At 52.8% G+C, this 59,380-nt stretch overlaps 1 protein-coding gene and 1 long non-coding RNA gene across 3 annotated transcripts; one reads left to right on the top strand and one right to left on the bottom strand.

The window, feature by feature from the left end:
* Window positions 1-23,299: 23,299 nt before the first annotated feature.
* Window positions 23,300-25,930, bottom strand: LOC130248236 (uncharacterized). The gene is made up of 2 exons (XR_008839615.1): window positions 25,631-25,930; window positions 23,300-25,469 (listed from the first exon to the last, which is right to left on the bottom strand). It is a non-coding gene; the product is annotated as an uncharacterized LOC130248236 (long non-coding RNA).
* Window positions 25,931-29,178: 3,248 nt separating this feature from the next.
* On the top strand, window positions 29,179-46,623 carry PDGFB (platelet derived growth factor subunit B). Of its 2 annotated transcripts, none has more exons than XM_056481840.1 (7): window positions 29,179-30,136; window positions 36,878-36,974; window positions 40,140-40,217; window positions 40,678-40,883; window positions 42,487-42,628; window positions 43,015-43,180; window positions 44,399-46,623. In XM_056481840.1, the coding sequence occupies exons 1-6, from the start codon at window positions 29,981-29,983 to the stop codon at window positions 43,149-43,151; spliced, it is 816 nt and encodes a 271-aa protein (XP_056337815.1). In that variant the 5' UTR covers window positions 29,179-29,980; the 3' UTR covers window positions 43,152-43,180; window positions 44,399-46,623. The 2 variants fall into 2 exon arrangements, with proteins under 2 accessions (XP_056337815.1, XP_056337814.1); XM_056481839.1 differs by having other exon boundaries at window positions 43,015-43,184.
* The last annotated feature ends 12,757 nt before the right edge of the window (window positions 46,624-59,380 follow it).

The raw sequence follows: 59,380 nt of genomic DNA, 5'->3' as shown, positions 1-59,380 counted from the left end.
GGATGTGGTGGGGAGTGGTTCCCCACAGAGGCACTCCCAGCGTGGGGCAGGGGGGTGGCAGGCAGCCCTGCTCCAGACTCCAGCTCCCTGTGCCAAAGCGAAGCCAAAGCTGAAGTTTCCCCATTCCCATGGCCACCAAGGCCTTTTTGCCATGGAGATGTCAGTAGTCCTGGTGCAGCACTGCTCCCTGGCTGGGCACGGGGCTTATGGGAGGGAGTCCACTGAGTTTTGGGAAGTCTTTTCATTCCTTCCCCCAGCATGGTGCTGGGCAATCACATGTTTCTGTGGTGACTGATGGGCACACGGGAGAGGACTAAGTTTGTCTCCTACAGGCTCCCAACTTCCCCAAAACTGTGTGAGGCTGTCCTTCCTTCCTGGTAGGGACAGCTCCAGAGTCCCCTGGATGCCCAGGTGCCACCCAGCTCCCTACAAGCCCCAAAGCATTCGGATGCCAGGCAGCATTCTTGGTATGGCATCTTGGCGTGGCATCAAATTCAAACCCAAGGGTTGAATCAGGAAAAGACATATACCTAGATCAGGCTTGGAGATCTAAGGGACACCTCTGAGACTGTCCACCGGGCTCAGGCATCACTTCACACCCAAATGCCACATCACAGGGCTCCTAAAATATGTATTTTTAACTTCTTCATTGACACCAATGGCAGTAGAGACTGAGTTAAGCCGACAGGGACTGCTGCTGCTGGGCACAGCCGTGCAGGCAGGCAGTGAGGAGTTACCCCCACAAGTATCATTCCACAGGGTAATTCCCCCCTCAGCCTTGTTGCTGGAGTTTTCTGCTGTGCACTCTGCTCCTCTCAGCCTCTGTGTTCGAGGGGTGGATGGAGAGCAAAGCTCAGTATTCCCCTTGGGAATCAGCCAGCAGCCGGGGCTCTGGCGGGTCGGTGAGGAGCTGTTGATGGCAGAGGTATTTATAATCTTTGTTTGCTTCCAGCAAGGCTGGACGCCCACTCCCGCTTCCCTCCATACAATAAGATCAAACAGCTCCGGGACATTTCCTTGCTCCTTGCAGATGAAATTCTTGCATCTGCCGGCCTGCTCCGCCCTGCCTGGGGCTGCAGCCTCTTCCTTCGCTCAAAGACCTGGAGGGTTGCTGCTGCTGTTTATTCTGCCCCTAAACTGGGGATTTGCTCGTTTTCCCACCTCATTCCCCACCATTTTCAGAGTTTATGGGCAAGCGGTACAGGACTGTCACACCTTCCCCACCTCAGCTTCATTCCCTCTCCCACTTCTGAGGGACCTCAGCTGTGTTTGAGGGGTCACATGTGGCTTTGCCCAGGGATGCCACAGCAACCAGAGCAGGAGTATGCTCGCCCATGGCAAGGGCAAGGTGCCTGCAGGAGCTTCTATCTGTGCCACACATCCATCCCCTTCTTTGGTGCCTGGCCCTGGTGACAGGCAGGGACAAGGAGAGGATGAGGTTCTAGGAAGGCAGTACACCTGTGCTGGGAAGGTTGTCTGCATCACAGATGATGCAGAGGCAGGATCCTTGCTGCTGGAACCTCTGGCTGCTGGCCCCATCCCAGTCCAAGGCTCTCACCATGCAGCTGTGTTGGGGATCTCATCAGACGCTTCCACTAAAAGCCATTTTGTTCTGGGGATCCCTCCCAGGTGCTCAGCAATGGGAGACCATCACCACCATCATTGTGGCCAGAGATGCAGGAGGGACAGCATGCAGCATCCCTAGGGAGGTGACACTGAACACTGGCAAAGGCCAGCTGTCCCCCAGGCTCTGCTTGAGGCAGAGTGAAATCATCCCCTGGCACCCAGCCACAGGCAAATACCAGCCCAGATTCACCTGCCTGCTCTCCAAGAAGGATTTTCCTTCTAGGCAGGCCCCAGGGATACCAGCCAGCTGATGGAAGCTGTGGCTGATCACAACCCAAGCCATGTTGTGCTGTCCTGTCCACCTCCCAAGGAGGTTTCCATTCCCCTCTCCAGGGGAATGCTCCTGCTCTGGGAAGCAGGAGCCTTCCCAGGTGTCCCCAGAATTGAGAGGTGCTGGTGTGGCAGGGGAGCTTGGTTGTGGGAAGGAGACACAGCCGTTTTTCATGTCCCCCCTCACAGCACAGCTTGTGCTCAATCTTTCAGCAGGTCCCTGTGATCTAGGGGTAAATTATGGGTGTCAGGTTTGGGGCAGCCAAGAGGGGGTTTTGGAGGGGGGAGGTAGCAGGGAGCAGCACGTGTGAGTGGCTGGGGAAGGACACAGCAGGGTGGTCCATAGCTGGATTTTAGTACCTTTGCAGCATCTCCTCCTTGAGCGTGCTGGGGTTTCAGGCTGTGCTTGGAGGGCCAAAATGCACATCACCCCCGCTTCGAGCCTCAGCATCCCTTTTTCTTCAACCCAAGCCTTCACCCCTAAAAGAAACCCCTCAGCACTGCTCCCCCGTGCCTTGCTGCTGCTCCTGCTTGCCCCCAGGGTGCTGGGCTGGGTCTGTGCGGTGAGGAGCGTGGGATGTGTGCCAGAGGAAGCGGTGGAGACGGCGGGGCAGGACCCAGGTGTGAACTGCACAGGTACGGGGCTGTGACTCAGCCGTGGTGCCCGCTGTTGGCGCTGGGAGGGCTCCCCCAGGGAACCAGACTCGCCACCAGCCTCACTGCTCGGCCTTTTGCTCCAGCTGCCCCGGGGCTGCTGGGGTGCAGATTTACTGCTTTTCATTTCCATGCGGAAAAAAAACAACAAAGCACCTCTTTCCCCTGGAGACCCAAGAGATGCACGTACCCCAAAGATTTTTCACACCTGGGTCCAGCCATGGAGACCCTTTCTCCTCGCAGGCAACCTTCCCTCCTCCTTCTCCTCCTCTTTCTCCTCAAAGAGTTAAACCTCTCTCCAACTCAGCACCTTTTCCCCTCCCTCCTGCCCCCGGGATAATGTTTAACCGAGCTCATTGCTAATTAAATATCGATGACCTCAGGCAAGTTTTGTTATCGTCTGGAAACACCTGATGCATGTGTCACCAGAAGGAGCTTTTCTTGTCTCAAGTACACCGGCAATCCTTGAACTCGTGTTGGCTTTTCCCTTCCCACCCTGGCTGCTCCTGCCCGTGGGCACCGAGGCTTTGCTGGCAACCGAGTGTCTCTGGCTGGTGTGGGCTTGTTGTAGCCACTCCTGATTGCAGGGGGCAGACACGGTGGGAAGGAAAGGTTTATTCTTCCTTTCCTTCCCCGAAGCATGGCCATTGCTGCCCACCTTCCACAGCTGAATAAGCCCTGCTTGAATTCGGTGGACTTTCCTCTTCTGGGCTGAGTCTGTACTTTCCTACCTCCTGGGAGCATGGGCATGACACATCTTGGAGTTGGGCTCTCCAAAATATCTCCTGGGATTTCCCAGGGGAGCAGAAAAGTCCCACAAGGAGAACTCCCCATTCCTTCTTCTCCTGTCCTCAAGGGCAGACTTGTACCAACACTGCCAGGATGAGCCAAAACCCTCAAAGGCTGCAATGGAGAATGGGATAGGGAAAAAAGGGAGCAAAAGAGAAAGGACAGTAAGAACAGGGAGGCTGTGAAGGGGTTAGACATGTTCTGGGAAGGGGTTGTGAGTACATTTTAGGCAAGATGGACTTTTACAGAGCCATACTGTAGATGGATTTGGGACAACTGTCCCCCTGAGCTGGATGTGTGGAAGTAGAGGGGACTTCTCAGATACTGCACAGCAGCTGAGGTTTCCTGCCAGGTCCACCAGCCTTGTGAGCAGCCTCTGAACCTCTATGCTCAAGGAGGTCTCTGAGCCCTGCAAACATTCTCAAGGCTGGTTTTCTTTGTGGCGAGGAGCAGAGGCTTTGCTGACATCATTTTCACACTCTGTGGTATAAATAGCCAACCTGAAAAACAAAGGAAAACTCCCCATGAAGACCATGTAAGGCAGAGCTACTGTTGCACCATTTATTTATTCGCTCACTGTAGCTATTTCCTGCCTCTGTTGGTCAGAGACCTCCTGTGTTGGCTAAAAATCAGATTTCCTCCCTTGCCAGGAATTTATGGATCAGTAGCACTGATGGTAACGAGGGAATCACAACCCCCCAGCCCTGACAGGACAAATCCCTGTCTATAGTTGGCCTTGGAGCCACCAGTTGCTACAAGGCCCAGCACATCTTCTGGACATCTGCAGGGTAGGGCAGTGGTGACCTGCCCTTGTAACAGCAAGGTCAGGGCTGAGGCTGGAAGGTTCAGAAAGGCTGGAGGAATCAGTAGGGCTGGAGACAGTATCTTGCTCCCTCCATCAGCTCTGCAAGTCTGGTGTTCACTGGATGTCGCAGCAGGCAGGGCTCCTTCAATTTGCAGGACTTCTCTTGGGTTGCTGCACCTCCAAGGCACTCAGAGCCCCAGTGGGAAGCAGATTTCTGTTGGAGTGGGGCACAGTGGGAAGGTCTCCAGGCCATAAAGCCAGGGGGATGTCACACACAGAGGCAGTTTTTGCTGTCCCCAGCCTGCAGGTCCCTGCTGTGCAAGGCTAAGGGAGCAGGAGCCCAGCACCTGGGAGGGGGAGGGCGGCGCAGACACGGACCTGGCTTGTTCAACAAGCTGGAGCGTGGCTCAGATGCACCTTCTTCAGGCTCCAGCTGCACTTCGGCTCTGCAGCTCCTTCCCAGTGCTTGTGGCTGCCTCCAGAGCTGCCAGCAGATCAGTCTGTGCATGTGCTTCCTTGCTTGCTCCAGGCACCATCAGCCAGGCTCGCTCAGCCCCTTCTTCCTCGCCCCAGCTGTGCCGGGGTGAAGGGGGCAAAGCTTCCCCCGTGGTCCACAGTGCTCTGGGAGGGAGGCAGCTCTCATCACAAAGTGGTGGCCAGCAGCTGGGCACGGGACCTCCTTCAGAAGGTCCAGGCAAACATTTTGGGCCATGAGTGAGGGCTCCCTGGATTTCAGATCTCCATGTGGGATGCTAAGCAATCTCAGCTCTCCTTTGGGCGTTCCTGGGGTGGACACACAGGGCCAGCACTGCTGCTGCATGGGAGCACCCTGCAGCCATTAGCTCCTTTAGTCCTGCCTGTAAGCCAGAGCTGCCTTCAGCTCTCTTCATGGATGAAGACAGACTGCAATTACCCTTCCCCAAAAATGCTCTGCTCCCTGGGAAATGGAGCTGGGTTGGCAAGGGAGAGAGAGAGGATGGCATGGCACCTTGTTGCTCTGCTGACTGCTGATGGGGACAGCAGCTGGGGACAGTCAGAGCTGCTTAGCCTGGGCACCATGGCCAAGGTGTGGGGATGGAAGGAGCTGCTGGCGTGGAGCAGTTCTCCTTTGTGGCTGCTCACTCCCCCTCTGTGCAGGAGTAGCCACAAGGGCAGGCAAGAAGGGGGTGCCAAAGGCTGGTGTGAGCTGTTTGGAGGTCTGACTCTAGGGAGGGTCCCATCCAGAGCACTGTCTCCTTAGTCATTGTTATCAGGATAATTCTCCAGCCACTCGAATCCTGTTTTTGTGCTGGTGTTGCCTGGCTCTACGGGAGTGAGGGGGGAGAAAGACAGGAAACGCTGGCGACGGAAGCAGAATCATCTCCTGGAGGGAGCGAAGGGCTGCTGACGCCACCGAGGGAACAAAGAGATTCAGCAGGAGTTACACATGGGCTTGTGCTGGAGACAGCCCAGACAAGTAGCCTCAGTCCCATCTTCTGGCACACCTCACATCCCTCCAGCACACTGCACCTCCATCTCCCCCAGCCCAACCTCCTGCCCGGAGTTCTGGGGGACAAAGAGACCTTGGGGAGTCCCCAGGTGAGCAGAGGAGGCAGCTGTGAGCTGACACTGCCTGGTGTTCTTGCCGTGGAGAAGCCCTGGAGGGGGTGACCTGGGGAATGTCCTTTGCTGCTGCAGGAGCTTTGGCTGGTGTGGTGGAGCGAGCGTGGCCATGGGAACAGCACAGCGCTCGGTGGCAGCGTGGGCAGAGAGCTGCTGCCTCAGAGCTCTCCCCCCAGCACCCCCCAACGCCAGGGGGGCTGTCCCCACTCCTTGCACGCACAACAGGCCCTCTGTCCCCCAGGCACAAAAGGAAACTCTGAGTTAAAAGGTCAGAGGGCCTGGCATCCATCTCACCCAGGGCCAGGAGGAGCATGGAAGCCCCTGCTTGGCAGGGTCACAAGCTGTCCCTGTCCTCATCCCCACCCATGGCACTGTTCAGGTCCTAAGGAAGCCCCCATGTGCTTCCTCTCTCGAAGGTGCAGGCCAGGAGTGCATCCCAAGTGCCAAGGAATCTTTCATGTGCCTCTGGGGCAGGAAACCCACACTCCCAGAGCAGAGCAAAGCCCTTGGGTCTCCTAGCTGCTGCCCTATGGGGTGCTAGTGCCTCAGCCAGGTCGGGCTGGGGAGATCTCTGAGTCCTGCCCTTGTGTGTGGCAGTGGGGTGTGATGGCAGTGGACACAGCCCCCTCCTCAACACACACAGCCAGGGTAATTCCCCCCATCCAGCTCCCACATCCCTTACTCCAAGAAGAGGATGTGTACCAAAGCTGTGAGTGATGAAGACACATTTTCTGTTACAAGGGGCTGTGTTTGCATCTCAGATCCTTCTATGGCTCAGGAGTAAGAGCCCATTCCAGCTCCATCAGACCCCCCTCCCCTCCCTAACCCCATCCCCATGGCACGTGCACTGCCTGCTCCAGAGCCAGGAAGGAGGATTTCCCCCATCAGTGATGTGATGAAGCTGAGTGATGCTGTGGGACACTGGGGACCATGGAACTATTTGGGGCAGCACTTCTGGGGGAAGATTACAGCACCTCTACCCTGCTGCCTGCAGAAAAGGGCAGCACAGCCAGGATGCTGCTGCTGCCAGGAGTGCCTCCAGTCCCCAGGGCCTGCCTTTGTGAGCAGTGTTTGTGGCTGGAACATAAGCATCAAAATGTCATCAGTCCCTTATCTGCAGAGTATCTGGGTCCTTTTGGTACCTATCAGCCTCCAAAAATAGCCCAGCAGGGAAAAAGAATACATTCCTAAAATAGCAGCAGCACTTGGGCTCGGCAGTGCTGGAGCTGACACCTGGTTGAGTGCCCACTGCTGCTTTGCAGGGAGATTTCAGATCCATTCTCCTGTGCTTTCCCAGCCCAAAATAGCAGCCACACCTCACTGGGAGGCTGGCAGGTGCTTTCCAGCTTTTGCCCAGAGCAGTGCCAGCTGCTGCCTGGCCGCCCTGTGTGGGACAGCGCTGTGTGAGCCCCGGGCACGTCCCACGGAGGTGCAGAGCCCTGGGGCACAGCAAGGGCCAGGTGAGCCACCCTGGGGATGCAGGGAGGGGAGGGCTGCCTGCCTGCCTCCCCTGGAAAGGAGAGCTGCTGAGGAGGAGGAAGCTGGGAGGAAGGAAGGCCTTGTTTGTCCGTTCCCAGAGCCGTGCAGGAACTGCTATATGAGGAATTACCTGACCTCAAATCTCCAGATGCTTTTCACTAACTTCCTCATTTCAGCCTCCCCCAGCTCCTGCAGCCTTGCCCTGTGCTCTGCTGCTGCTGCCTCCCCTGAGCTAGCCCAGCACTGGCAGCTGCTTTCCTCCAGGCTGCAAGGACTCTTCCTCCTCCAAATTTATCCACACCTGCTCTTCCTCCTGCATGGGCCACGTTCCCTCTGCATGTGTGAATGCAGAAGCCCAGCTCTGCCAGCCAGGCAGGGCTTGGCCACCTGGGAAGGCAGGGAAAGCCAAGGGGAGCGGGTTCTTCAGGAGCTCCCCTCCCAGGGAGGATGCTGCAGGTGTGGGGTGTCCTGTGGGAGCCAGGTGGGAAACTGGGGGCTCAGGATGTAGGAAATCGATGCTCTGCATCTATCACTGGCACATTTTGGCCTTTCACACATATTCCAATCCTACACACCTCCCTGTGCAGCCCCTGCCTCTTGCAGTGCTGCACTTCTCAGCATCCATGGAGGATGACACAAAGGTCTCATGCTCCTTGCAGACTATTGCTTCCTCTCTTGCTGGCCCTTTAGAAGGTCTGGGCAAAGATGTTTATGCAGAATACAAAAGGTTTAAGGATGTGTGTTGGACTCTGAGGGATGGAGCCCAGCATGAGATAAATGCTGATCTGGAAGCAGGATCCAGCACTGCTGCTCTTCCTATTGAGCAGTTTCGTGGGGCAAGAGGTGGAGGAGGGGTGGGGCTGCTGGGAATCATGAAGATAAGGTGCTCCCAGGGTGTAATAGGAGTCTGTGGTGTCTTGGAGAGCAGGGATGGAGGCACATTTTACTGCAGAACAAACCTGGGACTGTCACGTGTGTCCAGGAGCAGGGCTGGGAAAGAACCCATGGAAGGGTGTGCAGAGGAAGGGGAGATCAGCAATGGCATGTGCTGAATGGGGTCTTTGTGGATCAGGGAGGACTTCTCCTTCAGTGACCATGCTGGGATTTGAGTTGCTCAGAGTGCCTCCAAAAGCAAGCCTGAGGAATAGAGGGCAATGGAAATGGATTGCTGAGGGGAAGCTGGGAAGGTAGGGAGTGACAAAACCTTTTTTTGTCTCCAGGGAGGATCTGTTCAACTGCAGACTCTCCAGTTCTTTGCAACCTCATAGCACCCCACCAACCCACGGCTAAATTAGGGTCTGAGACCTTCCAGGCTGGGGCAGGAAGGGGGAATATGAGTCAAAACAACAAAAACAGCACTGTTGAGGGGGCTAATTTCAAGGTTGGGATGGATCTTTTGAAATAACAGGTTATTTCTAGACTTAGGAAATGAACCAAGTAGCCCACAGGCCCAGAAGGAACCATGGGGAGGTCTCACACCTCTGAATTCAACAACCTGTTGTGCAAGTTGAGGTCACTGGCCATTGCAGATGACAGGAACTCAGGGAGAGGAAGAGGGGACAGGATGCTTGGCCAAAATACCTTAAGAAATGATGTTAAGGATATCCCCTCTCCTCCAGAGCCAAGATGTGACAGCACCTCCCCAGGGCTCCATGGAGAGCAGTGGTGAGGCTTTGCTTGCAGCAGGAGAGGCTGCTCCAAACCTCTCCCCAGCTCCATCACTTTTCCTGGCTTTCCTCTGGCTGCAGCACTGATTTCTGCCCCTTTTTTTCTTTTCATTTCAACATGACAAGCAGCAAATGAAATCTTCTAAGCCCAAACAAACAGGATAAACATGGGCAGGGTGTGGTGTCATGGCAGGGTCATGAAGCTGCTGACCTGCAAGAAGCCGTAGAGACAATGTGATGGGTTTTAGGGGTTTGGAAGACCAAACAGGCTTGTGCTGCAGCAGCAGAGGAAGCAGGAGCCAGCCTGAACATCATGCCGAGCCCTCCAAGCACAATAGCCTGTCCATCTGAGCAAGGGTTTGCCATTGCTCCAGTGCCTGGGCTTTCCCAGGGAGGTGGGGGAAGCCCTGCCAGCACAGGGATCAGAAGCCCTGAGGGGCTCTGCCCAAGCTTCTTGGCCTGCCTCTGTATAGCAGAAAAATTACAGCTGAAGGGCTCAGGTCACCTCAGGCAGGGAAGGTGGGGCAGTCCCTTAGGGGTCCCTTCAGTCACCCAGTGGACAAATGGGACAGTTTGAACCTTAAAATCTGCAGCAGAGCCCTGTGAAATGCTGGTGGTTATCCAAAGAGAGGGGGCTGTGGCCATGAGCAAGGCTGTGGCAGAACTTGAGAGATGCACAGCTTTCCTGGTTCCTGGGAAACGAAGCCACCATCTGTTTTCCGAAGGAGGAATACTGATGGAAGAGCAATTTCATTAGATAATCTCTCTAATTAAGACAGGTGACAGGATGCAAATTTCCCTCCTGGAGAGACCTTTGTGGAGACCTCAAGCAAGGATGTTTCTGACCTTGTCCTTTCTGTCAAGGCCAAGTTCCTGAGCAAGAAGAGCAGCTGTGGGTCCCCAGGACCCTCCTTGCTGCTCCCCAGTGCCTGAGCCCCTCTGGGGCTGAGTGGGAATGCTGGGGACCAGTAGCCAGACCAAAACAAAGTGTTCCATTCCCAGGACAGAGAGATCCCACAGCACCAGGCTATGTGCAAACCTGCCTTTCCTTGCCAGTCAGCATCTGCTGAGGGTCCTTGCTGGGCTGTGCTCAATCCTGGCAGCTGTGTCATTCTTCCCCTCCACCCAACCCCCTTTTTCCCCTGAAGAAATTTCTACGAGTTTTTTTTTTTTAATTGGCTTTGTCTGTTTGATCCCTAGTTCCTATCCAGGCCAAACAAGGAATGCATCTTACTGGAGACAGGATAGAGGACTCTTGGAGTTAATAGTTTTCTCCATTGTCTTTCAAATGTGTGCTGAGATGTCCGTAGCTGGGGGACCCATTGTGCTGCCTTCCTGCTTGTTTTTCCAACAGTCTCCAGTGAATAAAAGCAATGCAGAGCTTGTAACACACTTTCCATGACCTCTAATCTTGTGTACGATCTATCTCCATTGCCAGGTCGAATACAGTATTCATTAGCAGTGGTTCCACCTCCATTTCTTCTACTCCTCCCAAACCCAGCCCAAGCTATCCCTCTGCTGCACCACCATCTCCACTGCCTTCATCCATACCTTCCTGTCCCTCCTCCCTTTTTGCTGCTCTCCCAAGGTGTGTGTCCTCCCCTCTTGCTCTGGACATTTGCTCTCTGGAGGGGCTGGCACAGGGGTGGCTGTGGCAGGGAGGTGACAGATCCTGGTGGAGGAACTTCCTGGGGACCATCCCACCTCCCCATCCCACCATGAGGGGGCCAGGGTGATGCCACTCAGGAGTTACCAGTGGCAGCCCAACAGGGAGCCCAAGCCATGGCTGGATGGGGCAGACAAAGGCTCTGCTTTGCCTCCCCAGCCTGGCCATGAGCTCACCCTGCTGCGTGGGCTTGATGAGATTCCCAGGTGCACAGGCACACAATGCAGCAGGGAAACCCTGCTCTCCTGCTGTTATTTTGCACGGCTTCTCTGGGAATGTTTGCCCTTCCCACAGCTTTCCTGTGATGCAGGAAGCCCTCAGGTATCCCTCAGCCACCTGGGCTTTAAGGATGAGTCACCCTCTCTTCCCATGTTCTCTTCAGTCTTCCCTTTGGCAAGGACTGGCAACAAACAGCAGGAATGAATCAGAGGCCAGGGTAGCTGAAGGACCAGAAGTCCATTCCTGGGCATCCCAGCATATGTGTCCCAGCTCAGCATCCAGGAATAGGCATCCCTAGTGATCCCAGGGAACAGAGAAATCTTCAAGACATCTCACTGGAAACTATGCTTAAGAATTCCCTTCCTAAAAGGTCTGAAGTCAAATTGTGATCTTTTGCAGCCACAAAGGGACATTCACGGAACTTCCTCTGGACAGAGTAAGGATCCCTCTCCTGCTCCAAAGGTTTGAGTTCAGACCAAAGATAAAACACCAGCTTCATGCTTTGGTCTTCTTTCTCCATCACTCAGGCTTTTCTTTTTGGTTTTTTCCCTCTCATTGCGTCGTCATTGCTACACCAATGGGTAGACCCTGGCCTGGATGTCTGTGCCCACCCCAAGGTGACAGAGCTTCCCTCTGGAGCTGCCAGAATCCATGACCAATGTCCTGGCTCTTGTCAAGGGGTGCAGGCAGGAAGGTGCTGGGGCACCACCACAGCCCAACTCTCCAGACAAACTGTGTCAGCCACCTCTGCTGAGGAGGCAAGTCCACCCTTGCCCTGGGGTTCCCCAGCACTGTGCAGCTGAGCCCCTCTTCAGAAAACTGGCAATGGCCTGAGCCACACTGGGTCTGACTGCTTGCAAGTCTCCCATCTTCTTCCCACTTCCCAGAGATCCCATGACATGTCTGTACCTCTCTGTGCCACACTGCAAGGATTGGTCACTGGAGGCACCACAGCCACAAAAACATGGGCTGGGGAAAAGGCTTGGCGAGCAAGATTTTCTGGGCTGTGTCCTGCAGAGGATGAGGGGTTGGACTAAGCAATCTCTGGGTTTAGAAAAGGCATCTGGAAATCAGCCTCTCCTTCTGGAGATGGTTCTCATGGTTACAGAAGGGACCTGGTTTGGTAGCTCTGCTTCTCTGTGCCTCTCTTCTTGAGCTCTGCTCAGCTCAAGCCCATCACATCAGTGGGGGCAGCAGGCAGGCTCAGGGCCCCTGAGAACTGAGGTCATGGCCTGGCCAGGCACAGCCCAGGCTGGGGGTGGCATGGGCAGCCTTTCTGATGCCTCCCTCTCCCTCTCAGGAAGCTGGTGCCTGTGCTGTGAAATGCTACCCAAACATTCTGCCACCTTTATCAGCCTGGCTTTGCTGCCCATAATCTTGCTGCCTTTTTCCGAGCTGCTCCTCGGGTTGCAGCTGCTGATGTGAATGGGTGGGATGCCGTGCAGGCAGACTCCAGGACACAGGGAGGTGGTGGGGAAGCAGAGGGGCTGTGGCTGGGCTGCTCCTGCGGGAACCCCCCAGGGACAGTGGCAGCTCCAGGGGTGCCCGGGGGGACAGTCCGGGGGAGGCTGTGGCTGCCCCTCCTGCTGCAGCTCAGCATCCAGGTGAGCTGCCCAAGACCCTCATTATCTCTGAAGCAAGGCAAACAAAACGGGGAAAGCGAGAAGGAATTCCTCATCTGAGAGGGCTCTTATCACCTTTCCGCTTCCCTCCCCCTGGAGAGATAGGGAGCAGCTCAATGCTCCCTTGTTCCTCGGGGGCCTCTCCTTCCCTCCTCCCATCCCTGTGCGGGTGTGATGGGCGCTCCTGGCGCACCCTTGGGCACACATTCCCTGCCCTGCCTGACCCTCCGCCCTCCCCCAGTGTCCAGCACAGCCCCTCTGTGACTGCAGCCCTCCTCAAGGAGCTCCAGGTCAGGGAGAGCCTTTTGCTTTGCCTCGGGAGCACCGAGGTGGCAGAGCAGGCAGGGACACAGCTCAGCCTCGATCAGCAGCACTAACTGAGCAATTAAATCAATTAACCCTCTGAGAGAGGCAGAGCGGGCTGGATCAGGGCAGGAGGAGGCAGCAGCAGGTGGATGGATGCCCCTGTAGCACTCAGGTCCTCAGGGCAGGCAGAAGAGCTGAAACTCCCTGACACCACAGCAGGGAGAGGCAGACACGAAGGAGAGCCATGCTCCATTGTGGCAGAGGCAGGAAAAACGCTGGTCAACATCACCATGACATCTCAAGGCCCCTTCCACCCATCCCTGTAAGAAGAGCTCTTGGGAAAGAGTTTATGCAGCACGCCAGCTGCCAGAAATGGGGAAGCTATTGATCATCAGGTTACAGAGTGGTGGCATAAAATCATGTGAATCCAAAGAGTGAACAGATGGCCAGCCCGAGCAGGGATGAAACTATTTTGTAGCAGATCTGACAAGCAGCTCAATTCAGTGTTAGTACAGGAACCAGATTTGATTTGGCAGAGGAGACAGGGTGCTTGCAAGGCTTGGTAGTGCCACATTTATTCAGTTCTCAGGTTTGTCTTCATCCTGAGGTTGTTTCTCTCGAGTTGGGGCTACACTCACAACTTACTCAGCTGTGCTTTGATGCAGTTACCCAAATATTGGTTTCCAGTTTCATTTTAGATGCTGTAGTGTATCCTGCCTGGCCTCCAGCTGCTACTCCAGACGGTCTTGGGCTCCAGTAACTTCCATGGCAGATCTGCCAGCCCCCTTCATGTGTCTCAGATACCCTAAGACATCTCAAATGACTCCAAACCACTTCATTTTGGCAACAGGATCCCAGGATTATGAATACACTGAAGAAAATATTTAATTTGGCTTAATTTTTGTCCTTTGCTGACAGCGCCTTGGGGATTTTAGGTAGGCAAACCTCCAATGAAGTGGTCATAAATCAATCAAAATAAAAGGGTCTGCTCAGCACGGGGCTGGGAGAGAAAATCTTTGTAGAGCCAAAGTCACAGAAAGTGCAAATATTTCCACTCTGTTCTTCCACGTTGGATGTTGCAATTGACCCTTTTCTTGGTGACTGAGGTGTCTCAAAGGAACACATGTCTGAAGGACTTGAGGGTTTAGAAATGCCTGTGGCTGATATGCTGATTTGGAATAAAATTGATCAGAAATCATAACTGGAGCCTGCAGAAGATATCAGCCACAGAGAGTGACCCTGAAGCCCTTGCAGAGCCAGGGAAGCTCCTGGCTGAGAACAGCCTGCTCTCTTTTTGGAGCATTACAGGAGAATGCCTGGGAAAGTCCCCTGGTTTTTTCGTTGAGCAGGAGATGGTGCCAATGTGGAGAAGGCTGGCAGAGCACAGGGGCAGGTTCAAGCAGGCTCAGCCAGGGGCACTCGGGCTCTGGAGGCTTCACCAGCTCATGCAAGCAGAGAACTCTGCACTCCCGGGGTCTCCTGCTGGCAGAGGCTTTGGTGGACCTCCTCCTGCAGGCTGGGTCTGGAGAGCAGCTCTGCTTCCCCCCTTATTCTTTATTCCCCTGGCTTGCAGAAGAAGGGTATGGAGAGTGTTGGGAAGTTTGTGAAGAAGGATCCCAAAGCAGAGGTTTGCAGGCGTATCCAGGGGCACAGTGAGGTTCCACAGGGTCTGGGGCAAAACCCAGGTCTGTGATCTTTCCTAAATGAGGATGTCTCATAAGGTAATGAGCCAGGCTCTCTCAAGAGGTACCCAGGGGCAAACTGCTCTCACTTTTCTTCCTCCCTGCCTGCTGCCCTGCCCAACCTCCAGCTCATCCTGGGCGTGTTAAATGAATTAAAATTAAACACATCTCTAATTTATCTCCGTTCTATTCTCCCTGGAGAAGGGTTGTCCCAGGGTGATCCCTCTGATAATGAGAACTGCTTTCGAAAATTAAAAAATACTTGTTACAGAAACCCCAAAACCAAATGCCTTGAGATTAAGGAGGAGGCTAAAAAAACCCAGTGAATGCAAGTTTGCAGAGATTAGCAGCTGTTCAAATGCAAGATGATCACCCAATGGCACATGCTTCCAGAGCATTGACTAAAACCCTACAGAACCATGAATAGATTAGGAAAAAATGCTGGCAATTGCTTTGACTTTGTGAGTGGTTTCATGGATATCCTAGCAGGAATTGGTGAGGCAGACACCCATTCTGGGCTGGTGAACTCTGTGTTTCAGAAACCAGGGTGGGACTCACGACCCAGACATCTGCATGTGAAATTGGAGGAATATTTGTTACTGAAATTCCAGTGTGTTTTCCAGAGATCTGGGATGAGGGGAAAGGAAATGACTGCCAGAATCTCTCCAGCCCTGCTTTCTTTGTGCAGCTTCAGAAAGAAGCACAAATGACCCAAAGTTAGCAGGCCAGGGAGCGAAGGTCGTGCTCGACAGGCGTAAAAATCCTTGGCACTGTGAAGTTGCACTTCATTGGGATGATGAAGGTGATGAAGGTGATGGGATCCTGTGCAGAGGACATTCCTTCACTGTGTGGCACAGCAGGTCAGACAGAGCGAATCACGGGGCTGGGATGTGTGAGAGGAGATTAGGTGATGCTGGCTGCAGGTGTGGTGCTAAAGTCATTAGATCCCTGCTCAGGATGGGAAGAAAAGCACAGCCAGCTATGGGAAAAGCAGATTGCCAAGGAAAGCCCTGAACTTTATGGTGTTAGATATTTCCCAGCAAGGCTCCAGGTGCTGCCCACACAAATTCAAGCTTAACCCTGTGGAAATCATCCAGCTCCTCGCTGCGTGCAGACACAAAACCTCCCCCAAGCAGGAGGCAACCCAGACCTTCCCCAGGCTTCATCCTTGCCCCTCATCCCCTCTGCCCTCTGCCCCTCTTCCCTTCCCCATCCCGGTTGTTCCCGCACAGCCTCCCTGCGTGCCTGGCTCGGGTGACCTTTCCCGGGACAAAGGCTGCTATTGACTCTGCCTGCACGGCCAGCGATGACACAGAGGCACAGACACAGCAGTCCCATGGCCCAGAGCACAGCTGGCAGCGGGGGAGGCTGCCCTGGGAAAAGGGGTTTAGCCACCAGCCTGCCTCTCGTGGCTCTCGGTGGCCTGAGCGTCACACGGGTGGCTCCGTGCTCAGACACGCTCCTCAGCCCTTTAGTGCCACTGCCAGGTGCCAGAGCCTCAGCACTTGGAGTTAACACCCATATCAGGACTTTAGGAGCTTACAGTGGGGGTAAAATCCTTCCCATGTGCCCACGCACCAAAACAGCTTTGCTGGGGAAGGAAATGTCTCACATAGTTTGGGAGAGATGCACACTTGGATTCACCCAGTCCTTCGTGGCTGGGTACCATGGCAGCTATGCTGTGTTTTAGTAGGCACTTTTCACCCTGTTTTGGATGTGGGGCTAGAAGGCAGGGACCATTTTATCAACTAACCCCACTACTGACCCTCTCTGCAGGGCTTGCGATGTCTGCTCCCCACATCTTAGCCATGGGCTAACAATTCCTCCCTGTCTCAGCAGGGAAAATAAATGACTCAGTGCACACACAGCAATTGCAAGATGGAAATTGCTATCTGAATGCTGTGATGATGATGAATATTACCATTGTTGCTCAAAGTGCTGGTGCCAGGCAGGACCAAATGATCTGCTCTGTACAACTCATGGTCCCTGCCTCAGGCCCCTTCCAGCTTCCCTGCATTTTTACAGAAGCATCAGTTCAAGTTTGACATTTCCACCCAGCACCACCTCTTGGCAAAAATCACAGGTCTTTATGATTCAGAACCCACTGCTATATCCCTGCCTGGAGCTAAAACAGGAGCAGAGAACACCTTGCTCCTGACAAGCCCAGCCCCTCAGCAGAAGGAGGTCAGCATCACTCTAGATCTAGGATGCAGTAAAGGTGTAAATGAGAGGTACACTGCTCCCTCCTTGTCCTGCATGAACATCACAGGCAGAGGCACTTTGCTAGCCCCATCAAAAACTAAACTGCAACCTCTCAACCCAGAAGAAGAGGCAGGAAAACACATACATAGTATTAATGTACAGAAGTGTTTAGATTGGTAAAGTGCTAAAGGTAAAAATAATAGCTCTGGAAACATCTGGAGTCAGGTAGGAAACTCAGTGCAAACGTTAAATGAGGAAAGACACCATACTGGGAAAATGGACTGATAGTCCAGCATAGGAAGGTTTTATATGTGCTCACCACCCCTGGCTAAGCCAACAGCTGGATAGAAAAGCTCACAAAGGAAAGGACTATCCTCTCCCCAAATCCAGTGTTTTATTCCAAGCCAGTCAGCCAGGTCACCCTTCAGACCAGCATGTCTGGGGCCAGCAAACACCTTGCTGGCAATGTCTGTAAGATCTCACTGCCCCTTATCTGCTGCTGCCCTGGGAGTTACTGCCTGTGGGATGAAGGAATCCCAGTTGCACAAGCCTGCCTCTCCCTCTCTTCCTACCATCCTCCATGAGGGTGGCAAATGTCCCTGTGTTCTCACCTGCAGTGGGATTTAAAGGTTTAAAGGTCCTTATCAACTGGTCCTCGACCTGCAGGCCACTCCAGCCTGAGCTCCCACACATGTCCTTGGGAATGTACCTCCCTCAGAGCAGGGAACAGATACCCAGGATTTGTTTTGCCTGCTGGGCAGTTTCCCTGAAGAGGTGGGAGAAAAGGGGGGTCCATTCAGGGTTTCATTAACCTAAGAGTTGATTGCAACAGAAACTTGTCCTATATAGGAATTGTGTCAGGAAACAGGCTGAGGAGGAGGGGGAGAAGAGAGTGGGTTATAGCAGCCCTGCTGCTTCTTCCAGACTCTTCCCTTGGCTGAGTGTGGATTTGAGTCCCAGCTTTTGTGGGTTTTAGTCCCAGCTCCAGGCCCATCAAACTCCATGGGGGCAAGGAAAAAGCAAAGTTGTGTGTGGCTGCCATAAGAAACACATAATCCCACAGACCATGTGTCCCATGTAGGGACACATGTGAGTGCTTAAGAACCTTCAGGCCACTTGCATGGCATCCATTCCCCTGTGAGAAATTGTATGGCAAAAATCTCATGTGGCCTTTTAGAGATGTGTGGAGCATCTTTTGCTCAGAGGCACAGCCACAGGTACATATACCCACATAACCATGGGGATACTTCCCAGTATGAAGAGAGAGGGATTGGGAGTGAGTGGCTTTAGGATTGGTTTCTGCTGACAGCAAAGGGGATGATTCCTCCAGCCTGGCCATGTCTTCTCCAGCTTCCTGTGTCAGCATGAGAGAGCAGGTGGCAGGGTGGCAAGCTGGAGATGATAAGGCTGAAAACAATCCCTGCAAAATGGATGAACCACGGGGAAAAAAGAAAAAAAAAAAAAGAGAGAATGCACAGCTGGAAGGAGAGGGGAGAAGGCAGGAGAGCTGCTTTCTCCAGAAGCTTTTTTCCAAGTGACTCGTGCCAGTTTTTGAAACCACACCCTCAGTCACAGACAGAGATGTAAATATGTCTGTTCCCAAGCAGAGCTGCATGGTGGGGACACCTCTCCTCCCCAAAAAGCACCCACTTGGCAGCCCTGCATCCCTGCAACCTGCAGTGCTGGGGAAGCAGAGTGGGAAGGGGGTTTGGCTCAGGAGCTCTGGAAACCCCTGGAGCAACTTTGGGAATGTGTGAGAGCTGCAGAGGTGCAAGAAGAAATAGGGTAAAGAAGGAGGAACTGGGGAAGGAGGAAAGGAAGGAGCTATTGTCACTGGAGAGAGTTTTGTGTGACTGGCATTGCTGAGATTCCTGCAGCCCTGGCAGCCCTGCAGAGAGACCTGCAGAGAGTGAGGGAGAAGGAGAAGGAGAAGGAGAAGGAGAAGGAGAAGGAGAAGGAGAAGGAGAAGGAGAAGGAGAAGGAGAAGGAGAAGGAGAAGGAGAAGGAGAAGGAGAAGGAGAAGGAGAAGGAGAAGGAGAAGGAGAAGGAGAAGGAGAAGGAGAAGGAGAAGGAGAAGGAGAAGGAGAAGGAGAAGGAGGAGGCAGACAGGTGGACAAGAGGGTCTGTGCCATTCCTGTGCTGTGTTTTCTTGAGATAAGTCTGACCTATTTGCAGCCACCCCAGAGCAGCAGCAGGAGCTGGGCTTTACGTCTGTCCTGACCTTCTATTGTGGCTCAAGCATTGAAGGAGATTAAGGCAGTGATCAAACAACTCCCAAACTTTGAGGCATTCCCAGCATGGGTCCACAGCAATGCAGAGAAGCCCAGACTTGCTGCCAGGTCCAAAACAGCCCATCTGTCCTGGACCTACACCATGCAGAGTGGCTGGGGAGTCTGGGGCTTCTGGAGGGGTCTAACTCACAGCATATGCATGTAGTGACTGCTCATCTCAAAATCCTGGAGGACACCTCTCCCAGCAGGAGCCAACCACCACCAACGGCTCAGAGTCAAGTCCAGGTCACCGTGGCACCCAAACATGCCAGAAGCATCCATCATGCTATTATTTTCTGCTTAGTTAAGACAAGTCCTGATCCAGGTCATAAATAATTGCGGGGAGAGGGGAGAGAATGAGAAGAAGGCAGAAAGATTGAGATGTAGCAAAGGTACCAAAATCCACGTTTCAGGTATCTCTGGTTGGCTGCTTCAATGGCAAGGAGGGGTCTTGTTGAACCTTGGAGCACAAGGCCCTTCTCAAGGGGAGGAGCAGTGGTTGTGCAGGACGTGTGTGCCATGAATTCTGTCTCCTGCTGCTCACACAAATATCTGGGCAGGGTGGCAAGGGCAGGAAAAAGGGAATGTGTGCTCCTTTTGCCACCTCCAGACCTTAGGGACCAGAGCAGTCAGCCAGGAGAAGAAAAGCAATACCTCCATGAAATATCTTCAGAGGGAACACGAGGAAAACAGGGTTTCAACACAATTTTCAGAGGTGTGAAGAGACTAGTGTATCCCCTTGCTGTGCCTCAGGTGGTTGAATGCATGCACCTGTGTTGGACAGTCCTTGTGCAGTGACCATGGTCCACTGGTGACACTGGTGACACTGGTGGCAGCGTGGTGTGTGTGAAGGTGGCAGGCAGCCCCTTCTCCTGAGGTCAGGAGAGCTGCCCTGGAATGGCACATGGCCAGTGCATAGAAGGGCTGATATTTGGTGCAGAAGATAAAGGCCTGCAGGCTGGGCTTTACTTCAAGAGCAGCCAGAAGTTGACATGGCTGGTATTTAAAAATAAAATAGGTTTGGGGTTTTTTTAACAGCAAGAAAGCATCTTTGGATCCCAGATGGGCCCAAGGGCTGGTAAGACGTGAGGGTATATCTGTACCACAGCCCTTTATCAGGATTTTTCCATTCTCTGAGGTATCTCAACCCTCTGTCTGCCCAAGATAATGGAGAGGCAGCCAAAATGGCATTTTAAACTCTTGGCTCCCTCTGCCAACAATTGGACAAAGCAAAGAGGCAGGATGGGAGAAGCTGGTTTTCTGGAAACTTGTGTTAGATGGTGAGGGGTCACACCCCCTTCCATAGAGATTGGAGTCGGGGGTCATTTCACATCTGCCTTTAATGAAGAATGGTGGGAAGGGAAATTTAGCTCCCATGAGCTAATTAAATATATATATAATTTCCACTCTGTTAGCAAGGGGGAAAAAAAAAGCCTTGGACCAGCTGCTAGGTCATTGTTTGTGAATTTAAAAATAAAAGTTTCTTGGCATAGGTTTGAGAGATGGAGGCAGTATCTAGCATTGTCACTCCAGAGAGTAAGGGAGAGTGAGGGAAAGAAGGATGGGGCCAGGCAAGGATCACTGAGCTTGACTACGTGTTGCTCAGGTGTGTCTTGGCTTTCGAGCCTCTTTTCCCTCTGGCTGGTTTAGGTAATCAACATCCTGCCCAGATGGTGAGCCTCAGCAGGGACAGATTTACAGGTCCCACACCCTGAAGAGGCTGGAAATATCCTGCCATGGGGATGGTAATGTTTAGCAGTGCCATGAGCACATTGGTGGGGCTAAATGGCCCCAGGCAGGCTCACCTGGGACCCTCAGCCATGTAAGCTCCATTTGGGCTCAGGTGCAGGTGCCTGCTCCTGGCCTGAGCTCTGCTGTGGGTGTGTCTGTGCCCAGCCTCGTCCCCAGCTGTCCTGCTTTCCTGGCTGCTTGTTCCAAGTGGACTCCAGTCTTTGGCTGGTGGCAGCTGGGTCTCCAGGATGCACCTTGGACAAGTGATGCAGCCCTGCCCTGAGCCCTGTGTCCTGCTGCTCCTGGCAACATCTTCACTGGTCTGAGGCTGGGACTGGAGTCTGTCCCTGCTGTCACCACCTGTGGGACCGTGTTGGGGTGTGCTTGGCCTCAGCTGAGCTCTGCTCAGTCCCAAGCTGAGCTGGAGCCTGTGTGTGACCCAGACCCACACCTCCTTCTTGGGTGAAGGCTGTGCACCTTGCACCCATGCTTCCCTAGTGACCTTAGGGTGTCACTGCATCCCTTTTTCTGTCCCTAGGGCCTCTCAACACTGGCTTTCCCATGTCCCCTCCACTCCCTGGCTCTCCACAGTGGGGCCTTGGCACCCCTCCCCACATCTGCCTGACTCTGGGAGTCTTTTTTCATCATTCATGTGCCTGCACTGCTTCCAAGTAATGATCCCAACCTGGCTCCAAGTTCCCTGTCCTCACACTGTGACCTTAAGCTGGTCCTGTGCCACCATCCTCACCCAGTCCCACGACCCAGCACACAGCAGCCAGGGCATTTTACATGCATGGAGCCCAGAGCCCCACAGGGTGTGAGGACACACCTTGATGTTCTGCTCCATTTAGCCCCAGCTGTGCTGGAGGTACATCTGTGCCTGTTCCTGGCTGTCCTGACTGGTTTTCCTAGACAGACTCAACACCTGCTTTGTGGTCACTTCATCTCCAGCCCCATCCCTGTCTCTGCTGAGCTACTGAGGAACTACACCTGGAATAGGGGGGGTCACACCTGGAGTGTCCCCTCTTGTGGAACAGCCCTCTTCTTGCTGGTGACAAGCCAGACCATGTAGGAAACCTCCTCTCCAGGGGCCTTGGTGCTGGTTTTTCCCTTCCCACCCTGCTGCATCCATTAGTCTGCTGCTTTCTGGCAGCAGCTGCACATGGAACTGGAGACCTGAGCTTTTCCATTCCCCAGCCTCCAGCACTGCCAATCCCTGTGAGCTGGGAATGGGACTAAACTCACTCTCCAGCAGCAAACAGGTCCCAGCTCTCCCTCTCACTTCCTGAGTCCCTGTGCTGTTCAGGCTTTCTGAGAGAGAAGGAAGGGGAGCATTTCTCTCTGCCCCAGAGGGTCCAGCCCTTATTGTCTTCTCTGCCAGGGCTGGCTGGGCTGTGGCTGCTCTCCCCTTCCCTGTGAGCAGCTCCTAGTGCTGCTCCTTCCCCTCCCCTCTCCTATCCCAGCACACTTGCTGTGCTGTCATTCTGAAGAGCCTGTGCCTGAATGCTTGGCAAGAGGGAAATCAGCAATAATGGTAATAAAAAAAGACTCATAATCCCCCCCAGACACATTATGCAGCCAGGGAAAGAGAGCAAAGCAGGGAGGGCCTGGCTGGCCTCAAAGTCCTGTTCCACCTGCTTGTCAGCTCAGTGACCAAGCTGGGAGGGTCAGAGGAAGCCCTGGGGAGACACTGAAGCCAAAGGAGAGTGAGAAAAGTTTTCCCTGCTTTTGAGTCAGTCTCCCAGCCCACCTGCCTGGATTCCACTATTGGAAAAGATCTCTGCACCTCCAGACACCCCACAGACATGCTGGCAAGCATGAGTTAGCTGCTGATGTCCATCTTTGTGCAGAAAATGCTGCTGGCCCATGTTTCCCTCCCACTGACACTGAGCAATGTGGTCAGTAAGCAGTTGAGGCTTTTTTCCTCTCCAGGAGCAAGGCTGAAAGGATTCCCATGTGTGCACTTAAGCCATGTCTGTTTGTCAAGAGGTGTTGGCTCCCTCCTCACTGTGGTTATGGGAAGGCCTTTTTGTTTAAAAATGAAAACAAATGAATAGATTCCCCTGACACCCAGACTTTTCAGGCACAAACCCAAGGGAGTCCCTTGTTTAAACATCAGGAGTACATTGCTGGATAACACCCCTCATCTCCCTCCCCTCTGGGCATTTTTGGTGGTTGTGTCAGGCTTTTTTCTGCTTTTATTTGTTCTTTCTGAGCTTCTTGTTTCTGGCCAGGCCTGCCTGGGGAAAGTGGGAGGACAGTGAGGATCCCACAGGCTTGAGCTTCTGGGCTGGAACAGCACAGGGGCAGCACTGCTCTGAAAACTTGCTGTGGCAGGGCTGTAGGAGGGGATGCCATGAGCAGATGGAAACATATGGACAGTGTTTGGGGCAGGTCAGGGCCATGACATGAGCAGGCTGAAGTGGGAGAGAAAGTTTCCTCTCTCTTGATCTTAGGTTTCCCTCCCTTTTCTGCACATCTAAGCTGGTGAGGAAAAAACCAGTGCGCTCCCCTCCTCCCTGTCTTACAAAAACAGAGACTAGAGTCAAACTTGGAATTCCCCTCTGTCTCATCACTGGGGAGACAGGGTCTTGGTGGTGATCTCACCCCATCAGAAACCTTTCTGTGCATAAGGCTAAGCAAGCAATGAAGAGGGAGGACGGGGAGGAGGGGAGTTATGGCAGGAAACCAAGAACACATCAGACACTCTAAATTTAGATCTTTTTATTCAACTCGGACAATATTCCTTGATTTCTCATTGTTCAGCAGAGGGCAGAGGGCAGGGGATCTATTGAAAGGCTTTGTCCTGAGAGATGCCACTTTGTCTGGATATACAGGGGGGTGGAGGAGCCACACATCATGCAGGGCTGGCATGGGGGAGAGGTGCATGTCCCACAGTTCCAAATGGCTTTGGGATGGGATGGAGGTGGGCATCTCTGGGCAGCTCTGGCAGCTGTGAGGCAGAGCTCAGGGCTCCCCTCAGCCCTGCACTGCCAGGCCAGGCAGTCCCTGAGCAGAGAGCAGTGCCTGTGCTTTGGGGCAGCTCCCCTGGCAGGCACAGGGTGTGTAGGATAAACACACACCCGCTCTATACGTCTCGCTGCCTTTCCGGCATTGCAGCTCAAAGTCTATTTTTAAACTCCCTCCTTTATTACACAGGCCACAAGATAGTGGTGGCCAGCCAGGCCTGCTGTGCTGCTCTCCCACCCAGCCCAGCTGTGCCCCACACCTGGCCATGGGGCACCCAGTGACGGGGTGGGCTGCAGGGTGGGCTCTGGTGGGCAGGACCTCCCTCATCTCTCCAGGCTCAGCTGGGGTGCCCGGCTGCATTGGTACGAGGCTGCTGCAGTGTTTGGTCCCACTGTGTCAGGGGATGTCAGTTTTGCTCAGTTTAAGGGAGGCTAAAGGAGCTGAGAGTCGGCTGCAGCACCACCAAATCTGCCTGCTGCTGGTGTCAGCACCACCAGATGGGTGCAGGCAGGAGGACTGGTTCTTGCAGGTAGCACAAGCAGGGCTTTCCACTGATGCCCTGACCCCCAGCCAGGAGCACTTTGAGCGGGTTTTGCTGGGTGATGTGAGCAGCAGCAGCAGGTGGTGGGGGCTGGGATGGGGGGGGAGAGCTGCTTGCTTTTGGTTTTCGACCCTCATCCTCGTTTCACATGAGTCATGTTACGTTCTGAGCTGAGTAACTGCTGGGGCTATTTTTACTCCAGCTCAGCAAAGCTTCCTTCTCGCTGCTGCCGCTGCTGCCGCCGCCACCACCGCTCGCTGCCGGCCCGGGGGCAAAGGATGGGGACACGGTGAGTGGCAGAGGGCAGGGGCAGGGGAAGCAGTGCTTGGGGTGGTGCCAGTGGAAAGGGGGACTGCTGCCCACAGAATCAATCTGGAAACAAAAATAGTGTATGCCTTTTGAAAAACAGCAGATGACCTGCGATGTGTGCTGTGTTCACACACAAGTACGTGTGTATTTATTATACTGGGAGAGGGGAAGGGGGTAGGGAGAGAAATTCCTTTCGAGTGCTATTCACCAGTCTGGAAAAATAAAGAAGGAAAGCAGAACATTTTTTCCTTTCATCAAAACAGGAAAGAGAGGGGGAATGGGGTGGGGAGCAGATCCATAGACATAATGGATGGTTGCCAGTGTAAGGAAATTGTTCCGTTCTACCCTAAACTTGGGGGTTGGGGTGGGGGAGAAATGCATGGCAGTATGATCAGGGGAGGCTGCATCCCCTCCTCCCCACCTGATGCGGGAACGGGAAAGTGCTGGGAAATCGGTGCCCCCAGCCTTGCCTTTTCCCTTCGAATCCTGCTCGAGCCGCACATCCGCAGGGATGCGAAACGCCTTTGCCTCCTCCTTCAGCTGGAAGCACGGGGCAGGAAGGCACAGCCGGAGCCAGCCGCTGTCAGGGGCTGGGCTCTGCCCTCTGCCCGTGCCTGCACGCTCGTCCCCGTCCCCCTTCCCCATCCTCTCCTCCCTGCCAGATCCTGCCAGCAGTGGGAGAGATGAAGGGGGTGGTGAGGGGCTGGGGGAATCCCTCTGACGGAGAGACAGGCAGAGGGGTGTGGTTCCCAGGGAAAGCCTGGCAGGTCCCATCCAACGCCTGCTCCCCAGGTGACACCTTCCCTGCCTTTCCCTGAGCCGCTGGCTCCGCCAGGGTTTTACTCATCCTTGGAAAGCGTTTTCCCTGCCAGTGCCAGGGGCGGGAAGGCAAATTATGCAAGCCCTGGGTACCCTGAGGCTCTGCTTTTCTCCAGCACCAAATGCAAACACGGAACTCCGCGTCTGTCTCTGTCTCCTTCCTTTGGTGTCTCTTCTCCTTTCCTCCTTCTTCCTCCACTAAGCTGAGCTCAGGCATTGGGAAGTGGGATGTCAGCACCCCTGGGGCAGATGGTGCAGAACACAGTGCGAGCTACGCACAGTATCCCTGTCCCCACCACCTAGGATAGTCGGGATAAACCCCACCCAACCGGGGGCTGCTGTGTAAAACCCAGCTCGCCCCCAGAAGGGATCCCCGGGTGTAAAGGAGGTGTAAAACTTACTCCAGGTGCCTCGTTTGGGCTCCGGGCGCCTCCCGTCCATTGACGGCTGCGGTAGGCGTAGGGATTGCTCATCCTCCTCCTGAACTCCGGGACCCGAGCAGCAGCAGCACCTCAGCGAGATACCTCGAGTGGGCGGGCTGACTACACCTCCTGTTGGCTGTCAACACCTCCCAATTTCTTTCCATTGATTGTTTTCAAAATAGGGCTCATCATGGAGAGGCTGAGACATCTCAGCTGTTCAGACTGAGTCTTGCTTTCCATTGTGAGCCCTGTTTTTCTTCCTGTTGTTTCATAATTCTCTACCCCCTCTGAAAAAAAAAAATGTAATAAATTAAAAATATATATATGTATCACCCCTCAGTTCATGCTGCTGTGGATGGTGGCTAGTATGATCATTTTTTCCACCAACACGAGATGAGGGGAGAGCAGCCTTGCAGCAAGGAACTGCCTATTGTCCTCAGACACGTGTTGCTCTCCTCCCTAGTGATAAGAGAATAACCAGGGAGATGAGTTCAGCTGTTTGCTGAAGGTTTGAGAGCTGAAGTGGTGGTGAAAGTGTTTTAATCAGAAATCCTGGTGCAGGCTCAGGCAGTCTGGTTTTGTTGTGGTTTGTTTTCAGAGCCATTGTCAGCTAGCACAGTTGCAACCAGATCTTGTCAAGTCATGATGCTCTAATGGGACATTTTTATGGTCCAGATGCTCCATGTAGCCTCAAAATACCTTCCCAATATATGCCATGGTGGTTTCAGACTCTTATCCTGACATCTGGGACCTCCATGCCCACCCCACAGGCCAGGTGAGGGGAGATCCAGACATCCCCATTAGTTTTAGGGGTTTGTGGGACAGATCTCAAATAATTACACTGAAGTAAGAGAATCAAAGGAGCCCCCAGCAGACTCAAGGCACATCAGTTTTAGATGCATGCACCCCTATTGAACTCGGTGCCAGAGAGACTGACCCAGCCAGTCCAAACACATCACTAGAGAAAAATCTGTCACTGTGTTAGGAACAGAAAGAGTCAGGAAAAACCACTGAAGCTGGAGCAGCTTGAGTATCACTTTGCTCTATTTCCAGGCAGGGTCATAGGTAGATGATTAGTCAAATTCCAAACATCCTCTTCCTTGCTGTCTGGAGGTTCAGCAGGGATTAGCTTTTTGTTTCTGATGTCGAGCTTCTAAAAACTGCCCAGCATCATCCACATGAAAATAAATAACTCTATTCCTATCCCATCTAGCATGTAATAGAGCCGGATATTCAGAGAAAAAAAAAAAAAAAGCACATATCACTACACATATCTCCCCCAAAATCAGGCCCTGCAGCAGCTCTTGCTGCTACCAAGCAAGAAATCTGCAGCAGTCCCTGCTAGCTTTCTGCTGAGACCTTCTCCTCCCTGGCAGCAATGTCTGTGCCTGCTGAGGAGTTTGCTCAGCCCTCCCACACGCAGGCTGTTCAGTGCTGGCCAGGCAGCCACGGCGGCGTGGGGGACTCCCCGCACAGGTGGCGAGAGGCTGGTGGAGCCACGCCAGCTTCTTGGAGGGCACAGATCCTCAAAAGGCACCTGGGCCTCCACTGACACCCTGGGAACCTTCAACACCTAGCAGGGTCATGGATTCAGCACCCAGCTGTCCTCAGATCCCTCTACAGAGATAGAACTTCTCAAATCCTCACCTTCCCCCTGCTGACTGCTAAGGAGCCCAAGGCTACAGCATTTCTTTGGCTGGAAAGAGGTGAGATGGAGCAAGGCCCTTTTAAAACCTTTTTTTTTTGAAGCCCTCTAGAGTTTCAGAAGGTGTTTCAGCACCCAGGTGGACACCTGGGTTGCAGCTCCACCCAGCTGGGGGGTTAGAGCCAAATTATCATCACTTGAAATGGCTGGTACGCTGCTGGCTGGCCAGGATGGAGCATGAGGGGAATTCTAAGAGCTCCCTGAGGAATTTGGGGTGGGACAGGGTTAACATGGCTGGAGCATCTAAGATAAAGTCTTGTTAAGGTCTCTGACGGTGGAAATGAGCAAAGGTATGCCTTGCATTTCTACTTCCTTCCCCTTAAGCTCCAGTGTTGGAACTGAACCACTTGAGACTCGGTTTGAGGGACTCCCAGGACCCTCCTTATCCCTGCACTCATGCACCACAGATGGCCTGGGCTTTGGAGCTGACAGGGCTCTGAGCAGCTCCCCAGCTGTGGAGAAATCTGCCCACTCTTCCTCTGTGTTAGGGTGAATGAGGGCGATCCCCTGTGACCCAAGAGCACCTTGACATGCTGCCCCAGAGGACCAGGCTATTTTAAGAAAGCTGTATGGAGCAGCCCCAGTATTCCATGAGTCCCTGTGCTTCCTGACCAACACCCACATCAGTTCAGAGGTGCAGCTAGCCAAGCTGGGAGGTGCTGCCATCTGCTACAGGGGAGCATTTGGGATGCTGCTCCTCCTTCACGGACACTTTGGATGGTGCAAAGGGGAGTGCTGGTGCCAGACCGTGTGTTTTAGGGAGGGCTGGCTGCAGGAGACCTGCAGGCACCCAGAGAGTCTAAGGGAGCATGTGTGATGCTGTGAGATGAGGCCACCGGTATGCCAGTGGGAGTATGGATGTGAGAAGGGAAGGGAGAGGGGGAGAGTGAAGGAGAACACATGGATGCCCAGGGATGTGTGAATGAGAAGAAATTTGCACGTCGCTGTGCGTGCGAGCGGCTCGAGCAGAAGCGTGTGCGTGGCATAGGAAAAGCAGGGAAGATGCTTGGGATTCAGAGCAAACGCCTGCTGGTGCATGACAGTGCAGGAATGCCTCGGTGGAGCCTGCACAAAGATGGTGCAGAGATCCCTCCTGGCCGTGCCTGGAGTGTGCTGGGTGAGCCTGCACTCCTATGTACGTGAGAGGGTGTTTTTTCACTAGGATGTGACTCTTTCTTGAACTCACCTGTTAGCAGCCTTCCCCTCCCCATCCCTCTCCACCCCCCACCAAATATCTGCTGGCTTAATTCCCCCTCAGATGTTTATTGCATCGTGGAGATAACCATGAAGCAAAATACCTCCGGGTGCCACGAGCAACACCAGATTGTCTTATAGCAACGTGTAAATTTCTCTGGCTTCTTTTTTTTTTCCCTCTGCACACAAAGAGATGTAAGATATTAAAGTCATCTCTCTCCCTGGAGCTAGTGGTGTAGCAGGGCAGGGAAGGCGGCGAGTGGAGCTTAGAGAAATGGGCTCCAGACTGAAACAGCGAGAACCTGGGGCCAAAAAAAATAACAAACTACCGTGCCGGGAACTCCTCTCTTCTTATCTCTTGCCGAGGAGGCAGGAATTTCTGTCCCCATTCCTCACGCGATATTAAAGCCACATTATACAGGTTGCTGCAGCATTAGTCATTTTTAATTAATTTATCATTTAAATTAACACACTTTTTATTTTGTCAGCAATGAACTGCTACTCCCTCACTAGATTTGTTCCTTGATACCCAGCCAAGAGGAGGATGGCAAGTTATGCTCCACCCATCTCCTCTCCTTCATAAAAGGAGCAGCCCCGAGTGCCAGCTTAGTCTCTCTTGCAGCTCGCAGAAAATAAAGACCCGTCGGCTCACTCACCTCTCCTGCAATTTTACCTTTTCTGCCTTTTTTTTTTTATTTTTCCTTTCTTGTTGCAACAGAGTGCGAGAGGCAGCGTCAGTGGCTCCACTTTGAGGCTTGTCAAGGCTCAGCGCACGCACACAAACACACTCATCACCCAGAGCAAAAACATTTGCTCTCACCTGTCTCCAAACCCAAAGCAAACCTCCCTTCCAAGCAAACTGCCAACACTTGGAATGAGAAGGCACCCGAGCCAGAATCTAACGTAAGGGGAAGAAATTCAGTGTACACTGGCAACTTTTCTCTAAAAAGCAAGTGGTCAAAAGGAATGAGAGGAGCATTTTAAGAAGAACTTAAGGAAGAAGATTTCTTTTTTTGGATTTCACACCAAACTTTGGAAAAGTTTTTTTTTTTTTCTCTCTCTTTTATTATTCTGAGCACCTTCTTCTAAGAACAGAGACACTGTTACCTGCATGTAAAAGCTTTTATAGATATATATTTTTTTCCGAAGGGAAGAAAACCAAGAGGAAGAATAGTATGTGGACCACCTAGCCAAAGGCACCACTGAAGCATCCCTTGCGGCAAGGGGGACCCAGACTCTGGATGTGTTTAATTCCGAGGGACTGCATTTTTTCCCCACCGGGCTTATGAGATAGCGCAGAGGCAGCCGAGTCACCGAGAATTACTTCTGTCTCCCCTCACCACCGCCACCTCCACGTCCTCTACAAGGGCTCCTGCGACTCTCCCACCTCCTCCCGGCTGGCAGGGCCATGGGAACGCGCAGCGCCCTCGATGCCTGAGGCCGGGCGGCCGCGGGGCTGTCTGCGGGAAGCGCTTCCCTGCCGGGGCTCGCCGTCCATGTGCCCGCCGCCGGCGGGGCCTGGAGTCGGGATGAATTTCGGCGTGGTCTTCGCGTTCATGCTCTCGCTGCCCCTGGCCCGCATGGAGGTGAGTTTCCGCCGCGGGCAGCGGGCGGTGCTGCCGAGCTGCCAGCGCCGCGCTGGGCGAGAGCCGCCCGCAGCTCCGGTCCGCAGGTGCGGCGGGCACAGCCCGGGGCGGCGGGAGCGGAGCACGGGGAGCGAGCACGGGGAGCGGAGCCGGGGAGCGGAGCCTGGGGTGCGGAGCCTGGGGTGCGGAGCCTGGGGTGCGGAGACCGGGAGAACGGAGCCCGGGGAGCGGCGACAGGGGAGCGGAGCACGGGGAGCGGAGCCTGGGGAGCGGAGCCTGGGGAGCGTAGACCGGGAGAACGGAGCCTGGGAAGCGGAGACCGGGGGAACGGAGCCCGGGGAGCGGAGACCGGGGGAACGGAGCCCGGGGAGCGGAGCTCGGGGGCGCGGTCCCGGCCCCCCTCCGCGGGAAGGGCTGCGGCGGGGCTCGGCCGCGCTAATGGCGGGCAGCGACCGCCGCCCCCCGCCCGGAGGGCAGCGGACACCCCGCTGGAGAGGGCACACCTCTGGGGTGAGCACCCCTCTGGAGTGGGTACCCCGCTGGAGAGGGCACTCCTCTGGGGTGAGAGCCCCACTGCATCGGGCACCCCTTTGGATTGGGCACCCCTTTGGATTTGGCACCCCTCTGGATTGGGCACCCCTCTGAAGAAGGCACCCCGCTGGAGCTGGCGCTCCCGTCGGGATGGGCTTTCCAAGGGCGGCTCTCCTAGAAATACAGCCAGCCCCGTGTCTGGCCCCGGCTGCAGGGGCAGGGGAGACCCGGCTGAAGCGGCCCCTGGTTAGTGTGGGAGCAGGGATGCTGCTGCGAGCCCCGGGGAGCCCGCAGCTTCCCGCCCTGCCTCGCCCAGGGCTCTCACCCCGGGACGGGCTCTGGCTCCCTCCAGCCTCTCAACCCCACCCGGTGATTCTGGCATCGCGGCAGTGCGGGTGCAGCAGGGACCGGGGCCCTCCTTACACCTCTGGAGTAACACACAGTGTGAAATCCACCCTGGATTGCCAGGGGAGCAGTGAAGAAAGGGTGTGGGGCTTTGGGAAGGGGCAGGAGGGGAACGGTGTCAGTAGAGGCACTGCACAGAGTGGCGTGGTTATTCAGCAAGGTGTGTGCCCAGCTGGGGGAAGGGGCAGGAGGCGAGTGTCTGCTTGTGTCCGTGGTCATGCAAGCATCGTGCCCTGCAGTCCTGAATGTGCTGTTCAGGAAGAAGCTGAGCAGAGGGTAAGGGCCAGGTGCTGGAATTGAACAAACACCCCAACCCACTTCGGATTCCCAATGTGGAAATTGAAGCCTCATCCCCAGCCCTGGCTGAGGAAAAGGAGCCCCAAACCCCCAAACCCTTTGACCTCTGCTGTCACATTTCACCATCTGATTGCACACAGATTGAGGGGATCAGAAAACCCCTAACATTCCCACACAGTGCTCGGTTGCCACTTCAGCTCTACCCAAGATGGCAAAACTGTGGGTTGTGTCAACAGCTTGATTGTCAGGGGCAGGAAATATCTGTCCACCAAAACTTTCCCTTCTTTGCATCATTTTTCTCTGTTCCTTCCTCATTTTTGGGCAGGGTAAGTGGGTGCACCCCTCATGGGATGGCACAGCAGAGGCTGGGTGCAAAGCATCACGTCACCTCGCCGTGGGCCCATTTTGCCCTTGCCCAAGCCACAAAAGGAAGCAGCTAGAGCTGTGGGCAACCCAGTGGTCATGTTTGTTTTGGGCAGGGGATGGTATTTCCTCTGTGGATGGCTCAGATCTGTTTCTCTCATGCAGCATGAAGCATCAGCCAGGGTTGGCACTAGGGAAGGGTGAAGATGGAAGTGTCTGATCCCAAGGAGCAGTTACTCTGTGCCATAATCAGATTGAAATACTGCACAGCTCCATGACAGCCTAGAAGAGTTAGAGTTCAGTAATTGTGGCCCAAGGTTTCATGGGAGGATTTGTGACATTTGTCATTGCATGACAGGAGACCCAAGAACGTTTCTGCTTGGGTAGATGGTTCAGCCTGCAGCCAGTGCTCACAGTTCCTTTGAGGGCAGCGTGCTGCACCCTCTGCACCAGGCACAGGCAGCACAGCTCCCACCCGGCTGCTGAACCTCTGAACGGCGCTTGCAGCTCCTCCCCAGCCCTGCCGGAGAAAGTGCATGAGGAGCAGCAGCTCCCAGATCAACAGTGGCCCTGAGCAAAGAGATGGAGCCTCCTGAGTCCCTCTCGCTCTTTGATCACACCCATCTGGAGCTGGAGGGCCCTGGAGCCCTTCCAGCCGGAGGGAGTACAAGCCTCAGCGGGAAGGTATTTGCCAGTTGGGAAGCGAGGATGCTAAACCATTTGCATTTGCCCCACGGGCTGCAATAGTTGCCTTGCAACATTTACAGAGCTGGGCTGAGCCAGCCGTGGTTGTAGCGGGGTAAAGCCCCACTGGCAGCGCTTTCTGGAATTCCCAAGGAATGGGGTGCGGCTGGGCGCTCGCTTACAGCCTCGGCCCAGCTCCCCATTGTGTCCTCCTGCTGCAAGGCCCCGGCGTTCTTCCCGAGTCCCCCTAGCACGAGGAGTGACAAGGACAAAGCGGTGGAAGGCGGGATGGATGACACGTCTGGGGTGAGCTCGTGGAAGGAGCCAGGCGAGTCCCTGCCTCCCTCTCACCGTCAGCTGATGTGCAGCGGCAGGAGGCAGTGCCAGGCTCCTGCGCTGTTCCCAGCGCTGCTGGCACCACCGGCCCGGGGCTGGAAATGCCTCCAGCCCTCGCAGCGGAGGTGTGGGAGGAGCGGTGGAGTCCCCCTCGAAATGCAAAAAGGGTGGGTAGGTCTGGCTGTATTTTAGGAGCACAGACTAGATCAAACGTTGTTTGATTATTTGAAGGGAGGGGGAAAACCTAAGCCGTGAGTCCGAGTGGAAGGGGTTCATGTGAAAAGGGCTGTACTGCTGCAGAGCACTCTGGCAGGCGTTTGCCAGGGTCCCCCTGCAGCCGGGAGTGGTGCAGGGAGGGTGGAAGCCCTGTGCTGGTGGCAGGTGCTGCTGGCCTTGCCCTCTGCCAGGGAATGCGGTGGAGTCTCCCCTCAGGGTCCACACACAGCAGCTTCAGAGGGAATTTAAAAATGCTGTTTGTTTGGGGTTTTTTGCCTGGCTGATCACTCGAGACCCTGCTGCCAAGATCCTTTGCCAGGGTCGGTGTGGAGGTGCTCACAAAGTCCTCCCCTCCCGGGCAGAGGAGCCAATAGGTGGGTGCTTCCCTGCCCTTCACAAGCTGGTGCTGCTGATGCCATTCTGTCCTTTCCTGTGCAGTCACACCAGCTTAGAAAAAGGAGCTGGAGGAGTCCTCACCTCGGGACTATCCTTGTCCGGTTTCTTTGAGCCCTGAGAGTCTGCTTTCCCTGCTGTTTGCACAATCTTTGCTCCCTCCTCCTCCCTGTACCTACCAAGAGACACACCTTCAGGCAAGGCTGTGAAACCCTGGCCAGAGGGTGCAGACAGCAGCACTGCATATTCCCTGCACCAGCTTGGCAGCTGCTGATGGCAAGGGGACCTTTCAGCACCCCTGCTGCTCAAAAGCACGGGTTGGGAAAAAACTCCAGAGCAAGAGATGGTGGGGCTAGGGAGGAGGCAGATTTTGGGGAGTGCATGTGTGGGGAGCTAAAACAGGGGGATTGCTGCACCTGCATGTATTTGCAGTGGCCAAACAGCGCTGCTGGACATCTGGGAGGAGGGGAGCAAAGCTGATGTGCTGAGAGGTCAGTGTCACAGCCACAGTGCAGGCAGCAGCTGCTCTGCTGCCTCCTGTCAGATGTGCCACGGCCCCTCAAGCACCAGCCACCAGGGCAGGAAAGGGAAGTGAATGTCCCTGCTAAGGGGTTGGCAGGTTGGGGGGTGCCCTTGTGACTCAGGGGAGAGTCAGGGTCAGAAACTGGGAGCTGAGGGAGGGAGGGAAGAACAAACTTTCTTCTAAGAATTCAGGGCCAGGCCTTGGGGCACTTGACAGCCAGCCAAGAGTCCATTGAGACAAAAGTCTTCTTTGATCTGCCGCACAGTTAAAAAAGGAGATTGTTAACCTGTGTTAGACAAATAACTCCAGAGGAGCTGCTAAGCAGGAAAAGCACCAGCTGGTCTCTTGGGGGTCCCACCTCCCTTGCAATGCTCCTCTACCTTCTGGCCCCATGGGATTAGGTGGAGGTGATTGATGGACCTCTGCTTCCCTGTGTCTCATCCCACAAGTGTCCCAAACCTGGGTGCCTGATCTCAGAGCCCCCCAGGCACAGGGCTGGGGTACAGCTGTTCCCAGTGACAGACCCCAAAGGGAGCAAGGACAAGGCACACAGCTCAGGTTTGCTGCTGCTCTTAGGCCAGCCTTGGCCTTGGTTTGCAAGGCTAAAATAAGGAGCTTCACAGGTTTGCAGTTGTCACTGGCAGAGTTGCCTTACAAAAATGGGGGAGGAGGACAGGATTATGAGCCGTGTGGGCTGGTGTTACACCATAGCCATGCTGGTAGTATCTGCAACGAGAAAAACTGGCATCTAAAACTGCTGCCGTGAGCAGGGAGTGGAGCTTATTGCTACAGGCAGCTATCAGAAACACGGCTCCTGAGGGCCTGCATTTCCAGTCCCTGATTCATATCTGTTCCCCCTGCTCAGCTAGCAAGGTGACACCTCCCAGCTCGCTTCCAAAGTCGCCGAGGCTCGTAACACCTGCCCACGCTCTCCCCCCAGCAAGTGCCGGAGTTTAAAATAAAGTTCCATTTCCTACATGTATTAAGTGTCAGGAAGGTCCAGGGGCATCCGTGCAGAGCAGCATTTGTACACAAACGCATTTGGCTGACAGGTGCAAACATTGAAAGCCTGCAATATCACCACCCAGCACCGAGCTCTGACTGCAAGTATTGGGAATTGCAAATGATCCCACTTCCAGTAAATGTGTGTGGCACAAGGCAGGGAAGTGCTGCAGAGCCTCTCCAGCACTGGGCTGTTGGTCCCTCTCTTCCTCACGCAGCAGGAGATGTCAGAAGGCATCTTCATTTCGCAGCTATTCAGTGATCCCTGAATTATACAAGTCTCTCTCTCGCTGTGCATTCATCACTGATGCTGCTTCCCTCTGCCTCAGAGACTGAGGAAGTAACGCCTGGGGATGTAAAATCTGCTTTTTGCTGCAGGCGGACAGCCAGATCCGTGGTGAGATGTGACAGTGACAAGGAGAGAGCAGGGCACGAAAGCTTGGTCTGACTGAAGCTGTCTGGTGGATCTGACTGTGGAGATTTAGGGCACTGGTGTTGTCTGCTCTGCAGCTCTCCTCAGGAGGTTTCTGAACCTCCTTGGGCTGCAGCAACCTTCACATCTCTGCATTAAGTCACAGCATTAGAGGGTGGTCTGGCAGGGCTGAGGAGGGAGCACTCCTGTTGTCCTACTATGGAAACAAATGGTGGGTGGCCAAGGACAGGCACGTGTGAGAGAGTGCCAGGCTCAAGCAGCCATCCAAAAGTGGCTGCAGCTTTGGGCCAAAGCTCTCAAGGTTTAAAGCCAGCGTTTAGCCACCTGCCTGGTGGCTTTTCTCAGCTGCGAGCGGAAGGAAAATGTTCTGCGCTGAACGCAGGCAGGGAGGGAATAGCTGTACAGTAGGAGGACCACACACATGCCACCAACTGTCCATAAAAACCCACACGAAAATCCCTGCGTTTCACAGGCACACAAGCCAGGCTCTCCTCTCAGTTACAGGGACATGTGCAGGGCTGTGCCTCCGACGCCATCCCGCACCCGGCTGAAAGAGCAGCTTTTCCGCTCGAGTAGCCCTGAATGAAGAGAGCTGGGAGCTAAGCAAACACTTTGGCCAGTACTTTCCTCTGTCTCTTTCTCTAGTCTTTCGGAAGTATGTTTTAATCAGCACTTGCTCTCCCACACCGCTCCTTTGTACTCTTGTTAAGTGCTGTCACTGGGGCCCGCTCTAGCCTAGTGCCAGAGTAAAATTCCCAAGAGACCGATGGCATTGCACCTGCCTGCACTAACTCTGTATTTGGCCCATTGTCTGATGTGGCTAAACCTGCTTACTTAAGGTTTTTTCGTGCTGGTGTGCAATGACATCCAACCTCCCATATGTTTCTTCCTCCAAATCAGCTCCTCAGCCCATCACCTCCCTGCAGCTTCTGTGGTTTCACCGCGGGCTCACGCTGGGGCAGCCTCAGCCGCAAAGGTCAATCTTCATCTCCACCCCCAGCCTTTTCTTTTTTTTCCTTTAAAAGAGAGTATGCAAATGATGTATATTATTGGGCCTCTGTGGTTTGCAAACACACGCGCGCGCACACGCACACACACACGATAACTGACAAAGCCCGTGAAGGAGTTTCATAACGGAGGGAAATATTGGGAAGGTTTTATCTGATAGTGCAAGGGAAGTCTGTTAAAACGCCTTTGCTGCAGGCAGCAGGAATGAGAAGCCACCTGGAGAAGTCATACACCACCGGAGAAGGAAGCCTTGCTGGCTGCTTGCATAGTGTCCAGGGCTTTTTTGGCTTTTTTAGTCTCCTGACAGCTTTGTGAGAAGCAGCAAGGGGGGCTCTCTTGCTTTTGCTTAGCTTTCAGGTTCATGCCTTCACGAGGAATAAAGCCCTCAAGGTTTAAAAGCCAACGCAAGACAACGCATGTCTTTGCGTTTTGCTGGTTCTGCCGTGTCTCCCCCGTGCTTGATTCCCTGCTCCCACTCCACAACACAGCCAGTATTTCCAGATCATCTCTCTAATGCTTGTTTCTCCCTTTTCTTTTTGTCCTCTGGCAGGGGGACCCCATACCCGAAGACATTTATGAGATTTTGGGTGGCAGCTCGGTGCGCTCCATCAGCGACCTGCAGCGTGCCCTGCGGATAGACTCCGTAGGTAAATCTCCTCTTCGCCAAACACTCCTCTATTTTTAATTAAGTCTTTGGGGAGGCTGGGAGGGGATATTCTGTTTTTCAGCAGGCACACTATCAACAGACTTCATTGTAAATACAGGAACCATTGAGGAGCCAAGACATGGCTCTTTACAGACTTAGTCCCCTGAAACTTGTGGGAGTTAGAGGTAACTAGACGCTTTTTAAGATCTCCTAACTGTCTGGACACTGGCTTCCAAAAATGGTAGGAGATGGGCAAGGTGAGTGCAAGGAACTGAGATGACCATTCTTCACCCTGGGAGATGCTCAGTCAGCAGGGCTTGAATTGGACAAGGATCACTTTAGGAGGCAGCAAAATGGGAGGTGGAAACAGAGTGACAGAGGAGGAAAGGGCTGAGTGGGTTTCCAGGTTTATCATCCACAAAAGGCCACAGGCTCCCAGATGCTGCTGTTAGGATGAGAGCAGCAGAGCACGTGTCCATGGGTGAGCCACGGGGCAGGGGCTAAGCCAGGGTAGCATTGCTTCACCTCCTGCCCGTAGATAAGAGCTCCAGGGGCTGCAGGGCCTTGGGGTCACTTGGCCAGGCTGAGAGCAGGGAGCAGCAGGAGCGGCGAAGCGTGGAGGGGTCGGCACGTGTGGGAACCGGAGCACGCGCCACGGCGGCTGGGCTGGCCCAGGAATTTATTTATAAACGGTCTCTTCAGAGCAAATTCCTTTCTATTCTAACCCTGCTCCCGCCCGTCGTCCCCCAGCCCCCCCAGCTCGACTTCTCTCTCGTGTTTTGTCTGTTTTGAGCTTTGTAATCCTTGCCGAGACACTATCTACGGGGGAACAGAATTTCCTGCTTTTGTTTCCTATGCCAGTCCAACCACTGGCGCAGTCTCAAAAGCATTCCCGCTGCCTTTCAAAACGGCCCTGGAGGGGCAGGGGGGGAAAGCGAGGGGGAGGGCACCAGCTGCGCTCAGCTATTGTTTGTCTTAGAAAGAGGCGACCAGGGTCCCCACCACTGCCAGGGCCGCTCCCTGCCCTCACCAGCTCCCTCCTCCTTGTCCACGAGCCACACAATGGGGCAACTTCCAAAATTAGCCCAGCTGGATTGTCCCAGGCTGCTCCCCCCACCCCGCCCCAAATGTCTTCAGTACTGACCCAGGGTGTAGAAGGACAACCTAGAGGAGGGAAGGACATGGTTCTCAGCAGATTTGTTTTGAGCCAACAGTCGTTGCTAATTTTTTGCCCCCCATTTCTCTCCTCTCATCAACCCGTGCACCAAAGGCAGCCCTCACCTTCATTTGGTGAAATGCCACAGGATGGAGGGATGGGCAAGGAGCAGCTGAGAAGAGGCATCCAATCTGTCATTGTAGGCCCAGTGTCTAAGCAACAGATGCATCACCACTGTGGCTATTAATCAGCCTCATGATTAAGAAATAAAATGGGCTTATCTGGTTGGCTCCAGAAGCCCAGGGGTATGAGAGAAGGCTGCAGAGCTTTGAGTGGCTGGTTTCACTTCATGCCCCAGATAGGAAAGGCTGATCAGGGAAACAAACAGTGGTGCTGTGAAGCTGTTTCACCCCGTGGCTCTCATCTCTTCCCAGGTACTGACTGAGGGGCATTGACATTTGACATTTGCCCTGTGAGGAATTAGCAAATTAGTGTGCTAGCAAAATAATCCCAAAGTGGCTGGAGCTATTCCCTGTGCTGTCTGTGCACCCTGTGTGTGCCACAGCTGCTTCCCTCCACTGACTGCACAAGGAGCCAGCGTGGGGCAGCTCCAGGAGGCAGATGGGCTGAGACACTGCTCTCCTGACCTTGGGCACTGCTGCAGACCCAGCAGCAGAAGGGTGTAGGGTGGCAGTCATCTCCTTAGCTGTGGCTGCCCACAAAGCAGTGGCTGCCCATGTTAACCAGTCACCTTCCCTAGCCCAAGGAGGCTGGCCCTTCTAAAGCGTGATCCACCAGTTCTCATTTCAGGAGTTTGCCTGAGGGTGAGAGAGATGGTGCCTAGAACTGATCACCTTTCCAGCCACTTTAAAGGGTGTCTGTCTGTCCACCTCACTCGTAGGTGTTGACTGCTCATTGACAGGCACATGATTCCTGCCTTCTGAATGCAGCCTCTGTGTAACCCATCCCAAATCTGTCATCAACAGCTTGAGACCTGAGCAGGGAGCAAAGTCCCTGCTCCCCTTTATGAGAGGGCTGCACTAGGGCAGGGCTGAGGAAGAGGAATGGGACATGATAGGTAAGGGAAGTCTGCTCCACCACACATCTGATAAACAGAGATCTTCCCCTGGCCCCTAATTCCCTTTAAGAAAATTGCTCCCTCGATGCTGACGTCCATTCAGTTTCCTTCAGCTGCTAAAGCAGGTCGGAGAAGGAAGGAGCTGTGGCTGGGTGGGAGCTATCTTCGAGCGCAGCCATTGTCCCGAGCTCAGGAGGGGCTGGTGTTGGAGTGCTCCATGGGGATTATGGGCATTTCTCTATTCAGCACTTCCTATGGGAAAAAGCAGTGGGGTGGGAGGGAACTGCTCAGGGCTGGCCTGAATGCTATCGGTCTTCCTCTCCCATCGCCGACTGAGCCACCTCCAGATCCTGCCTCTTACCTTGGAGTAGTCTAGAGAAAAAGTCATTTTAACTTTATTTTTCTGTTCTTCTGTCATAAAACTGCTCTAACCTAGAGCAGCTGAGGTGAGTTGGGAGAGAGAATACAAGCACCCCACCTACCACCCACCCCCCCGCTTCACCTGCCCTCTCACCTCTCCCAGTCCAAAGCCATCCCAGCAAGTCACCTCAGTGTTAAATACCAAGTGTTCTGCTTGTCACGTCTGGTCTTTGATCCTTCTTGGACTTATCCTGGTCTCAGCTGTCCAATCTGAATCTCTCTGCAATTTCTGACGCCAGAGAGTTGTGACACAGGCCTTATCTTTCTTGAGCTGGAGTTTTCCTCTCCAAGACCTGACTGGGTCCCCTCTTTCATGATAGACTTGTTGCTGCCTAGTCTGAGCTAAGAGTGCCCGTGCCCCAGCACAGCTGTGACCTTGCTTGTGGATTTACACCTAGCATGATGTCCTGGGTCTGTGGCTTATCCCTGCATTTTCCTGGTGATCTGAGCACAAGTGCCTGCTGTCTTCTGCCTCTACCTGGTGCTATTAGGTTGTGTCTTCCTCTTTGCAGAGCGGGATAGCTCGAGCCTGAATACAACTCAGCCCGATCAAGACCCTGTGGCCCTGTCTCGAGAGCGACGAAGCCTAGGTGAGCTGGGGCACCTTGTGATTGTTGGGGCACCCACCTGGGCAGCCATGGCTGGTCCAGAGGCACAGGTGTCTGAGATAGAGATGTAGGGGTAGAGGTTATAGTGCGCCTGTATCTCTGGAGGCATGAGAATGAGGGTCTGGGCCTGGAGTGGGAGCTGGGTGTTTCACCCTGGGAGGGCAGGAGAGGGAGTGTGCACTTCTGTGCACTGCTCTGCTTTCAATCTGACGGTGCCTGTTTGCTCTAAAGTGTCATCTCCTGCCTGGGCTGCAGTGAGAAGCATGGCTGTGCTGGGGTTTCCTCCGCAGGGCACGGCTCTTGATGGGGACAGAGCTGGAGGGGTGGGGGAAGCAGAAAGAACACACGTGTAAGAGCCATGTGGGGTCCTTCACTTGCTGCAGCGGGGTGGCGACAGCTGCACAGCCCATCTCACCCCCTGCTCCTCTCCCGGCCCTGGCAGACGCCCTGGCAGCCGCAGAGACCGCGGTCCTGGCGGAGTGCAAGACGCGGGAGGTGGTGTTCGAGATCTCCCGCAGCATGGTGGACAGCACCAACGCCAACTTCGTGGTGTGGCCGCCCTGCGTGGAGGTGCAGCGCTGCTCCGGCTGCTGCAACAACCGCAACGTGCAGTGCCGCCCCACGCAGATCCGCGTGCGGCACGTCCAGGTACAGGCACTTCTGCCTCCCTCCCTGTCCCTGCCAGCCCTGTGCCCCAAGCCAGGCCTGGGCCGGGTCTGGGCTGGGGGCTCATGCAGCTGCTGTCCCCTCTGCGCTGGCCACGCTGCAGGTGACATCCGTGCCGCTGCTGAAGGGCTGGTGCTGTCCAGCAGCTGGGGACTGTCCCCACGCAGGGCTACAGGGCACTGACCCCAGTTGCAGCTCCACGCCACGGCCCTTCCCGTGGCTCGAGGTGTCTGCTGTGTTAGAGCAGAAGAAACAGGGTGCTTTCATCACAGAACTGGTTTTGATGCTGCAGCTTCTTTCCTAGCCGTGCACTGGAACAGCTTCTCTTTCTCAGCCCACAGTTACCTCCTGACCCGCTCCATCAGCCAGCAGACACCTGACAGCTAACCTCTTGCTCTGATCCTCCCCTCACAGCTACCAGTGATCTCCTCACAGCTTCCTCCCAGACAGCTTGTTTAAAAATAATATTCATCCCATACTAATCCTCTGCCTGAGCCATAAGAGGCTCCCCCAGGCAGGCGGCAGAGGTTGGCTGGGAGAGATTGTATTCACACACAGCCCTTTTCATCAGGAAATTCCTTTCTCAGAAAAGCCAGGCTGTACGAGGAAAAAATGGGGGGGAGCAGGAGTTGTTTTTCTGGAAAAAAACAAGTGAGAGGTCAAAAGCCAGCCTGAAAAAGTGACCTGGAAATGGTTTCTTTGAGGACAGAGGTCTCTCTATTGTTTGGCTGGAAGTGTTTGCCGAGTGAGCAGCGTGTGGTCTGAAGCGTGTGGAGTGGGCTTTCAAGGAAAGATAAACAGCCTGGCTGCTCTGGCGCTGGCTGAGGGATGCTGCTGGGGGCAGTGGGTTTAGAGGAATTCCATCCCAGATGCACAGCACAGCGAGTATTTATAGCTTGTGGAGCACTTCAGGGACCGCAGAGCTGTTAGATAAGTTGAGTGGGGTCAGGCCTGGCTGCTGCTGCAGTGGGAGGACCCCCTAGAACGTTTGTGCCCTGTGGTGGGATGTGGAGTCTTCCCTCTGAGTCAGCACTGGTGGAGAGTCCGGGGGAATTTCCAGAGCACCGCCTTTCCCATGAAGAGCTGAGGGCTTCAGCCCTGCGAGTCATTAAAGAGCTTGAGACAAATTCAGACAGGCCTCAGCAGAGCTGGTGAGGCTGTGTTAGAGTGCTTCGGACCTGAGCTCTTCTCCTTTTGCCCTTCCTGTAGGCTCCTGTGGGAATTATCCTGGTTGCCCCAGGTCTCTGCCATCGCATCTGTCAGAAACAGGCTAGCATGTCCTGCGTGTTCCATGTTTTCTCTCTGATCAACCAGTCATCCTGCTTAAGCTCTGGCAATAGTCCGGATCAGGGGAACCAACCAACTTGCCTGGTCTGGGTCTGCTCTGCTGCCATGTTCAGAATTATCTCCCACACACACCACCCCTGAGTCTGAGTTTGAGTTTTGAGTTTGAACAGCGCTCTGTAAGCTGCCTTCTGACCCTCTAGGAAGAAAGCCAGGACTAAAGTGCACTGACAGTCAGTAATTCTGCAAAGTGGGAGCCATGGCTGTAGTAATCTTTTGCTTGCCTCCCTCTTGCAAATAGGTGAACAAGATCGAATTTGTGCAGAGGAAGCCAAAATTCACAAAAGTCGTTGTGCCTTTGGAGGACCACGTGCAGTGTCGGTGTGAGGCCGTGCTCCGACCGCCCCCCAGGAACGTCCGTCCAGGGCCGCGTGAACAGAGACGTAAGGATCTGGGAATGAAGGGGGTGAGAGAGGAGGGGCTGGGCAGAGGGAAAGGACACCTCCGCTGTTTCAATCTGCTTAGCTCCAGTGAATCCCTTCACTGGTTTATACCAGCTGAGGGACCTTTCCCAGGGTGTCTGCCTGCCGGGAAGGGGCTGAAACTGGGGGAAAGGAAGGAGGGGAAGGTGAGAGGTGAGGGGAAGGGCATGGTGGGAAAAGGGAGAGGGCAGAGACTGGGGAGAACAGAGGACAAGGAGCAGAAGAACAGAAGGAGGCCTTGTGGCCTTGCTGCTGCAGAGCTCTTTGTTGACAGTGTGTGCAGAAGGGTATTTCAACAGGAGCCGCCTGCCCTGGCTGCACAGACACTCTCCCCTCTGTTTTGGCAGGCTTGTCACCCGCCTTCACCACAGCCGCTGTCTCACAGAGGCGGCGAGTGCGCCGGCCGCCGGCACAGAAGAGGAAACATAAGAAGTACAAGCATGTCAACGATAAGAAAGTGCTGAAAGAAATCCTCATAGCATAGAAGTGCTGGCAGGGGAGAGAGAGCACAAGGCAGGTAACAGCAAGCTGCTTTTCCCAGTCAGGAGAGGTGTCCTCCTGGGACATAGCATCTTAGACCCTTCCCACACCACTGACTGCTCGTTCAGTGTGGGGCTACTGCAGGGCAAAACCTGGGTGGAGGAGGAGGAGGAAGGACTGGGTTGGGTGCCAACATGTGCGTTCTATTTATGGAATTAAGGCTCTTTGCAAAGTTGGAATGATGCTGCTGCAGCCATCCTTGCTGTCAGGCCCCACCCTCTCCTTTCTCTGCTTCCCTTTCGGGCAGAGAGCAAGCCTGACTTCTCCCTACACCTAAATCCCCTCAGGGCTCACCTAATTCATCTCTGCTGTGGAGCAACTCCTGATCTAGTTTCTCTATTGGCTCTCCATTGAAAACAGAGGATTAATGTTGCTCAAGGGATGCCTTTTCCTTTTATTTCATTAGTCGAGTAGGCGGAAAGAATGAAAAGCTGCAACACTTTTGGTTCACCACTCTCCTAGAGGAGAGTGCATGAGAAAGGTCATACCAGGGAAAGGAGAGCTGGAATCTCTGGCAAGAGATCTGGACTTTGTCAGGCCAGGGTCTGATTCTTCTCTCCGTGACTTATGTAAACAGGAGTAATTCCCTCATCATCAGAAGAATTTTGCTGGTTCAAGGGGAAGGAGGCTAAGCCCTGGTTCCCCATGTGAGGAAAAGGTGCAGAAAAGAGGGAAAGAGTAGTCAGGATGCAAATTGGTGGCAGCTGAATTTAGAGAGAGGCGACACAGCTGAACAGGGAGAGCCCTGGCTGCCAGCTCAGCAGTTCCAGCTCTGCTGCAGCCACTTGAATAAGCCCAGGCCACCACTTCACATTCACTTCCCCTCACCCTGGGAGAGGGAACAGCAGGTTTCCATGTGTGGCATTTCAGGAGCTGGGGACAAGGGGCACCAGGCAGCGTCTTGAGACTGGGATTCCCACGCTTAGCACCACAAGGGCTCTGATTATCCCAGGATTCTCCTGGCCAGCCTAAAGTTCCCAGGGTAGAAATTATGCAAACCCATGCAAATCTCAGCTCTGGCTCAAGCTGTTCAGGGGAGAAAAAAACAGAGGAGGTCAAAAGTCCTCCCAGGCTTCTAATCTGGCTCTTTGGTACAAATATTTCCAGAGGAGAAAAGGGGATAGGAGGGGAGTTGCAGGGGGCAAAGGGTTACGTGCTCTAATGCTGTATCTGGTTTTGTTTCACTTCCAGGTTTATTTAATATATTTGCTGTATTGCCCCCATGGGGTCCTTGGAATGATAACTTTTCCTCTTTGTCCATCTGCCTCGACGTCTGATTCAGACGGCAATTGGTGCTTCCCTTCCCATCAGTGGACCTTCTCCCACCAAAGCCTCCCTTTCATTTATTAGCATAATTTTAAATTTTACACACACACACACACGAAAGGACAAGGCTGACCTACATATACATACCTATGTGAGAACAGAACAAAGTACAAAGGAAACCATGAATGCCAACAGCCACAACTTGCGATGAGAACAGGACAATTCCTTCCCTGCTACGGAGGACGGGATGGAAAATGTGAAAAGGAAAGCGGGTCCAATTTCTTCTGAGAGAAGAAGAAAAACAGATGGACAGAGGCCAGAAGGGGAACGTTCTCCCTTTCCCTCATGCTTCTGGTAAGGCTGGGGGGGCCCAGCTGAGATCTACTCTTGAGTTGGACCTTTTGGAAACAGGCAGATCTCCCATTGCGAGCGGCGACCAATGATGGAAAATGCACTAAGGACTTTTCTCGCCCTACCTGGACAGATATATATCTATTTTTAACGTGCGTGTGTATATTTTATTTTTAAAAAAAGAGAAACCAAAACCACTAAGGTGTACAACATCTCGGGGAACAGAGCAAACAAGCAAAGAAACAGAACAAAGAAGCCAAATGCATTCCCCCACTCCCTCTTTCCCCTGCTCCTGGTGCTGACTGGAAGGTGTTTGGATCGTGGGGAAGGAGCACACGGCGGCAGAATCGTCTCCACGCCCCCGGCCCCTGCCAAGGGGAGCCATCTTTGCACATGCTGGTGGAGAATTCAACTTTCCAGGCTCGGACTCAAATTATTTTTTAAATTCACTCTGGATGTGTGCGTGTGTACATGTGTGTGTGTGTGTATATATATATATATATACGTGTGCATGTGTGTGCGTGTGTATGTGTATTTATACATACATATATAAAAATATATATATATATATGTTCTTAAATGGATTTCATTCCCCAGGGGCAGGGAGCTCAGAGGCACGTGCATGCAGCAGCTTCACTGGGCTGGCAGAAAAAGAAAAGCACACTGTTACTGCAACGTGCCTGAGAGGCCAGGGATGGGGCAGGCAGAGGCATCACCTGAGCTCTCCCTTTCTTGTTACCTTTTTCTCTCACTCTGCACCAAACCCCCCACCCAGCACAACTTCCTTGCAGGAGGTGAAGTGGCACCACAGCAAGACCAAGGACAGCCAAACTTAGAAGCATGACTTAATCTCAGTGAGCTGTCCTTGCCTGCTCTGTGGTCTTGAAAGCAGAATCATGTCATTCCCACGAGGTTTTTAACCCCTTCCTGGATGTCCTGCATACTATGCCTACACTAATCTTTCCCAGCCAATGTTCCCACATCTCCCATTCATTTTCCTCAGATCTTCCCTCTCAAATTCCTTCTTGATCTTTACCTATTAAATGTTCCAAACCCACTTAGCTCAGAAGTTGATCCACGATGTGGACAGCTGTGTGTAGGTATAGAGAAAGAAGTGAGGATGGTCTTCACAGCTGGCAGCAGCTGTCTGAGACAGAAATGAGCTCTTCTAAGTGAGGAGGACTCAGAGAACAGCTGGAGAGTCAGTTCCAGGGTCCCTCCTGTCTCCAAGGAGGGAGGAGAACTGTGTGGGCAAGGGCTGGTTTTGCACAGGTAATAGTCAGTAACCATTAGCAGAATTGTTACATATGGTGGGAATTCCCAGCACCACCTAGGAGTCAGGGTCTTGGATTGTGCTGTGCTGGGTGCTGCATACATGAAGAAAAAGCCTGCCCAGAGCAATCTCATGGCACTTCTCCCCTCACACAAACACACCCCTGTTTTGGGGAAATCTCTGGAGGGAGGTGGGGAAAGCAGCCAAAGCCACAGCCTGGGAGCTGTCACAAATTTTGGAGGGACCCAGTCCTCACCTCCTGCAAGCCCAAAGCACTTCTTGTACCACTGCCAAGGCAGCACGTTGCTCCCTCCCTCCAGCCCAAGCCCTCAAGTCTTAAGACTCTTTCTTACCCTGTTCCAAAATGTTTCTTTTGGTTTGTAAATATGGTGAGGTTTTGTTTTATTTTATTATAATTTTTTGCCTTTTTTTTTTTAATGTAAGATTAATTTATACTCAGTACTGTATTTAAAGTTGTAAAAAAAAAAAAAAAAAAAAAAAAGAGAAAAGGAAATTACCTCTTGAACAGCATTTTCTCTTTCTTTTGTGAGCTGAATGAAAAGCAGAGGCCAAACCAGCTCACTGCAAGGCACAGCAGTGATTTCCAGGGCCTCCAGTTTCCCTTTCAGGACACTTGTTCTGATATTGCAGAGAGGAGCAACCAAAGCTGGGAAAGTCCTGAGAGCCCACACACAGCCCTGCCCATAGCCAGCCGTGCTGTGCTCCTCCTTACTCACTTGGGCTGGTTTGAAATGACTCAGGTGCTGGGATTTTTGTCTTGAAGAAGTCCTGTTCTCCTTAGCTGCTCTGCTAGGACACCCGGCCAGAATTTCCCTGTGCTTTCATCCCATCTCCGGATTCCTCTGCTTTGAAGGGCTTGGGACAGGCAGCACTGTTTACACTTCCCAAAGCTGTACAAACAGTTGGCCTCTTCCCTCCTCAGTCACATAGTCTAGACAGCAGCAGTCCTTCCCTTGCTCAGAGGGGCTGCTGCATTTCCCTTTCCTCCCAGCGAGGGAGGGATCACACATCTGCCATTTGGGTGCCGTGCTGGGGGGAGCAAAGGCAGGTCCTGCCCTCTGCCTCTGTTTTGGCATCCCCCCAGCACATGCACAGCACCATCAGTCCATGGCTCAGCTGTGAGGAGCACAGACACAGGCAGAGACTGGTGCTGGAATAATCCAGGATGTCCTCAAAGGACAAGCTTGATGGTCACAGGTGTGCACCTTGCTGGACATGGCTCATTTTGGGGTGATGACCTTTGATCCTCCAAAGGGAGGGAGTAATGGTGAACTCTATCTGCTCCCAAGAATGAAAGCATAGGCAAAATCACAATCCCCACTTTGATTTCCAGAGGATAATTCAGGGAAAAGAAAGATTTTTGGCATGAGACTTCTTTGGGCTTGAGGGCTGTCAGCAGGGACTTTGAGAAGGGGAAGGTGCAAAGAGGGGTACAAGGCACAGGAAGCATGGGAGCATCACCCTGGACTGGGGAGTGGGAGGAAGGGCTCAGTGTCCCAGGGTGCAGCACATGCCTGTCCATGGGGGTCCCCAGGCAACCTCAATTGCAAGTGCAGTCTGTGCTTCTAACACCTTGGAATGAGCTGGTGCTGACAGGCTGCGAGCCCTGGCACCTGGAGCCTCCCTCTGCCCAGAGCCTGGCACACACCTGCAGCAGCTGCTTGTCCAGGGGCTTGTCCAGGGGCTGTCCAGGGGCTTGTCCAGGGTTTTGTAGAGAGTTTTATCCAGGGGCTTGCTCAGATGTTGCTTGCTCACCACATCACCCTGGTGTGCATTCAGCACAGGAGCACAGAAAGGAGGGACCTGTTCCACTTCTTAAGGCTGGAGCAGGTGGTTTAAACCCACCCCATAAACCAGGTTTAGGAAATAAATCTTGGCAGCATGCTGCTGGAAACTGTCTCCTGCAGTTTGGTGAACCCACCACTACAGGTGATCTCAGAGGTGCTGGGGAGTTTTGGCAACACTCCCTGGTTTAATTGCCCAACTGCAACTTTACCTAAAGGAACAGTTTTGGGATATGTCATTCAACAGGAGGTTCATCTTTTGGTGGAGGAAAAGCATCAGCCTTCCAGGCAGTGGAGAGAGGCTGCAGCAATGGATCCTCCCCTGACAGCACAGCTCCTGAAAGCAGCAGGCAGATGGGAGAGCAAGGCTGGGGGCTATTCTGGCACAAGGAGCAAACCCCTGTGTTCTAGAGCCAGACTTCCTGGGTTTTAGCACTGACAATTTGCAACATTAAATCTGTTTCATGGGTAAATGAAGTGAAAAATCAGTTTGCAAGAACAGGCTCGGGAAAACCCTTGACTGCTTATTTTATTGGCACTCAGGAATACAAGCAGCTTAAACCCTCCCCACACCTGTCTGTGGCTTGAAGGAAGAGCCTCCTCCAGCCCAGCCATGTGGCACAAAGCCCATACAGGCATTCTCCTCCCTGTGCTCGTGCCTCCTTAGCATAAGCTGTGCCCTTACCATGATGGCCACTCTGTCCTGCTGCCTCACCTGCCCACAATCCAGACCTGGCTGGAGACAGCTCAGTGGAAATTAGCACTTTCCCTCTTTACCCCAGGGCAGGATAGGGATGCATTGCAGCATGGCCCCATCTCATTGCCCAGGCACCAATATCTGGTGGGCCCTGGGGATGGAGAACCAGCTGTGCCTAGACAAAATCAGGGTACAAAGGAGGAGGAAAGAAAAATACGAAGAATTGAAAGCTGTTTAGGAAAAAACCCCACAACAGAAACTGGTTGCCTGAGCAAGCAGCTGCTCCTCACTGGCCTCAGACCGCCCGTGACCAAAGGGTGCTGCCCCTCCCTGAGCCACGATCTGCCCGTGACCAAGTGAACTCGCTGCAGGCTTGGGAATTTCCCATCTTAAAAGACACTGCAAGGAAGCCAGGCAGCCTCAGCTGTTTGTGGATTTTGTCACAGGGCAGAGCCCTGCAAAAACTGAGTGCTGAGAGGAACAGGAGGTAACCCCAAACGCTGGGGCATCCCTGCAAGGACTTAACACAAGGACTTAACAGGCACGGCAGTGAATGCATGAAGCTCTTGGCAGAGAAGCAAGGAGATTAAAGATATCAAAATATAAAATTTTGGTAGGGCTCACCTACTATTTTTCCTCCCTCAGTCAGGCAAATTCCAGATAGGACTCTGATATGGACTGCCTTGGATTCACAGCAAAGTCTGGAGCAAAGGCAGCCTTAAGGGAAACAACCTCCTTTTTTTTTTATTGCTTTTTTATTACTATCTCAATAAAGCTGTTTGCAAGGGATTAAGCAGCAACCCAAGCACAGCAGGGACCCAGGCAGCAGGGAGGTTTGTGGTTTGACAGTCGATGCACTTTTCAAAATGTTTGCTGTGAATTTTTTTTGCACATGCTGCAAAAATTCAATGAATGGTGCAGAAGCACCAGGCAAGCAGCTTGGCCATAGGTCTTGTCCCAGCAGCTTTGGAAAATCCCAAGTTCCCAAATGTCCCAACCTTTGGCCCTGGCCAGAGCTGGCTGATGCAGTCAGTGAAGGCAGGCTCTGGTCCCCAAACCCAGAACATGCTTGGCTGTTTTCTGCATGAAAATAAATGATTTTTCAGCAGGAATCTCAGCACAGACCCGGGGAAGAGCAGAGAGGATGGTGTCAGCTAATGTTGGTCTCTTCAGCTGCTAGCAACAACACCAGAGACAAAAGTAAATTAGGTCAGCACAGGAAAAGTGCTGATGACTGAACCAAGATGTGCTCCCAGAAAGAAGCCCTTCCTCACACCTGCATCCCCCCTAGAGAGGGGATCTCAGGGATCCAGGGCCTGGGGATGTCAGCAGGCTTCATGGGCATCAGCAGGTTGGGAGGGTGCTCAGGAGAGCTGACATTTGGGCATGCTGGGGTGTTAGCTTCTCCTAGAAAGGAGGGCAGGGGGTTTGCTGCACACACTGGCTTGGTGTCTGTGAGGAAAAGTTCTGGAAAGTGCCTGCATTTCTGCAGGACCTCCTGGGCATCTCTCATGCTCAGGGGCTGTGCAAAGTGGCCTGTGCCTTTAAAATCTGCAGAGGTGTTATTTAGCTGGAAAAAATGTTTCACCATGACCATGGATATTGTTTGGATTTCAGTAATTGACCGAGGAGAGACACACAGGGAGAGAGAGAGAGAGCGAGAGAAAAGACCTTCCTTCCCTCTGACAGGTTCAGGAATTTTTTCCATTAATTAAGAAGAAAAACAAAATGCTTGCACTGGGAGGGGGATGGGAGGAAAAGGGGGTCTCCCTGATGTCCCATAAACCTGGTAGCCATGGACAAAACACCACAATCACAGCACAGCCTTGCCCTGGAAAGTTTGAGGCAGTTCTGGCCAGTGGAGCGAAGCAGGAGCACACCTCTCACTCACAGGGGACCCTGCTTTCCAGCATCCCAGGCTGGATGGGGAGCAGCTCCCTCCCACAAGGATGCACAAATCCAGATGAGGCTCTTGGTCTGTGAGGGGCAGGACCAGTGCCTGCTGCAGTGAGGTGACAGCCAGCAGTGCAGGTTGTCCCCCGGGAGGGATGGGGGATGCTTTGCACATCAGAGCATCTCTCCAGCTGCAGTGGGATACAGTCAGATGCCTGTAAAAGGACTGAAAAGGGTGTTCCTTGCAGTTTTGGCTGGGATGAGGCTCTCCTGGCTCCACTGAGGCAGATGTGAACAGTAATTGAATAAGGCATTTTCCCAGCATGGCTGCCTTCAAGTGTGTTAAATGGAACAGAAAGGAGCAGCTGAACAGGATCTGCAGTTTTTTCCCCATGATACGTATCTTCCCTTTTCCATGGATAGTCCCACTGGGTATGCTGTGACCTATTGTTGTACTTATTTATTTACTCAGGTCTTGTAGATGATTTCAAAGCTCACAGCCAGGAAGGAGCAGCCAGATGCTGTTGCCATGTGGGACACAAAATCTGCTCCAGTTTCCCACTTTGAACACAGATGAGAAGCCATGTGCAACCCCCAAACCCAGGACTAAGCCCTGTTCCCTTCCCACCTTTCTCTAACCTAGAAAATGGAGTATTTCATTGCAAGTTCATCCTGTGTGGTTTTTTCCTAAGCAAGAGGTTAGCTGATTGAGTGGTTTGAGTTAAGGAGCTGCTTGTCTTTTGGGGGAAAGACCAGGGTTGGGTGGAAGGGTGTAGGAGAAGCTTTGGATTCTTGGAGACTTCCTGGTGCCACACACCACTAATCCCTGAAGAAGGACTTCAAGCAACAGGGGATTTATTTTCCTAGCTGGAAAACATGAATATTTGTGAGCTTGGATTAGGAAAACCTCCAAGGAATCTGGGTGCATGTGCACACCTATCCAGGAAATGGAGGCCCTGGGGCAGCAAACGTTGGGAGCTGGCACAGCGCTGCTGTGCCCACTGTGATGCATTTTCTGTGCTGTGGTGCAGATGGGATGTCATCACTGCTGGCAGTGTCCCTGGGGTTTGGAACACTTGTGGCCACAAACCCAAAGTGTCACATGTGTGAGCTGTGAGTAAGGCAGGTGAGTCCTGAATTTCAGATGTGATCAGTCTTATGGAAGAACCAGAGGGGAGGAAAACAAGGGCCTGGTGAGACCTGGATGCTGTGCTTGGCCAGAGCAGGTTCCATCTTTGCAGGCCACTTGTGAACTTGTAAAGGACTGGCAGGATGAAGGTAAAGCCCAGAGGAAGGATTTGCTTTTTGGGGAAATTTTTCTTTCACTCCTTTCCACCCCCTCACCCAAAGACCCCTCCTGCTTGCCAGGAAACTTGGTTGGGGCAAGCATTTTGCCACCTGGCTTATGCACGCACCAGTCAAGGAAACAATTCTGCAACTGAAAGAGGAAACCTCTGTCCTGGCTATTTCCAACCTCTATTGTTTGTTACCCAACTCATGCATTACACAGACCAGTAGGCAAGGCAGCAAGATTGCAACACTATGCATGTGCTTTCAGACACTTAATTTTAGCATTGCATCCTCTGATTTGTGGTACTGAGAAAACCCAGTTCTAAGGAAAGAGGAAATCTGTGTTTGTGACACTTGATTTTGACCATAAAAGGAAGCAGATCATTCGAGTGACCTAACAGGTTTAGTCATTCAGACTGTTATCCTCTGGGAGTCCAGTGAATCCCTGCTGGGGTTTTCCCATTCCCAAGGAGCTGGATTGCTTGGGAGCTCTGAGCTCTGAAATCCTTGAGTGACTGGAGCTTTTGTGCCTCTGATTAAGCTCCTGATCTTTGGACTTTTCTCTGGGCAGTACAGGACACATGCACACTCCTTCCTAAGCAATCTCAGGATGGGGCTGACTTTGCCAGCAAGTGTCAGACTTTGGCACTGCTTCTCCTACAGACCCAAATGTGTTTTTAAGGCACTTGTCAATATGTTGTCCAAAATCTTCCTGCCTTTCCCCAATAAAGGGGCTCTCCTCAGCTGCAGGTGTGAAAGGCATTTCTCAAAAAAGTTGAATGTAATGAATTTATGAATAAACAGCCCTGGAGGGAGCTGCACTGGAGGCTGATTCAAAGTGCAGAAGCCCTGTTGCAAGGATTCCCTCACCAGCAATGTAGCAAAGGAACACACAGACCTACCAAAATCACAGTGCTTGTGGCAAGTGTCCACCCTCAAACCTCCCCATCTCCTCACCCCACCAGTGCCAGGGCAAAGGCACCAGCTCTGGGGGGAGGCTGAGACCCCTGCTGCATGCCCAGCCATGGAATGGAAACTGCACATGGCAGGTTTTCTTCCTGATGGCTGCAGGGAGGTCTGTCACCAGGACTCCCTCGAGAGCTTCCCAAAAGCCTGTCCAGGCTTCAGAATGGCTGTGCTGGCCACTTCCTAAAATGTAGAAGCATCTTTGGGTTTTTTTTTGCAATCTTGCAGACAGAACATGCTTTCAATTCCTCAAAAACAGTGTTCTGCATGTGACCAAAAGCACTGTCCTCTATCCTGCCTGGTGTCTCTTCCCCTTCCAACACATGTGTGTGCAGCTGCTGATGGGAGCCAGGGAGTCTCCTTTGTCAGTAGCCAGTGGGGATAAGGCATGTGCCTGTTTCATTGAGAAAGGTACCAAACTACAGAGGGCTGTGAAAGGGGAAAGTGAGAAGCTGGAGTGGGTGGAACAGAGGTGTACTTTAAAGGAAGAAAGAGCTCTTTTTTTTTTCCCAAGTACCTGGTTGTGCAAGACCTGAGGATTGTGATTTGACTGTGGGACAAAACCATGATGACATAGCTTTGGCCAAAGGTCAGCATTGGACCTGTTTGGTTTGGCGTGTCAGTGAAAAAAAGGGAAAAAAATAAGAAAGAAAGAAAGAAAAGAGGTCTAGAAATATCTGAATTGCTGATCCTGGCTCACTTCTATAAGGGTGGAGGAGCTGGGAACAGGTCAAGGCAGCCAAAGAAGGGGCACTCTTGGGCTCTGTGCTTTTTTGGAAATGAAGCTGGGCTGTGGGGGTTTTCCTGCACCCCCAGAGCTGAAGCAGTGCTGAGGGAAGGAGAGTGGTGCTCTCCATCACCACAATGGCTCCCAACAGCCACTTGGGAGTCAGGGAAATGCCAAGCATCCCTCACTTGTCTGGATACAGTGAGAAGTGCAGTCTGGCTGATGAGCTGGAGATTGTGGAAGAGGAAGGAGCAGCAGAAACATGCTTATTGTGAGCTGAATTCAAGTGCTCACACCGGGGTAACTTCTGCTCCTGCATTTACCTGTCCTCCCCGTGCACACGCTCCAGTGGGAAGAGAGCTGGGCTTTCTCATCCAGTGGGTGCCCTGTTCCTCCCACTGGGCTGTTTTGCAGCTGCAGGCCAAGGCAGGAATGCCAGGAATGCGAAGTCCCGGCACGGTGCCCTGTGTCCCGTCCCCGTCTGTCCCCCCCGGCTGCCCCAGCTTCCCCAGCCCGTCGCAAGAACAGGATATTCACCCGAGCCACGAGCGACACACACTCACACACGTCTTGTTATCAGGAAAAAACACTCAGTCAGCGTCTGGAATGGGCTCTAATTAACTGTGTGGCCACCGGGACTTCCCTGTGGGGCCGTGGGGAAAGCACTGGCTCATGGTGGGACACGGGCCAGTGGGCAGCTGTGGGTCAGATCTTCCAAGGCCACCAGCATGGCAAGGGCTGGAGGTGAGCATGGAGTGCCAGCACAGCCCTGCCATCACCCCCAGTGCTGCTTTCCTGCTGGCAGAGCCACGGGGCGGCAGGGAGAGCCTCTGCACAGCACAGCATCCACCCCACTGCAAGGTTTCACCTTGTTGTGGTGGGGTTGGGGTGCTCAGGCTGCCCCCCAGCCCCATTTCCCTGCTTTGGTCACCCTCAGTCATGTCAACACGTCCCAGCTTCCAGCACAGGCTCTGCAAAGACGTCCTGTCTCAGGTAAACAGGATCTCGCCGCGCTGTGTGACCTTGTTTACCTCCCCGAAAGAATTTGGCTGGAAATTTTTTTTATTATTTTTTTTCTTCCTAAGGGCTGGTGAGTCACCCTGCAGAAATGTGTGCTGCCTTTCCACACTGACTCACCTCTCTGCCCACACTTCTGCCTTTCCCTGCTGCCCCCCAGCTCTGGGGCAGTCAGAAGCCCCTGTTTAAGTGATGATGCAACCCACGGATCTGTGCTGGTGTTGGTGCTGGTGCCAGTGGACGTGGCCAGTGGGGTCTCTGCCACAGGAAACATGGCCAAGCATTAGGGCAGTCCCTGTGCCAAAACACAGGAAAAGAACCAAGAAATTACCCCGTGCATTGTCAACTCCAAAAACACCAAAGAAAACAAAGCAAAAAAAAAAAAAAAAAAACAACCACCAGAAAAAAAAAAATTGTCCTCACTAGAACAATTGCCCAGAAGAATAGAAAAGAGAAAAAAAAAAAAAAAAAAAAGAGGCCAATGGACCTGGCTCAGTGCCAGGACCCTTGTTTTCCTTTCCCAACACAATGCACGTTAAATAATACTTCCTTCTCACAACAAGGCCCTCCTGGGCTGGTTTTCTGTTTTTCTCCCCTGCTGCGTGGGGGTCGCTCAGCACAAATGGCTCCCAGGAGCATTGGCACTTCAGGGCTGCTGCTCATCCCCACTGCCGTGGATGGGCTGCTCACCTCCCCCTCAGCTTTCTTGAGCACTTCTCCTGACCTCTCCCACCCTTTGCAGGATGGCATCTCCTCCAGGGAAGCTAGGTAGCCATCCCAAATCCTGCCCTGTAACCATAGTAAGGCTACGAGGGCATCCGTACCAGCTAATCACAGCAGCCATATCACACATGCTGATTTATTGCCAGATTAAATATAACAGAAAAGAGGACAATATACATTACATGGGGGATGAATGGCTTCATGATATTTCTGGCCAGGCTTCCAGACTGGGACAAGGGGAACCTTGTGTTGTTACTTGCACCTTGGCTCTTGTGGTCAGTTTTCTCTCCTTTGGGATTTCTCTTCCCAATGACAGTGTCACTGGCACCCAACAGACTGTATTTAAATGTCTGCATTGCAGAGAAATCCAAGAAAAACTAGTTTTGTTTATTCTAACTTCTTTCCTGAAAAATTTAACATCTGAAATACCACATCCCTTGTTTGTTGGCAGTGTCAATCAACAGTCTCTAAGGGGTTGATCAAATCCATATCTCTTATGTCTGAGGATTGTTGGGATTGCTGATTAAATAACAGGTGCAAGAAAGAAAGGAGTTGTCCTTCTTTAAACCAAACTGAGGCCTTTGTACACAAAATAACATCACTTCAGCTGTACATGCATCTCCTCAGCTTTCTACTTTCTTGCATGAGGACACAGGCTGCTGGGCAAAATTGACCCAGTGGCTCAATGCTCAGTCAGCAGCTTGCTCACCTGGCCAGCCTTGTCCTGGCACAATGCAAGGGGGACAGAAGCAGCAGTGCAGCAGCAGGTGACAGGTCCAGTAGGTACTTGGAGCACTTGCCCACTGACGCCCAAAGCTGAGCAAACTCATTTGTTTCAAGGATTGACTTTGTGCACTGACGTTCCTGAGGCAATCCAGAAAAGCCAGATCCAAGGTCCCACCTACTGCAGTGTCTGGGCTCAAACACCAGTTCCTGCCTCTGAGTAAAGATTTGTGTGCTGGATAAAAACAAATGCTTGGTAAAGGTGAGATATTCCTGGCAATGTTTTGGTCTAGCCTGTCCCTTGCTACAAGGGTGTACGTGGTCAGTCACATCAGCAGTCAGAGTGATGTCACTGACCAACCTCTTCATCAGTGAAAGATGGTGTCCGAACAAAGTTAACCATGTCAAAGAGATGCTGGAGACAGATCAGTGGGAGTTAGAAAGGAAATTGGGGCAGAACTGGAACATAGCATGCAGCCCTGGAGAATCCTGAGTGTTTGTACCACCCCCGTGTTTTCTGTGCCCTCCATGCATTCCCAAATCTGGGTGGTGGACATCAGTGGGATTCACCATAAAGCAGATGTTTAAACACTGGCTCTGAAGTCTCAGCCAGCTGTCTCATCTCCCTCAATACAGAGTGAGATGGGCATGTCCAGAAAAAGAACTTGATTCCCTGGCTTAAGTTTTTTAAGTTTGGGATGAATCATGTTGTGGCAGTTCTCAACGCTCTCTTTTGTCTAGAGAAGGAGACAAGAGCTGTTAGTGTTTGCCTTGCTTCATTTTCACTCAGCTTAATTTAAGATGCTTAATTTTTAGCTGGCAAATGCCAAGAACAGTGAATCCCACCTTGGGAGAACAATGTACCACTGTACGACAAGAAGCAGCAAGTCCAGGAGCACAGCTCCTCTCTTGATTTACTTAACAGCTACAGTTATTGCTTAAACTTGATCATGGGAACCACTGTCTCAGCAAAATCCATCTTGCTCAACATGCAGAGTATGCCTTGTCCTCCAACAGTGCTGTCAAAGAATATGTCCCTCAGGGACCTCAAAACACATAGGAAAGAGTTGCTGGGGCTAGCAACTCACATCTGAGTGTGGGGTTTTCCCTGGATTTGGCATGGCACTTGTTTTTATCAGCTGCCAAACCTTTGGCAATCCACCAGCTCCTGATAACACAAGTAAAAACCTGGAAAAGACAAATCCAAACACTTAGGCCAAATTACTGTGTGCATACAGCAGTCCTCGTGCCTGGTGGGAACAGCCAGGTTGTCCATACTTGCCCCTATGTCCAGGGCAGCCCCTGGACGCCAGGTCTCAGTGACAAAGAGCTGCACTGCTGGCTCTCCCTCCTGCCAGTGAGACCTCAGTGGAAACTTTTATCCAGCAACTGTTTGTTGCTTGGCCTCTTCTGTTAAGAGGGCAGAAGCTGAAGGTTGTTTGGCTAGCTGATTAAATAAATCCCAGTGTTTTCTGCCAGACCAGGTGACATCAAGCTTTTTCAACTCCCTGGTCCATACAAGATCATCAAGAAGCATTCAGCAGCTCAGTTACTGCTGAATATTCAGCTTAAGAGTGTCAGTCTGGCCATAGCCCTAATAACCATGAATCCACATTTCAAATGGCACTTGGAAGCACCAGACAACTACAATACAAAAGGAGCATATTCAGGTCAGGTTGTGTATGTGCCCTTTAAAACTATTTTTAATGTTCCTCAGGACTCAGATTTAGAGGCCTGTGTAGGTAAGTGGAGGCCTTTGCTGGTCGTGGACACTGCATATGTGAACCTGTTCAGGGCTGTGTCAATGCCATGTCAACTCAACAAACTGAGGTATTTTCAAGGTAACTATCAGAATGATCACTTCCCATAGCAACCTCTCGCACAGATTATGTGTATTTTGACAGGCAAATTCCATCCCTAGCTCTATTTTGTCCCCCACTTGCACCAGGTACACATCTGGGATTCATGATGGAAACCTGCCAAGTTCATCTGTTTCACAGAAAGTGGGAAGCAATGGTGGTGACATCAGCCATAGCTGAGTGCTGAGAAGTCACATGAACATTTACAAAAGGAGATGTAGGACACTACCCCATCTGTCTGGTATCTCCCTGCTCCTTTCAGTCAGGTACAAACCTCCTGCAGATGATGTCAACATAGTAGTTCAATGATCCACCAGTGCATGACCTATTGCTCCTCTCTCCTTTGGTGAATAGAGATGTTACTGGAGATAAAATTTCTTCTTAATGTTTTCATTGTCATGTCTTTTGTACATCCCCTCATAACAAACTACCAACTCCCAGTAGTGAAAGAGGATCAATTCAGATTAGATAGAAAGCTTTATAAGGTGGTGAAACACTGGTGAAGTTTGCCTAGCAAGGTGGTGCATGACATATCCTTAGAAACGTTCACCATTAGCTCGGACAAGCCTCTGAGCAGGTTCATTTTGTTGAAGATGTCCCTGCTCATTGCAAGGGGATTGGACTAGATGGTCTTTAAAGGTCTATTCTAACCAAAACCACTGGCCATGGTCATGAGGAGCTGCAGCAGTCTGCTTTGGGATGAGGCACATGCATAGTGACAGCTTTATGGTAACATCTGTAACACTGATTTTCTATTGTTTTCATTATTTTTTACAAGCTATGCTACAAAATAATTCTATTCATCAATATGAACTTCCAGGGGTTACAATGACTAGTGATCCTACAGAGTCCTACATCTTCTAAGGGGGTTCAGTCACCCATTTGGCCAAACTGAACCCAGAACCAACATTCTATTGGGTTTTGCAAGTAGATGGTGCTGTACCTGTCAATCCTGCTGAAGCAACAGTTTTCCTTAGAAACAACCTACGCTTCAGTTTCAGGCTCTTCCTAAGAAAGGTTTTTCTGAAGTGCAGCGTAAGGCTGAACAATTTCAGATGGGAAGCATAACTGTCTACTGAGAAAAACAGGAACATACACTCCATTTTAAGCCTATTACAGAAAGAATTAGAAAGTCACGCGGATGCGAAGCTTATATCATCCTCTAGATAGTAACTGCTGCATCTAGTACTGCTCAGCAATGTGCTAAAATAGAAGTAGACAGAAATCCACCCAGACAAAAGCCAAGATTTTTTCCTAATGTCAATCAGGTGGCCAGATGTGGCTCCTGAGCTGTGAACATCCCGTTGGCCTGACTGCCCCAGCGACCCCTCCTCACCCCCATTCTCCCAGACACCTGCAGCTTTCTTTGAAGCAGGGACATGGCAGGCATTTCCCAGAGACATGTCAGGACGCAGAAGGAAAAGCAGAGAGATGGATTCTATCTGTCAGCTCACGATGAAATACAGTGACAGCCCCCTAAGTCCCAAAAGAAAGCTCAGTTTTTTTCTAGTTAAAAAAAGTGTTTGGCTCATTCCCTAGACCAGCTGCTTCCTACATAAGTATGAGGCATGCACAGTGTACAG

The sequence above is a fragment of the Oenanthe melanoleuca genome, chromosome 1A (assembly GCF_029582105.1).
Source record: "Oenanthe melanoleuca isolate GR-GAL-2019-014 chromosome 1A, OMel1.0, whole genome shotgun sequence".
NCBI lineage: Eukaryota > Metazoa > Chordata > Aves > Passeriformes > Muscicapidae > Oenanthe > Oenanthe melanoleuca.
The sequence above is the reverse complement of the archived record's forward strand: the minus strand, read 5'-3'. Positions and strand labels throughout refer to the sequence as shown.

Excerpts from the sequence above, each read along its gene's own strand:
- PDGFB (XM_056481840.1), top strand. The coding sequence starts at position 29,981 with ATGCCTGAGGCCGGGCGGCCGCGGGGCTGTCTGCGGGAAGCGCTTCCC. Across the intron at positions 36,975-40,139 it reads CCTGCGGATAGACTCCGTAG|AGCGGGATAGCTCGAGCCTG; the intron begins GTAAATCTCCTC and ends TCCTCTTTGCAG. Across the intron at positions 40,218-40,677 it reads TCGAGAGCGACGAAGCCTAG|ACGCCCTGGCAGCCGCAGAG; the intron begins GTGAGCTGGGGC and ends CGGCCCTGGCAG.